The sequence below is a fragment of the Cuculus canorus genome, chromosome Z (assembly GCF_017976375.1).
Source record: "Cuculus canorus isolate bCucCan1 chromosome Z, bCucCan1.pri, whole genome shotgun sequence".
Lineage (NCBI taxonomy): Eukaryota > Metazoa > Chordata > Aves > Cuculiformes > Cuculidae > Cuculus > Cuculus canorus.
In genome coordinates, this window is record NC_071441.1 from 27,505,856 (window position 1) to 27,577,944 (window position 72,089).

Below are 72,089 nucleotides of genomic sequence, written 5' to 3' on the forward strand. Positions count from 1 at the left end.
TCCCACTCTCAGACAGCTTCTTTTTCTGACCAGTCCTGCTCAAGAACATCCCCGTTTCTGAAACTGTAAGTAGCTCTCATCATATACATTTAAGTATTTGTTTGCCAAGTTCAACTCTTGACTCCTTTGTTCTTAATTCCCTAGGATTAGAGTGTGAATTGGGTTCATACGCAAGTGGATGTTTAGTCCAAAGCCTGCGTGAAGCTCATCCCTGTAGCAGAGGCCAATGAGAAGCTGCTGCATTGCTCAGACTTCGCCCAAGTTTTAGTCTGAGCCCATGGAAAGGTCTAGTCATTGTATGCTGAGCACCATTGGCAATTCCTTGTGCTTGTAAACAATGTAAATGTATGGTAGGAAACACCACACTAAATGGAAATTGTTGGCCAAATGAATCTTGTAGACAGGCTCTGTGGTACATAAAGCCAGAAGGATCTTTTCTGTTCCATGTTTTTTCCTTTGGATTCATTACCTCTAGTTCTCTGAAGGCTTGATTTTTTGTAGACCACCAACTGTAAATTGTTTTTCCCAGGGTTTGTCTTACATTACATCTACATTTTTCATTGCCATAGTCTGTGTTCTGTCTAATTCAGACATGGATAAAACTGCCTTGACAGATATTATACTCTCTGTATGACCAGCTTGAAGTTTCAGCTGAGAAGTCATTGTCTAAGAAATCTTTGCTATCTGAGTTTTGGACACATTATGCATAAATACGTAGTATGTTCCCAGTGATAGTCTCTTTTTTTCCCAGTCCTCTCACAAGCTGCATGGAGTTTTGTATAGGTAGGACTTAACTATAAAATGTTGGTGTCAGTCCAACATGTACATCTGGCTTGCTTAGTAAATGTGCTTCTGCTGCAATAAAATACGCAACAGAGGAGGGGGAGGAACCAAAAAGCAAGAGAGAAACAGTAGGTTGGTAGCAAGAGAACTTGAAGGAAAATTAAGGATTCAGTAGGAAAAAACTTTCCTGATCTAGTAGTATCTAGCCTAAGTGTATGAAGAATGGCAAGCTTGGACTGAGAACACTGCCTTGCCTTCAGCATGTTATATACTTTATTAGATAATTTTCCTGTTTTGTTTTCCTTTCATTGTTTGTCTAAAATTAAATCACTGCTTTCGGGGAGACAACAGGGAAGTGATGTTCTGTTTTCTTAAAAGAACTGGTGTGTAGCAAAGGTTATAATTTTTGCATTGTTCATATTTTGTAAATGACGCAGAACAGGGACATGCAATTAATATGAAGGACAGTTCCTTCTTAAAAACTTACTGATCTGATTGTAGTAGCACATGGTACTTTAAAGTTGTCGGGAAATGTTAAGTAAATTTATATACACAGCTATGGTCTCTAAACAGTTACTATTCAGAAATAAGGTCTTGGCATTAAAATTAATACTGTTAAGCAAACATCAGCTTACTATTCAGTGGTGGGGCCAAAAAAGAAAGAAGATTTTACAGATTATTTAGGGAGAGAAAAGAATAAAAAGAAAGCAGATTTTTTTTAATCCAAGGTACCCGTATTTTGGAGCCTACTGCAATTCTTATTCTGTCATCTTCAAAAAAGGTTCAGCAAAATTGGCAAAAGAACAATAAGAATGGCGAGATATGAAGCTGCTTCCATATAAGAAACACGTAAATATATTTTGTTACTATGCTTAGATTGGAAAAGAGATGAGTATGGGAGAATGAGGTGGACTGGCATGGAGAAGGTAAATAAGGAATAACTGTTTCTTTCAGCTTAAGAACTATGGGGTACCATATGAAATAAGTAACTAGAACCTCCAAACCCAACAAAAAGAGGTATTTCTTCTTACAGGAAGCAGTTACGCTGCAGAACTCCTTGTCACAGTTCATCATGGATGCTAGGAACTTATGTGTGTTCAGAAAGCAATGGATTATTTTAACAGAAGATAAAATGAAGTATATCAATGGTGTCACAGAGAGGCAGATCACTGGAAGTTAGAGAAGTACTGGACTAAATTTTTGTGCAAGTTTATTAACTCTTTTAATATACTCTTTTCATCTCTTGTCATCAGCTACTGTTGAAAACAGGCTTCTTTGTGAGATGAACCACTGCTCTGGCATAGGGACTCCTATTTTAATATCACTTTATGGTTTTTTAAAGAAACAGATAGGCAAAGCCAGTAATGGCCATTGTGCTTTCACTTCAAGCTCTTGTTTTAGAAGCTGACTTTGAAAAAGTGATATGATTTTTAGGATTATTGGATATATAAAATTGAATTTCTAATTGTTCAGGGTGATCCATATTCCACGGCACTGCAAATGCACCTCTGAAAATCAAAGGTTTCACTTCTGATGGGCAAATAAATATTTCTTGTTTTTACATTTGGCTGTCATTCATATGAGACACTTCAATTCCTGTTTTTTTTTTCGTAAAAAACAAAAGGTCAGGATGATATCCTATGCAGAGAACACAACAGATAACTTTTTCCTGTAGCAGCGATCAGTCTTTGTAGTTGTTCTTTCCCAAAAGGAAAAAGGTTCAGTCAGCCATTTGGTGACACACTGTTGACAGAAAACTGAAAATTTACTGGAAACAAACCCATTCAGTTTTACGTATGCAATATGGTTGCTTTGGTACAAAACAACGTAAGCAACATAATTGCCTTATTTTACACTATTACTTCAAAGTGTATTAAATGTGTTTTCACTGAATTTTAGAGAGGGTATTATAGAAAAATATAATTTTGAGGACTATGGTCTGAATGCATATCAGAGTTGAGAGCCCAAAGCTTTGTACAAAGATTTGCATTAGCAAATTATCGTGTGGAAGAGTTGTGTCTTGAAGTATTTGATGAAAAGTTCTGTTTCAAACTTTGATTTAATGCCACTGAACTGAATGTTATCTTGGAGTCCTAAGGTTGCAATTTACCCATTACATCTTCAAAGGCATAAGTATTTCTATCTGAATATGTTTCTTCTTGGATGAAGTGAGTTACCAGCAAATACAGGTTTTCAGCACTTTTCACATCTGTTTTTGGCAACACTCTAGAAGCATTATAGCTTTGTTCTTTTTCCAGAGGTATTTGTTACTACTTTTAAATTACATAATATTCTTGAGCGTTTCTACTGAAAATATTCATATTGTCTTCTCAATCAGATATGTAATAATTAACTATAAAAGTGAAGGACTTAAAATGCATTTCTCTACACTGGAAGGCAGATTCTCCATCTTTCTCCAAGATTAAATAAAGTTTGTCATTTATCTGACTTACTTGTATATCTCTCCTAATGTGCATACAGATCAAAAATCTGTGGTTAAGTTCTGCTCTTTTTCTTGTAAATTTCAGTCTTACCCAAAGTCATTCTCTATTAAGATAAAAATAAAGAGTGAAAAATTCAGAACATAGATTTACTGCATATTATGTGCATAATTTTAAAGCAGTTACAGCAAGCACGTGACAAAACACAAATGATCATAGATATTTCAAATAGTCTCACTAAAGTCTGGCAAGAAATTTGTAGGGAATTATGTATTTAGTAATTTTTAGTCTGCCTTATGGATTATTTCATAATCTGTTGTGTATCCGAAATTTCTGGTATGTGTGCAGTGGTCTGTGGCTTTTGACTTAAAAGTAGAGCACTCCAAACTCAATTCTCATGAAACTGATTCTAACAGTTGGCATGATTACATATTGTTTCCATTTCTTGACCAAACTAACAAATAGGACCAATAGTCTTTATGGTTATGTATGGTAACTCATTTAGCAGTCGGTTTCCATCGGTATTTCCCTTAAGTGCAAGCAAATTTACTAATACAGATTGCTTGTAAAATTGTCACATATGTCAACACAATTCATACCAAATTAAAAGTTGATATTACTTGCTTGGAAGGTGGACACCTTTCAAAGGAAGCCTTCCAAAGGAAAAAGTATTCATGTACAGAAAGCATCACAGTCACGGTTTTAATATCATTGAACTAAAATGTAAACACAACGAGAAAATAATATCTGGGTTTTTTTTAATGTGAATGAATGGATTGGTTTGTTAGGGTATTGTGACTTTTATTCAGATGATATTAAAAATAAATGCAATATGAATTTGTTGCATTTTGTCTTTCATCAGACTGCAGCTCAGGAAAAGTATAAAAGACAAAATACAGGTTCCTTGTACTCGTATCTGCATTGTGGATTTTTTTCTTTCTCCTTTTTCCTTTTGTCTCAATTATCTGCTCCCCTTCATATTTTCCATCTGTGAATATCTGGCTCCTCACAGTTACACCATTTGCATTTGCTCTTTACATTTATTTTCAAACATTCTTTTAAAACCCCACTTTGTGAATCCACCTTTCAACCTTCAGTGCAGCCTATACTCCTTTCATCAACAGGAATTTTCAAATTTTTTTGCTTCTTCACTGTCAGTGTCTGATTACAGAGGAGAAAATCTAAAAGACATTAAAAATTAATTAGTTTTTGTTGCTGGGTTTTGTTTCTTGCCTTTACATAACCTCGAATCTTGACATACTAATATATTTCTCCACTGTAAATTTTTTAACAGCCAAAGTGAAGGGGGAGAACAAAAGGTAGAATTTAGGCAGAACTATGTAATGAGTCATTAGAGGATGTTTAGAGAAGGTGGTGAAATTTTTCAAAAACTCAGAGCAGATATTGCAGTCTTGAGATCACACCTCCTGTCAGTACCACTGCTGTGGGGGATACTCATTGTCACTGATTTAAAAGACTTTTTGTGTAAGATAGGTAAAGATTGAACCCAGACTTCCTGAGTGAATGCATTTGTCATACAACACAGGTTTTTTGTTGTATGCTTTTAATTTTATTAATTTCAGTAAATGAATTCCCTAATAACTTTGTCCACACTTTTTCATGGACCTGTAAAAAGCAAATTAATTGTTTGGGTTTGTTTTGACATACCTAAAGAAGAAGGCAGGATCCTTCAAAGAGCAAGGGAAGACCGTACACTAAAATCTATCTACATATTATCTCTACATGCCCTGAGTATACATTTTAAACTCTTGTCTTCCTTAAAGTTGTTATATTTTGTTAACTGCTGTTAACTTTGGCTGAAGGACAATACATTAAAATAGGAATAGGCCTTTACCAAGAGCAAGCCTCCCCTCAGTCTAGGCCACCTTTGTATTGTTTCAAGAATTTGACTTTTTTTGGCATGCAATATGCTAGACTCCCAGAGAGGTAATTGAAAGTCCATGTGTTTAGTGTGATAATTTAAAACACAGCTACTGCATGGAAAAGGTATTACCAGAGAGTACCTGGGACATAGCCAGAATGGTTTAAATAAGGAAAGAAATATGTATGTTTTCTCTCTTATCTCAATACACCAACAGTAAGATTTTCTAAACCACAAGGATCTGGATGGGAATTCAGAGAATTGGATGTAATTTTAACTAGTAACTGGATAAACCTACCACTGTCCCCCCATCTCTGACTACCTGGTTTTGGTCAGAAGGACAAAAGTTGGCTTCCTTCATCATTCATCATTCATCATTCATCATTCATTATTCATTCCTTCATGACTGAAATCATCAGACCATAGTCACTGCATCGATGACCTCTTTCAAGTCTATCACTTGCTATTTTAAATCTTTGGGTTATACAGTTGGACAAGGTTTTGTCTGCTTAAATCCAAAGCAATATGAAGAAAGAAGTCATACCTGATGGAAATGTAATGCTTTAGTGTGCCATTTGGGTTTCAGATACTCATCTTTCACATACTGACAGGGTTTAGAGATTGTTTTATTCAAATATATTAATAAATAAAAAACCCCTGTGGCTCTTGGGTGATAATTCCATTCTATGAAATCTAGTGGTTTTATAGCTGACAGGTATCCGTAATTTGCCTGACTGGCAAGTGTACATTGTGTGTGTTGTCTTAAATATACTCGCATGCACACACATACATATATAATGCAATTAGCTTCAGACTGATTAAAGTATGTAGAAGTGTTTCTACTTTTTGCCCCCATGTTGTAGTACTAGCAAACATCTAGCCAGGTATCAACAAAATGATCTCTTTGCAGACTTAAGGCTGAGACTGTTGATCTTCTTTCGGTATACAAGTGTATGAAAAGTAAATACTTTCTGCTCTTGGACTCTGGTCTTTCAAATCAATAAGCAGCACTTTGTGTTAAATTAAAACAGAAGTGTTCAAGGAGCAACACATTTGAAGAGTTAATTTCTATTATTTAATGAGAATAGAAGACGTATCCATCTGGTAAAATCTTTGCAGATACTATTTGTGGAAGTAATGCATTAAGTGAAAAGAATTTCTGAAAGGAAAGGAAAGGCTTAACCCTAAATAATTTATGGAATACAGGGGTTTCCACAAATTAAACTGCATGAAGACTTTGTTGGCATTCCCGAGGAATAATTGAGCATTATTTTTCAAAAAGGATTATATGTCAAAGCATAATTGAAAGAGTGTTTTGGATTTAAAAAAAACAACTTTCAGGTCAGACACACACTAAAAATCAGAGCTTCCAGTAAAAAATGCACACTTACCACTTATTTGCTACAGTTTCACTGTACATGAACACAATTTGCCCATCCAAATTGGCAACTAAATTAGTAATTGGACACATGACTAATTTGGGCAAACATAATATCAAGTATCAAATGGATGTCCAGTGCCATGTTGTTTAATTGCTTGGTTTTTTTTTAAACTGGACATTTTATTTTCAGCTGAAATGTTTGAATTTCACATTAAACAAAATTTCACATTACCTTCAATTTTATTTCAGCCAAAGTCAAATGTAAATATTCAGTTTACATGTGCATTTTTCACAATGAGACAAAGGTTTACAATCACATTTGTTAGAAGGATTGCGCTCATGGGCTTTTAAAAAAAAACCAAGCTAAAGAAGAAGGAATAGAAACACAGAGACATGATCAAAGCGAAGATGAAACTGCCTTATTTATACACCTGAGGGCTTCCTTCACTGTGCTTTAGTAAGGAGGGCAAGTTAGGAACTGTTCCAATCCATTTTGTGTCTATATAGACAAATCTCTGTGCTGGATGAAGTGTTGCTCTAACTGCCAGTCCTGGAAGCTATAGCCTGAAGCTCAAGCTGTGGAGGCATAGTCACCGCTTGAGTTTCTGCAACTGCTCGTTCCATCACGGTCCCAGACTACGGCAACTGCAACTTCGCTGTGCAGTAGTTTGCAGTTGTACCACACTGAATGCTGCAGTCCAAGCAAAATACTGCAAGCGAGGGACCCTAGTGCAATCTCTTAAGATTACAGACTAATTGAAGTTGATTTGCAGTTTATTACTTAGTCACTAGATGTCTCCATATGCTGTGAGCAAACCCAGGCTACGCTTACTGGTAAACAAAGAAGAAATCGTTAGAACTAAAGTTACGTGGGGCAGCGTTTATAGGAATATAAATGAGTTATCACTTGGTTTCCAGCTGTCTGGAATTTTCCCAAGGAAATAATTATGTTGGAAAATGCTAGCTGTATTTCCGAAACCTCAGAACCTCCTGAATCCCAATCTGAAATGTGATCAGGGAACGGCTGGGGTTTTTTTTGGGTTTTTTTTTTTTTTTTTTTTTTATTTCTACTGAGTTTAGCCCAACCTCGGTGCAATGGGAACGGTGGGAGGTCCCAAACTTAAGAGAAGCCCGTTGTCAGATCTACATCAAAGCTAACAGGCTGGGTGGCTGAGGTGCCCTGGAGCTCTGTGTCCCTGGCAAAGGTAAGTCCTGGAGCTTCACAGTCCCTCTGGAGCTTCTAAACCAGATCGACGTTCTTTGCTGTGGAACAGATGCAGGCACTGGTTCGTTAAAATTCAGAACATTTTGGGGTTTGGTTTGATTTTACTCCAAATAAAATAAATTTCCAGAAAGCAGAATCAGATTTTCCAGCCTGCTCTTTTCCCAGGTCAGACTGCCCAGGCTACGACTCCTGTAAGTAACTTTGTTCTCTATTCCCTTCCATCTCAGTAAGCCCCCACGAAACCATAAACCTCCTCACCGCACCTTTCTGCTCTTCTCTCGTGTTGTGTCCCACCTGGTTCGCGCGACCTTCCCTGCCTTCCTTCGGAGACAGCATGTTTGGTCTCCCTCTCTTATCTCCCTGCTCCTTTACTTGTCCTCCTACAACGAGGACCTTCTCTGGCAGCACCTGAGCACTGACATAGTGCATTTTCTGGTGTTCTTTTTTGTTTGTTTTGCTTTGCTTTTTGGGTTTGGGGTTTTTTTCGGTCGGCCACGGGGCTCTGACGCTGTGCTCGGTATTGTAGCTTTTTTCCACGCGGCGCGGAGGAGAGCCGTGGGTCAGGGCGGGGTGCAAAGTGCCCTGTGACCGCTTTCGTGCCCCGGGTGCTGCAGGGGGCGGCGGCGGGACCCTTCCCATCTCCTGTCGGCCCGGGGACGCGGCCGCTCCCGCGGCAGCGCCGTGCCGTGCCGTGCTGGGCAGCTCGGAGCCGGGCCGGGCCGTTCTGTGCTATGCCGGGCAGCTCGGAGACGAGCCGGGCCGGGCTGTGCCGTGCCGTGCCGGGCTATGCTATGCTGGGCCAAGCTGAGCCAGGCAGCATGCCGGGCTGTGCCGTGCCGAGCCGGGCCGGGCTATCCTGCGCCGTGCCATGCCGAGCCGAGCCGTGCCGGGCTGTGCCGGGCAACTCCGAGCCGGGCGGCTTCGAGCCGCGCCATGCCATGCTATGCCATGCCGTGCCGGGCAGCTCGGGCCCTGCCGAGCTGTGCCGTGCCATGCCATGCTATGCCATGCCGTGTCGTGCCGCGCCGCTCTGAGCCGGGCCCAGCCATGCAGAGCCGCGCTGGGAAGCCCGAGCCGCGCGGCGCCTCTCCCGGCCGTGGGCGGTGCTGTGGGCGGCCGCGCTCCTCCCCGGCGGGGCGGGGGCGACGGGGGGCGGGGCGGGGGCGGCGGGCGCAGCCGCCTCCTTTCGGGGCCGAGGATCCGTCGCCCCGGGGGGAGTCGCGGCCGCTGCCAATTGCGTAAGGGCGGGAGCTGGGGCGGGGAGCGGTGGCGAGGAGCCGGGCGGCCTCCCGCCGTGTCCGGGGCGGGGAGCGCCATGCCGCCGCCCTGAGCAGCCGCCGCGCCGCGCCGGGCCCAGGTAAGCGGGCGGGGGGCGGTGGCTGCTACCGCCGCCGCCGCCACGGCCTCTTTTGTTCGCGGGGCCGTCGGGACGGGGAGAGAATAAGAGGAGGTAGGAGGGGGCGGCGGCGGCCGCAGAGGTGGTGGTGGGGGGGGGGGGGGGCGGCGGGAGAAGGAGGTGGGCGGTGGGTCCGCCTTGAGGCGCCGCCCGCCCCGCGCGCCCCACGCGCCGCGCCGCAGGTGCGAGGCCGGCGCGAAGGGCGCGGGGCCGGCGCAGGTGCCGCGGCGGGGGCTGCCGCGCCTTCGCCCATCGCCCCCCGCGCTGAGGCTGAAAACGCGGCTGCCGCTCCGGAGGAGCTCGGCGTCCCCCCGAGCGCCCGGGTTGCTATGGGTCGGTTTTTCTGTGCGGCTTCCCTGGCCCAGGGGCATGGAAACAACGGAGCCGGAGCTGCGAGTCTTAGCCCTTCTCATGAAAGAGGGGCTGCCGTGGTGGGTGCCCCGGCTTAGACCAGGGCTGTGTGCTGAAGATGCTCAGTCTCGTTTCCGTGTTTGTGTTTTAAAAGTGGATTACTGGTAAAAGAGATTGATTCCATTTATTTATTTATTTATTTTAATTTATTTATTTATTTTCCTGACCAGCTGTAAAAAGGAAGAAGTGCTTGGGTCTTGGTGAGGTCAATGTGATAAGGAAGATAAAGGAAAAGAAACAAAAACAAAACTTCAGATTTTTGGGTGGTACCTAGTCCACTTCTGATGAATCTCACAAAAAGATTTGTAGTGGCTTATCTGCATTACTGATGTGAAATGGCCCACGGGCAGCAGCAGGGAGCAAGGGAGATTCATCTTTGTTCTTGCGGGAGTCTGATTTGTAGCTCATGGAGGTGCTTTGTCTGCGTGGATCCCGCGCACTGCACTGCCTACACAAATGTGACATCTTCCATCACGTCAGGTTTGTTGGGCCTGCTCCTCTTCCTCTCTCCTTATTAATTCAGCATCCACGCAGTGTATGCCAGGGGCTCAAGCTAGGCTATGTATCCAAAAGAATACCAGTTTTATGTAAAGCACAAATAATGCCACAGCTATGAAAGGATTCAGGAAGAAAAAGAAGGAAAGGGGGGTCAGAAGGGAAGACAAGTGAGAGGATGTTGCGAGGTCCTTGCTAAAGTGAGATCACAGACATGGTTTCTCAAGTTTAACATCTGATCTGAACAAGTAGCTGTGGCATCTGGCAAATTGAGATTTGGGTAGTTATTTTTTCAGTGGTGGACTATAGGGTTTTTTAATTACAAACATCAACAATTTAGCCCCACTATATCTTGTGGGAAAAGTAGTGGTGAGAATTGACTGGAAGCTTTGAACCTGTTCGTCAGACTTGTTGCTAATTGGTGGAAACACTAAGCAGTAGAAAGTGGTGACTTGTGTGTGGAAAAAATGTTTTCCGCAGGCCCAATAAAATCCACTAAAGGTTTCCCAGACAGAACTGGTCGCGTGAGTGGGAGAGTTACGATTTGTTGGCAGAGTTCACATTTTTTCCAAGCTGACAAACCAGGCAATGAGGCAGGGGGACAAAAGGGTTGTTTTTCCTCTAATGCGTGAATATAAAAATAAGTACAGCACAAGGAAATCTACCAGTCCTAGAAGCGTGAAGAAGAGAATGTGTGACTTCCTCAGTTATTTCACTGCTTGATTTTTTAAAAATTATTATTTTTTTAAATCTGAGTTGCTACCTATTTGAATAACTTGTACTTGACAGGAGGTTAGTAGAGTTTATTTCCATGAATAATGATAGGGTGCAATGGGACAGGTGCTTTTCAGTCTGATTTAAGTTCTTGAAAACAACATTCTTATCATCAAAGTTGTGAATATATGCCTGCATACCTTGGGACCATCTGGTCAAGAAATGTTCTTTAATTATACGTGACTTAGTAATTTCCTTCTAATACTAAGCCCAGTCATTAACTTCCTCTATCATGTGTCCAGCACGTTGCAGAAAAATCTTTAATAAGCAGTTTTAGCATACCATTTTTGTGCATTTTGCAGTAAGTCAGTTCGGCATCTAGATGTGGAAGTCTTGTTTCCTGAAAATGAGCAGTGTTCTACAGGTCATTCATTATTTTTCCTCCACATGAGGAAAGAAAGATGGGTACTAGAAATGTCAAGGATGTTATTCAGTGACTCAGTTATGTTTATCTTGCCTGTTGAGTATGAGATAGCCTCTGCTTCTTTACCCTGGGAAAGCACCGATCACCCTATATGCGGGGATCAGAGCTCCACCTCCTCTTTGTTCTGCCTTTCACAGAAGCTGGGAGGAGAGCTGGGTAGGAGAAGCAGCCTCCTGTTCTCGGGTGTTTGCTGGGGGCTGATGCTGCAGCCTCCACAGCTGTAGAGGTACAGCCCTGGTACCCCTGCCCCACAGCTAAAGGAGTGCCTCAGCTGACAGGCCACATGATCCATATCTGCAAGGCAGCTTGTCCCACACTGCTTGCAGTGACTTCATTCTTCAACTTCTGTGTGCTTGCACCAATGAATTAAAAATTGCTGTCAGAAATCAGTGGGAAAATTATCACCTAGCAAAGCTCAGTTTCTGTATATTGAAAAGTTATATGATAGGAGCCTAGTCTGAAGTATATCGGTAAGGTTCATCCTTTGCATTAGTAAGACGGTTCTGTAAAATCATCTGAGGTGTACATCAGAGCTTGATTAAAATCTGTATTGCACGTTAACAGTTTCTTGTTTGGAATTGAATCATGATTAGACTTGGGCCATTCTCAGCTTATTTTTACTGAATGAGATTTAATGGAAATGTTTTTGGCAATAGAAACGGGAATGAATTGTTTGGAGATGTGGGTGTAGAAATCTGTAAAAATATTTTCTTGGAATAGTGATACTGAGAAAGGAAAACTATGTTTGAAGAAAGAAATAAGGGAGAAAAGTGACATGTTTGCCAATATGAAAAGGAAAGACATTAAAGAATGCATGCTTTAGAATTTGTAACTGATTTTATTCCTTTGTTGTGAAGAATGTTAACATGAGGGAATGTACTAGTAGCTTTTCTGTCTTTTTGGCACATGGGATTAAGAAGGGAAAAAAACCCAACCGAGAGTAGTGCCATTATGCAAAATGACTAGCTATACCTGGCAGGATATTACAAGACGTGGCTGTTGAGTGCAGAGTTCTTGACATTTCCTAGAAAGGAATTTACCACAGTAATCCAAAATATGAATGCATCTACCAGCTCAGCAGAATGCATGTTTAACAGTGGATTAGAAGGCTTTGTTTTGCTTTTTGAATACTTTATTCTGCTTTGAGATAGTCCAAAATAGACTCTTTTTGATTTTTATAAAAGGAAAATGAGGGAAAATGTTGTTTCTTCTCTAAAATTATACAAGAGTTTTGGGCTGTGTAAGTTGAATCACTGTGACACTAGTCAGCAGGCTCTTGACTTGATATTTCTGTGACTCCTGGATACCTTAGAGCCATAGAGCATGGTGGCATTCCCTGGTGTATGAACTCTTTTCATAGGACTGTTACTTTTAAGGCTTTGTATTCTCATGGACTTGGTGTCTGTGTGCCTTGCCCTTCTGCTGGAGTCTACCATTCCTACAGCAAAATGAAAACTATTTCTTTGTTTCAGCTACTGTATGTCAGTCTGGAATATTAGTTTAAACCATCAGGAAAAGGTGTATTTTGTGCTGATAGTATCAAAGGACAGTTGCGGTGGCTGAGCTGAGAGGATTTGGCCCTCACAGGAGGAGGTGATTTTGGAAGAGTGAGGGCAGAAGACAGCAGTAGAAGACTGGACACATCATATCAGACAAAGTGCCCATCCAGACAATTACCCGATGTCTGATAGCGATGACTAATAGATGTCTGGTAAAGATACTGCATATCTAATACTACTGCTTCCAGACTCCAACAGTTTATAGTCCAAGGACTTTCTAAACTTGAGGCAGTATTATTTATGCAACAATCCTTGACTGACTTCTCTTCTGGGATCTTGTTGCTTTTTGCACGTACATAAATTCTTGAAGTCTGTAACATCCAGCACTGACTCATGTTCAGATACTCACCCCACTCCCCACCCCAGAAGAGACATGAAGAGTTGTTTGCATTCTGAGCGCTACTTCTGACTGTATGGACCTATGTCATATATCCTCTTTCCTAGTCATCCTTCACCACAATGAGAAATCCTCTGAGAGTTCAAACAGCGAAGAGGTGCTGATCTCACAGCAGTTTGCTCAATGAATGTGATTTGGAGCTCTTAGCTTAATTATCTTTTATTGCAAACTCACTTAACTTGGCTCATGCAAGTGCAAGACAACCCTAGAAGAAAGTGCATGTGCAGCTACAGCAGTTAAGCTTCTCAAGCTGCATTATTTCCTTTGTGCCCAATGCACAATTAAAAACTGCAGAGACAATTCTTCATGTAAGCAGAAAAGGGGTAGCATATCTTTTATTGAAATGGGAGTTGGACTGAAAAAAAATTACAAGAACTTGAGAGCTTTACCAGAGAAGAAAACAAGAAGAAGAAATACATATACTGATATGGAAGAGAGCATGTTATGCTACTGGTTCATGTTTTAAATAGAATTCAAGCGTGACAATCCATTGATAATTCAGTGAGTCTATCAATGCACTCAGGAGTTTCTTGGGGCATTCGTGTTTCTGTCTAGTGATCAAAGCTATATGTGGAATCTGACTCTTTTCACCACGGCCTGTTACATTCTATACTGTCATATGTGCTTATAATCTATTTATGAAAGTTTTTCTAACTTAATAAGAAGAAGATAGATACCTCCGTCCTCTTGAATAGCTTGCAGGCCAGAACTCTGTTTCATCAGTGACTTGAAGTAGTGCCAGAACTGGACTTCACTGGTCTAACATGTATTACCGTTGTACAAAAAAAATTTCTTCAGTGAAGTTCTAAGTTGTAGCTGAGTTGGGATTTGTGTTCTTGTAGAGACTGTAGATGTCTGTGGATACCACTTATTGGCAACGTGAGAAATAGGTTAAAAAAGTGGGTTTTTCTCCTGTTTTTATTTTTTTTCCCCTACCATCGTCTTCAGGTTCTCTAAGGTAAATGCTGCAAGTCCTTTACATTCACCTGGAAGTCGTTGATCTAAACAGAGCTATTTATTTTCTTAAAAGTAGGCTTGTTCTTAGATGCGCCACTGAGCTGAGGGAGACCAAACTGTTCTGTAAACTGATGCTCACAATGTCCCTGTGAGGCTGGTGGCTGCTTTTTTTCTCATGTTACAGGCATAAGGTCCAAATAGACTGTGACTCATGTGGCAAGCAAATGGCAGATACATGATTAAAATGCAAGTTTCCACTCATGATCTTTTATGCACATTATTTAATCTTTCATTTCTGAAAATGGGAGAAACTAAAAATTATTCCATTCTTGTTGCCAGTTTCAACACATGTGCTAGACTTCTTAGTGTACTCTCTTGGATCCTCTGTATTTAAGGCATTGGTCAATTAACTTGTACACAAAGAAAAATATGGTTTCTGAACAATTTCTTTCACCAGAACCTGCTATTGTTTTAACAGTGAATGAAAGCCAGAATAGAGCTCCACAATTTGCAAGAGATTTATAGGGACTAGCTGTGTCAAGAAGAAACAAAGGGGAAACTAAAATAGAGTAACTGAAAGTGTCAGGCCTGGTTTTAGATGCACAAAGTAGAGTTCCATGCTGTGGCTGCTGGTTTATGTTTCTTTATTTCAAGATCTGAAGATGTTACAAATGTATCAGAGCAGACTGAAAACTGCAGTGTCTTGAGGTCAGTTAGGAACAGTTGAATTCTTGCAGGATAAAGTTTTTGGTGTCTGGAAATTGGAAAAGACCAACACGTATTTGCAGCTTCTGTGGTAAGACACATGTCTGCGGAAGAGCTTTGAAAATCCCTGAATTCTGTACATGACCTCTGTGAAAACTTGGATATTTCATCTGCTGCAGCAAATACTTTCCTGACAATTATGTAAGTGAAACCAAGTGACTGCTGCAGAGCTCATTCACATGAACTGTTGGTGAAAAACAAAAGCCCAGTTGTTATTGGAGAGGGAAACAATTTTTCTTGTCTTTGCGTCTGACCTTTCAGCCTCATCCTTAATGGACATCTACCAGCCGCCTTTAGAAGAGGCTGAGAACCAAAACACGTCTCGTGTATGCTGTAAGCCATGAACTCAGGAGTGGCTTTGCTTGATATGCTGCAGTTTCGTACTTGTTCCCACAGACAAACACATATTCCACAGGCTAAAAATTACCTGTCTCTTTCCCTTGGGAAGCAATCTTGACACCATCCTCTCCCCCCACCCCTGCATCCTTTCTTATCTATAGATAATAAGTAAGTCATTTTGCATATCACCTAAACATATATGTAAGTAAGGAAAGTTTAGTTACGTAGGTTTCAAATTTGCTTCTGACCTGGAGACTTGTGCACTCAAAAGATTTCATAGAATCGTAGAATGGTTTGGATTGGATGGAACCATGAAGGTCATCTAGTCCAACCCTCCTGCAGGGACATCTTCAGCTGAGTCAGGTTGCTCAGAGCCCCATCCAACCTGACTGTGAGTTTTTCCAGGGATGGGGCATCTACCACCTCTCTGGACAACCTATTGCAGTGTTTCACTACCCACAGCATAAAAAAATGTCTTTCAAATATCCCATCTAAGCTTCTCCCCTTCTAGTTTAAAAACATCACCCCTTGTCCTACTGTTACAAGCCCTGCTAATAAGTTTTTACCTATCTTTCTTATAAGCCCGCAATAAGGTCTTCTAAGAGTCTTCTCCAACCTGAACAACACCAACTCTCTCAGGCTGTCTTCAAAGGGGATGCGTTCCAGACCTTTGATCAACTTTATGGCCCTCTTCTGGACCCGCTCCACCAGTTTCATGTCCTTCCTGTGCTGAGGGCTCCATAGTCACGGTATTCCAGGTGGTATGATCTCACCAGAGCAAAGTAGAGGGGCAGAATCACCTCCATCAACCCACTGGCCACACTTCTTTTGCTGCAGCCTAGGATACAATTGGCCTTCTGGGTTTCAAAGAGTACATTGCCAACTCATGTTCAGCTTCTAATCCAGCAGGACCCTAAGGCCTTTCTCAGGGCTGCTCTCAATCTCTTCATCCCCCAGTCTGTATTGATACTGAGGGTTCCCCTGACCCAGGTGCAGGACCTTGCACTTGGCCTTGTTGAACTACATGAGATTTTCACAAGCCCACTTCTCCAGGTTGTCAGGGTACCTCTGGATGGCATCCCATGCCTCAGAGGTGTCAGCCTCACCACTCGTCTTGGTGTCATCTGCAAACTTGCTGAGGGTGCACTCAATCCCGTCATCTATGTCATTGATGAAGATATTAAACAACACTGGTTCTAGTGTCCCCTGAGGGACACTGCTCATCATTTCATTAGACCAGCTAATGAAGATTAAGACAAGGTGTGTAGATAGAAGTGTACTGTAAGTATCTTGCCTGCTTGCATTTCTGTCTCTTGTTTCTGTGGTATTTTGGAAAGACTTGTCTCAAGAGGTGTGGTCCTCTGCTCAAGTAGTATCCAGTGGCTGCATATCATACAATTTTGTGTGCTTTATGTATGCCAAAAAAATCAGAAAAATCAGTAATTGCTACACTGGAAATTTTGAAAATGTGGTTCAATATAACTTATGTTGGACAAAGTTTTGTAATTCTTACCATGTTTGTATCTCTGTTTCTTGCTGACTGCTGCTGTTTGTCCTCTGATTTTCTTCTTAAACTGCTGAACAAGTGAGAAGACTCACTGGTAACATGCAGCAAACAGGGTATGTGATAGAAGATGTCTAGAGTTTTTACAGCTTTTTAAGCCAGCTGTTTTTTTCTTTTCAGGCTATCATAAACATTGTTGTGATTTCTGAGTTACTTAACTGTGTTAATATATTTTAGTGTGCACATATTCCTTCCAGCTTTTGCACACAAGGGTGGAAAAGTAGGTTTCTACAAATGTGCTGTCTGTTGTCCTAGCGAATAGGTGTAATTTCAAAATGAGGCACCAGAGGAAGTGCAGCACGATAGGAAAGCCTGTGGACACCCAGTGTATCTACTGAGAACCAATAATTTTCTTAATGGTGAGGTTAGGATTTGTAGAACCAGGGAGTTCTAAGGTCCTTGAAACATTGTCCTGAAATTAGGGTCTTGATTGTAGTTGATCTGTTTGGAGGCTTCTGAAGTTGTACATGTCATACATTAGGAGTTTGCTTTATACCACTTTCTCTTCAGTAGTTGTAGCTGCTTAAAACTTTTACAACTGACTTCTTGTCCCTTTTCCTACTTGTGGATTTCTTACCACCCTTTGATCTTATACCAGACAACTGCCTGTGCTAGGAAAGCAGCAGCAACCAATGTGGCACTGTATTGCACAGGGAAATGTTTTTTTTTTTGATGTGTATGGTTTTCCCCTACCCTTTCTTGGTCTTTTCCTTAATGGTGATGATACACTCTGAGATTAAACAGTATGGTAATAGGTCAGTGCTAAGCTGGTGATGTTTGATAGCCCAAAGCAGCAGAACTGGGGGTTCTTCTAGCTTCTCTTTTGTTTTGTTCTTAAGACCTCTGAACTGTGCATCCTTGAAGTGTGCTTTAAGGGAAGCATTAATTTATTTGTACTGCATGGAAGTAAGCATATTTCATTCACAGAGTTTTGAAAAGGTGCAACATTGTGGGAGCTTTCTAGTGCATTTGACACGTTTTGTTACTCTAAGCATTTGATAGCAGAAAAGTGTGAAATATGCCGTGTATTTATCATGTTTTGGCTGGTGTCAGCTGATGTTTTGAATACCTTTTGAAATTATCCAATTCTTTTCCAGGAAACCAGCCCCAAGCCAAATAAAAAATAAGCATGATGCTTGCTTCTGAGTGCTCACTCACATCTCTGGAAGTTCAGATGTTATCCCTTGGTTATATTGTGCATATGTTCCTAGTTTCTGCCAGTGTGGAAAAATGTGGCCTTGTATAAGTGTTAACTTCTGAAGGCAGAAGTTAAAAGTGGTGAAGTAGTATGTGAGGAGACTGGAGGTATTGCGGCCTGTTCAGTGCCTTATTACTGTCTGTCTGCTGGGGTTTGTGGTCCATGCAGCTCAGGTGGAGACTTGCAAGTAATCACTGTTTTTTCTCAAAAGCTGTTCAAAATAAACTTTTTGTTTCCCCCAAAGTGGTTTAAACTGAGTCGGCTAATGTGATGAGTATGAGAAGTATTTGCTTGCTTGCTTACACTGTGGAAACAATTGCATACCTGTGTCCCTGACAGAAAGCTGTGGTGAGTAGTGTGTTTGAAAATGTTGTGTGATACCCTATTGAAGGCTGGAGGGAGAGAGGTTTGGAAATGCTGAGGTAACAGCCTGCCTGAATTACATGGGAAGTAGCAGATTTGTACAGACTGAATTCTGTATAACTCTGTTAGGTAAGGTTGTTGGTTGTACCTTGTGCAAGAACTTGACTTTTACTGGAATCACTCTGAAGCAAGCTGCTAAGTAAAATGCTGTGTCACTTTGTATACTACAGTACAGTTGTAAAAGTGGTGGTCTTGTCTTGTACTGCATCATCAGGAGGAGATGCTCAGATTGTGAGGTCCTTTAGAAGACCTCCTACTGCTGTGGGTTATGAGATCCTGGTGACAGGAGTGAATCCTCTCTGGTGTTTTTAATTTCAGATGGTCTCCTGGGGCATTGATCTCAACATTTTTTGTGTGGTCCCCCCCGCCGCCCGCCTTTCTTTTTTGAAGGAATACAGCACAGGCACAAGTAAAAGGGAAATGACAGACCTTGGGTGGAGAAAGAAAAAATGTTACATGGAAAAATTCAAGTGCATGGGAACTTGAAAGGAATGATGGTATTTAAGTAGCTCAAACAGATGGTGTCCCCCCCATTTTACTCAATCTGTATTTGTGCAGCCAAATAACAGCGTTCTCTAGGGCATAACTGGCCATATAGCTAACTGTTGCACTTGCATTTGTGTGGTACTATCTGAAGACTTCCACAGAATAGAAGTAAAAAGTCAATTATTTGAAACAGGTAATTAGTGTGTCTTAATTTTAAAGAAAAGCCAGTAGCCACTCTACAGTTTAGAAAAGATCCTTCTTGCAGCTAGAGAATTTCAAGTAACACAGGAAGAGGGAAGGAAGTGTTGAAATGGTTACTCCTGTTGTAATGGAAAATTATATATTAAATATTTTTGTTGTGCTAAGTATCTGCTCATAGCTTTGTTTCATTGTTTTTATTTTTTGATGTGTCTTTTTGTCCCTGTCCCTGGCAGGGGGGTTAGAATTGGATGATTTTTAAGACCCCTTCCAATCCAAACCATTCTATAATTCTGTTATTCTATGATTCTTTAATGCAGTCTCTTTTCCACTTCTACTTGGGGTGACCTGTGTTTGCACTTGAGTGGGATAGTGGGAAGACTTTTACAGTTTGCAAAATGAGGCTGACAAACCTCATTGTTGTAATGAATGATTTTTTTTTTTTTTTTTTGTTAAAGAACTAGCAGTACTTTAAGAGAACTTAGTAGGCAAAATTGTGGTAAAATTATTTTGTAAAAGTAAGTTAAGTTTTGCATAACTATTCTGGGTTTAGTTGATATAGCTGAGCATTTAACAAACTTGTTCAATCTTTGTATCATGTTATAATAAACACTCTGGAGTAATTTTGTCTGTGTGATAGGTAAAAGCCATATCTGAAGACTTTTTAACCAAATGTAAGGAGTTAGGGGTCAAAACTTTAAAAAAATCTCAATTTCTCCAAATATTTAATTAGAAAGAAACTTCAGTATTTGTTTCAGCTAGACATAAGTACTGTATTTGAATTAGTTGAAAAGCTCTTTCTCTACTCAGCTTTAACACCACTTGTCAAACATAGAAATGGTTGAGTTTTCACTGCTGAAAGATAATTAGTTGAATGTAAAAGCACATGTGGGGAGAGCAAGCTGTTCCACAGAGCTCGTAAAACATTGGCCAGTTAAGTTCGAGCAGAGAAGATCAGGTTTGGGAAGTAGTTTCTCGAAGTATAGAAAGGAGAATGCTGAAAATCAATTTGCTACAATGAGCAGGTGCAACAAACACTGCTGGAGGACTATGCATAGTTTTTGCACTCTGAGATGGCTACTCCAGTTAATATTTCAGTGCCTTTATTGTCATTGTGTGTACATCTGGAGATGCATTGTCTCCAATGAAAGGGCGTTTATAACAACTCTTGCCTTGAAACAGTGAAGTATCAGATTTTGCAGCGTGAGAGACAAAAGGCTCCTTAGCTGCTTCCCAGAGTAAGGTTACAGTTGTCACATTACTCCTTACTCAGCGTGCCTGGCACTTGAGACTATAGCTCAGACTTCCCTTTGTTAATAGAAGAGAAGGAGCATCTTTATGCTTCCATTTTATTTTATTTTATTTTATTTTATTTTATTTTATTTTATTTTATTTTATTTTATTTTATTTTATTTTATTTTATTTTATTTTATTTTATTTTGCTTTGTTAATTTTTAAAAAAAATATTATTATGTTAATTTTTTTGAAAAATAATCATGCCAGCTTTGTGTGTGCTCCGTACGGTACAGCATAGTTGACCAGAAAGCATAAGGGAACACTGAAGTTTTGTATCTCTTAAATCAAACAGAACAGCATGGTAGGTTAGAACTGCTAGTGAGGGTGGGCTGGACCGTGATGTTTTTGGTAGGCTTTCCTCACTGGTTGTTTTGGAAAAAGATGGAACCAGTGCTAGTAACTGAAAAAAAGTAGCACTCACTTCTGATGATAGGTGTAGACATCTGAAGCAGTGCTGTTGCTGCCAGGCTTTGCCACCACACACAGGCATCTCGGCAACGAGAATAACCACAAGGTTGGCTGAACAAAACGCAAATGACTTTTTACAGGACTATTCCTAATGTACCTTTCCTAGCAACCAAATTTGTGGGCTCTATATGCCTCAGCTAATTAGAAGTGTTGTCTAAGTTGCATTGGCGTGAATGTAAATAAAATCATGTTTAGTATTTTGTGAAATAAATTTATATGATTTTTACTGCTTCTAGTGTTGAAGGAGGGCTTGCCTCAGCTTCTCTTCCATGAAAGATTAAAAATAAAGAGTTTGTTCAGCTTCTGCATGCAGAAGAAATACATTTAGGCATTATTTGTGTAACTGTGGAAGAAGGGGTTGCTAGCTTTCTCATTGTTCAGTTTGTTTCTTAATTGCATAATACAAGTTAACTGTGAAAACATCTGAAAAATACCTAGTGGAACTATGAAGAAATGGGCTGGGTTGTAATGAGTTTCCATACCAGATACTTTTGCGTTCAATTTTGTTTTCAATCTGCTATACCAGGGCAAATGACCAGTAGGAACTGAGTTACTTTGTAAGCAGCCATAGTTTCAGTCGCTGTTCTTCTAGAGAAAGCATGTGGCTTAAAATTGCTTTTTGTTTGGGTTTTTTTTTTGTGTTTTTATTTCCTTTATGTATTCTAAGAGCCTGTCTCTTATTCTTTCCCTCTGTGTGTGTATGTGCGTGTTCCAGTGACTCTATAACATGCAAGACACTGATGCCAGGGGGCACTCCCCTGAGTTCCTCCGGCCACAGAACGGGAGCAGTCACAGGTCTTCGGGGTACGTCCCAGGGAGAATTGCCCCTCTCCGTCCCCCGCCACCATCACAGAGCCATGCTGCTGCTGAATTTACCTCTGCAAGACAAGAAGCCCGGACAAGACTCCCATCCTTACCAGTGGATCAGCACCGCCATCAGGCAGAAGCCAACAGGCATAAAAATACTCTCATTTGCTTTGCCATTTCTAGCCTTTCACTTTTCGTTGCACTGGGGATTTTTTGGGGAATAGCTTCAAAATATGCTCCAGATGGTAAGTTCATTTGCAAACAAAAGCATCCTAGATGTTGCGATTACCATGAAGACGATTCAGTAATTCAGCATCAGGATTAGCATCAAAAGTTACATGCAAAAATAGGATGTGTACTTCAGTTTTAGTATTGAGGGAATTGATGTATGGGGGCTAAGATCAGCTGCTTTTTGTGTTATCAGTGTCATTTTTACATGTTTTTTTCTGTGTATGATTTGATTTACTTACATGAAGCAAAAAGACATAGCAGTAAATAGACTGTTGGTGAGGGGGGAAGCAGTATGAGTATTGTGTAGGTGTAATTTTTTTTATCTACAGAAGAATCTATCTTATATATTCACAAATTGCTGGCAAAATGAAATTCAGTCTTTAAGCAGTAAGTAAGAAAGGTAGTAAAAGAAAGTTCAAGTGAAAATACTTAAAAATCTAGCAGAATTTATACCAACAGTCTCTATTTGCTTTGTTTACTCACAAATTGTGTAGGGACCTTTTTGATCTATTAGCCCTGATTTTTTTTCAGCTCATCTTAGAAAACTGGGCAACTTTCATGGAATTTGGAAGACCTTCCATTGTGTCAGTGGTTATAAAGCATGAACAGGTGATGTGATTAAGTGCTGATCACTAAGTATACATCCACCTCACCAAATAGTGCTAGGAGTTGCTATGAAGTGCAGTTGCTAAAAGTTGATAGTATATATTGGGGCAGGAGTTGTTGGTGTTTGGTTTGGGATTTTTGTTTAAGGCAGAATTCAGATTTCTAAAGGCTAAACAGGGGTTTAAACTGAAACTCTTAGCTGTTGTAATGCAACAGACTTAGACTCCTCAGTGGCATTTGGCATAGTAACTCAAAAGATTCAGTTTCCAAAGTCAGTGCAACACAAGCTGAACAAGTTAGATAATCAGTTGAGAATTTCAATATTCGGTATAAAATGGATGTGCAAGTACTCTTGGTGGTAGCTTGTGGAGATGTCTTCTTGCCTGAATTTACTTAGTGATATTCCATAATAATTATGGAGGTAAAAAAGCCTGAGGTAAATGGAAAGTTACTGCTATGTTGTGTTCCAGATCAGTGGTATCAGGAGTACTTATCTGCAGGAAGTTCTTCAGTTATAGCCAAGTCCAAGAGAAGGCTGAAGGCTGACTTAGCCAGTTAACTCTGAGAAATACTTTGTGGGGGAGGAAAAAAAATTCTGCTTTGATACCAAGTCTTTAAATTCTTATTTAGTAAAAGTTACAGATTTTGATGATGGCTTCAGTAGAAATGGGGTGTTACTATGTGCAATGGGATATGTAAAATAATACTCCCTTTATGCTTTAAAAGGTGATAATATGAAGGAGATGGCCTTTTTTAAAATTTTAAGTGGCTTTGGAATGGTTTTGCTTCATGCACATTAGCTCATTCCAGAGACATTGAGTTGTGTGGATTTTTTTACACTAAATGCGTGGCCAGCATATGATTGATGAATAGCGGGGGATACTGAGGATATTGCAGGAAGAATTGCTCTGCTTTAATAGGCAGGCTTTTCTTGTATCTGCAGTAATGACTTATGTAAGGACTAAGGAGTAACCCAAGGACCTGACTGCTTTCTTTTTAAGTCCGACTGCTGCTCAGTGGAAGTCAGGCCAGTTTTCAGCATTAATTGTTGCATTGTGTCTGTCTGAAGTTTCCCTGAACTATGCTTTAAAGAAAACTGTCATGCACCCATAGAATCCTTTTGAAACCTTGGCACAAGAGAAACTGCTAGAGACACCAAGGAGAATCTGGATGAGTCTACAACTCCCCAGAAGTTTCCGAACAGGTTTAAATGTCAATATGCTCTTCTCCAACCTAGCATATATGATGCTGCAGCCAACGATACAGGTTCCAGCTAGGTGTGGTGTTCCTAGGGGCTAATTGGAAATCCATATTGTCAGTAGTTTTAATGGCTTTTTAAAGGGTAGTGGAGGGAATGTGAAACTTAGCAGTAATTGTGTGTAAATCCTAAACCTCCGGCATGCCTTCCCCAAAGGAAAAATGATACTCAACTGCATTTCTGTTCCTGCCTGTCAGCTGCTTTCTTTTTTCCTCCTTGCTGCTTTTATCTTCCTGTCATCATCTTTTTTTTCTAGAGAGTTTTGAACACTAGAGAGATCAGGGAGAGTGCTGGAAATGCAATTTCCTTCCTCATTTCCAGGGGTTTGTGCTGTGGGGTCAGGATGATAAGCTGGGGAGGTTTTCAGGGAAAAGATCTGCATGGCCTTTGCGGCTCTCAGCTGGAGCTTGCCCAGGGTAAACAGGATCCTCAGAAAATTTAGCTGCCAGACTGTGATAAACTTTTGCTGTGCATAGTGTAACACTGATAACTTTTTCCCAGGGGCTTTAAAACTCCAGACTTGGTGGCTAAGCAGGTAGAAAGAACTATTTAACTAAATCTAGAGAACTGTTTCCTGCCTTTTCTCCTGCCAAATTTCATATCCTTTCTCCAGTGTGCGGAAGGTTCTAGAATTTTTTTTTACAGGGTTTTGTTTTTTCTGTTTGTCTCTTTGGTTTTTTCCTCCACCATTTGTAAAAATATCACTTCCTTCCCTCCTTCCCCCTTTAGAAGCAACTAAACTTTAAAGAGAGCTGGCTCATTTTTACAAAAATGCTCTGAAGCAGAGGCTTGGCTGGAATAAATTTCAACACGACTGGTTAAATTTGGAGGCCATAGCTTCCAAATGTTTTCTGTTCTATGCTTCTGTTTTCATTTAACCTTAACTGTAGAGGCAATGACCGTGGTCTGTAAAATCTAATCAGTAATTTTGGAGGTAACATATGGTGAGTTACTAACTATTAGATATTTCCCCACACCCCACTGCAATTGCTAAGGAAGAATTTCAAAATGCTTTTGCTGAGCACATCTGATCTGCTTGCCAAAAAGTTGATCCACCATGCTTCAGAAGCATGCTTGTGTTACAGAAGTGCCTGTTTCCAATGCTGATAGCTTCCTTGCCGAACTGTAATGTACAACAGATTTAAATATTTCATTGCATTATTGTGCTGTACCTCTACTTTCTGAGTCAACAGAAAAATTTACTGGATCTTCTGTGAATCATGCTAAGCAGAAGTCATCAGGTTGCTGACTCATGGTTTCCTCACATTGCCTTTTGCTGCTAGCCAGGAAATACTTATTTGTTCACAGCACTTGTGTGTGTGGTGTCTAGGGGGAAGGGGTTTAGTGATTCTGCATGAGTCAGGCAATAGATTTGTGTTTATCCAATGAGTGCTCAGCAGTCTTACTGATCACAGTGGTTCTTGATTTTTGGCTTTCCCTCATGTTGAATTTCATTTTCTAGATGCTATCTCCTTAGGATCCCCCAGGAGATTTTGTTTGTTTGTTTGTTTTTATTTTTATGTTATTACTTGGGTGCCTTTTGCCCTTCTGCAGTTTTGCTTTTTTTCCTCACTGGTAGTCTTGGTTTACATGGATTTTTTGAGTTGAAAAGGAAATGTGGAGACTAACTCCAAACGGAAAACATTTATATTGGCAGAACTAAGGCTGGCTTGTGTTAAACTTGTGGATAGGTTTCACTTTCTTTAGATTTTGCAAAATGGGCTATTGCTAATAGCTTTTTGCCCCCAAAGTTGCATTGCAGATATGTGAGTGCTTTTTTTCCCAGAATGTAAAGGGGCTTTTTTGACTGTTGCTCTCAGCTGTTGCTCTAACCTGTTTATTTTGGCATCTTTTTGGTTGCCTTTTGCTTAAGAAATATACTTTCAGTCTGACTTTTCTTTTGGTAAGAAAATCCAAGGAGTACACTTCCCATATATTTTGTTGTATGTCTATGCTGCTGCATTTCTCAGCTGTTTAATATGCTAAAGATATGCCTATTGTAAATACTACACTTCTGTACCTTCATCTGAAATCACATGACCCTGTCACTTCTTGCTGCTGCTTCTCCTTTTCTGGCCTTGTAGTATGGTGTTAGTGCTTCTGTAGTGGCAGACCTTCAGCAGAGTTCAGCAAGGATTGCATGTGTCACTGCTTTTGTGTAGTCTGTAGCCTGATATTTAAGCTGCCTTCCTAAGGAGTACAAACTGTGAGTTTAAACCCAAGTGTCATGTCTCCCAGGAAATTGCTCTAACCAGTACGATATTATACTAAATATACTAAGGATGTCTTGTCCCTTTTTATCTCTTACCTGCTTACCTACACTTAAAGAAGTGATTTGGATGCTTAAAAGCAAGAAGGGATCAGCCTTTCTCGCACAGGGAGAGCCCTTGAGGGAGGTGAGATATTTAGATGCTTTACAACCATGTTAGTTAGCCTTTGTAGCTGGCCTAGGGCATCCAGTGCTCATTGTTGTGACTGCTGTGGATCTGAGTGCTTCCCACTTGTCTCTCCTCATCTGCTGCAGGTGATATAGAAAAATCTCAAAAAGTCAAATGAGGTTCAAAAGTATGTGTTGTTGATAGTATATGTTGACAATTCAGTGTGTGGCCATCAGGAGTTTAATTCAGTATAAGAATGGCTTCCCAGCTTTGAGAATTTAGCCACTGTTCAGGTTTGTTTTTGGTGGCTTGAATACAAACAGCATCAGTGGCTGCAGTATTGTAACCACAGAAGGAGGTGGGAATCCTTTGAGGGTGACTGACTCTGCCTTCCTTGTGTTCATCCTGATATTGCCTTGATTGATGTGATGATACTTAATTTTTAAAAGCTGAATTTCACATTGTATTGCAGAGAATTGTCCTGATCAGAATCCTCGTCTTAAAAATTGGAGCCCTGGAAAAGATCCTGAAAAGAGAGTTTTTATCAAAAAAGGGGATTTGTTTCGTCTGAACTCAGACGCTACAGTACACTCCATAGTTATACAGGATGGAGGTATGAAACAGCAAAATGCAAATCATGCTTCGGTTTACTGCTTACTTTTTGCTTCTGTGATTATGCGAAGAATATATTGGAATTTTATGTTGCAGCTTATTGACCGGTTCCTATGCTTTTACTTTTCGTCCTGCTACCAGGCCAGGAATAAAATTAGAAAGATGTATGAACACTGTAGTGTCTTTTCAGGGGAACATTGACATGGTTTTCTATAGGATGTAGTAAAATAAGACTTGTGTAGTAGCCTTCCTTGTACAAATCTGATTGTCTTTTGATGGTGACTATGATATGTTAGTAATTCTACCAAAATAACAGAAAAAATTAGGAATAAGCTGACCAAATTCTTAGAAAGATTAATCATAATTGGTAGGAGTTACTTTCCCAAGTATTCTTAAACATGTATATGAGCGTAACAGCTTAATTCATGGATGTGGAAAATAAATCTGGGTTTTTTTCTGTTATTCTTACTGCACTTTGATGGTTCATTGAGTTTATCTGAATTTTGCTTTGACCTACAGAAATATTTTTTTCCTTTTAGGTTTACTTGTTTTTGGTGATGATAAAGAAGGTTCTAAAAATATTACCTTGAGGACTCGATTTATCCTGATAAAGGATGGTGGAATGCTTCATGTTGGAGCAGAGAAATGCCGCTATAAATCCAAAGCAACTATTATTTTGTATGGAAAGTCAAACAAAGGTGCTGATGTGCCAGAATTTGGCAAAAAATTTATTGGCGTGAGCCCTGGAGGAACACTGGAGTTGCACGGGCGCCAGAAGTTATCATGGACTCTTCTGTCAAAGACTATTTATTTCTCAGGGCTGGCCTATGGTCATTATACATTTAAAAAGAATTTTTCCCGAGGACTAAATGTGAGAGTGATCGATCAGGACACAGCAGAGATTTTAGAAGTGCTGAAGTTTGATACTCATGAATTTTCAGAACACAGCTTGAAGCTCCAGAACTTACTGAAAAGTGGAAGTCCTGGTCGCATTGTTGCTATTGCTGTAGGAGATTCAGCTGCTAAAAATCTGCTGGAGGAAACCAGAGTGACTATTCAAAATCTTTTGGGAAGTAAGTTTGTCAGAGGATTGAGTTACAGGTAAATAATTTATTCTCCGTTTTGTGCTGAGTACAGAGTAGATAGAGATACTAGCACCTTTGGGGGATTCACTAGACTTTGAGGGTGTGTGTTCTTAAAGTCTTTCAGTGTTGAATGTAATACTGCAGTAGTATTTGTTATGCAGTATTTTGATAGTGCAGGGACTGCTATTCACAGGTATCTGTATAATAGCCTTATTACTTGCTCCTAATTGCTCTTTATAACTGTTCTTTACAGAAATAAATGAAAACTTGAGTGCAGCAAGGCATCTCATTCAGACACACAGACAGAAGACAGTAGATAGGTGACACTTTTAATGCGTATGACTGTGTTTGGATGAGCAGGGAATGCCAAGCTAGAAACTAAATACAGGAAAGAGATGCTAATCCTGTATATCAACCAGCATGTTATTCATACCTGTGCACTGTTGAAATGAAAATACATTACCCTCCCTCTGATTCTACAAGGAAACTGATCTGTAAAATGGTTTGTTATTGAAGTATACTTTTAAGGTTTTTCTGTATATTTTGACCATTATTTTCAGTTGGTTAGAGTTTGGATGGGACAGAAGAGGATGCATAAGAATTATTAAAGCAGGAAGCTTAAGCAGCTGTGCCATTTGTTCATTTGTTGCAAATGACTTTTTGCAGTGCGTGTTCTGAATGTGGCTTTGTTACGCCGGGTTGGCAATACAAGTGAAAGGGACCCTGAGTCTTCCAGCTGCCAGTCTGTTCTTCACTTTCCACTGAGATGGTGTTGCATAACCTGTATCTGTTTTCCAGGAAATCAGTCATTTAGTTTTTCCATTCTATTCTTACCCCTCACTATCCTGCAACATGTTTTCCAGTAAGTTTCCTCCCTCTGCTTTGGCAGAGGAAGGCTGGGCCATCAGTCAGGATGGCATGTTCTGACCTTGGTTCCTGTCTCCCGTCAGGAGCACATTTGTGTCAATAGCTATGTAAGCGTGTGGTCATTGGATGCAAAGTGCTTGTGGTGCTGCCTCTGAAGCAGTTTTGCCAGAGGTGCTGGAGCCTATAATAAGTACCTCCTCCTGAAAGCAGTGAAGCCCCTGTAGTGGTTGTGCAGGTAGCTGTGCGGCCAGCCTCAGCCACAACCTGACCTGAAGGTGTGTGTTTCTGGTGCTCATCTCTGCCCATGACCTCCACACTGGTTTGTCTGAAATGAGGAACTTCTTCAGCCTGCAGCTGGGAAGAAGGAGCCTTTCTTCATTCTCTGCTGAACTGGTTCTTGTCTACGCTCATTAATCAGTAGAGGCACTGTAAGCACATAAAATTGTCTTGTTCTGCTGTGGAAGACAGGCAAAAAGCTTTCCATGAGTGCTTACTGAGGTAAAAAAGGGTCATTTTGTTAAACCTGTAAAGCTAGTGGAGGAGGTTTCAACATGGACATGACTACTCAATTACATCCCTCTTTCTCCTCTTCTTCTTCCTGCAACATATCATGCATTAAAATATCGATATTTATTTTGAGTGTTGGCATGTGAAATATTCAGCTTGTTTGCTGCTGCTTCTGAGAAGCTGGCCCAGTATGTGCTATTGCTATGAACAGGTTAATACTGAACAGTTTCATTTGGCCTTTTAATCCCAATCAATAGGAATATCGTGAGAGAACTGAAAAATGACAACTGGATTGAAGGTGGTTTTACTATTGAACTTTGATTCCATCATTAGCAACAGCCTATAGTCCTGCTAGCTGATGCTGTTTTCACTTGGGGTGAATGATTCAACTTTAATGATGAAAAATTGTTCATTTTTTTAATAGATGATCTCAACTACTTCCTGTACACACATAATTATGGCATTACAGAGCAGTGAAGGAGAGCAAAATAGTCTTGTTTTTTGAAGTTGGTAGCAGCTTTCTGTGGCATGCAGTTAGTTTTTAATTTCCAAAGCCTTTGATACATTGAACAGAGCTGTAGGAACAGGAAATACATCCAGGACAGTTCCTTGCTCCATGTAGATTAGATGCTCAACCAAGTAGGCATCCAGCTGAGTGAAGGGCAACAGATGGGGAAAAAAGCAAAAATCGTGGTCTCAGCCTTCAGAAATATTGATGATCCCTCATGGAATGGTTGTATAACAGAATACGGGTTGTTTTCTGGGTCTGAGTATCATGAAAGACCCAGAAGGTGTTGGCCATCCAGCACACTGATCACCAGCAGCTGCTGCTGGCTGTGTCCATCCCTTACAGCCTGATGAAAGTGCAGTCACCTGGGCCTCCTGGCCACAGCTCCAGGCTACCATTTGCTGCGGAGCTGTGACAGTAGCAGGCTGCAGCAGATACATCCGCACTGGCTTCTAGTCTTCCAATGCCCTGGTAAAGCTGTTTGGGAGCAGATCCTTTATCACTTCTGTTGCTCATCTCTTGCGATTTGCTTTTGGAAAAAACTGTCTTCTTGATTCTTGTACTAAAAATGTATCTGAAAGTCTTCTCCTTTAAGAGCTCTTTTATTTGTCAGTTTTTATGTAGGATGTGTAATAATTTTAAATTGTTTCTTTTTAATGAGGTTTACCCATTTTTATTTTGCATTTTGAATTTGCATTTTAAAATTGATTTCAAAGAACAAGCAGCAAAAGGATTATTTATGACTTCTGTGTTCCTTGTTTTATCCTTTACCTGTTTGTGAAGAATGTGCTAAGTACCATTCCATTTAAACTTTTACTTCCACTTCTTACAGGCAAGCCTGGGCTTTTGTTGGTGTCATAGGTGGTGGAAATTCTTCCTGTAATGAATCAGTGAGAAACTATGAAAATCACAGCACTGGTGGTAAAGCTCTTGCTCAGAAAGAATTTTTTACAGTGGATGGTCAGAAGTTTGTTGTGAGAGCTTACAGTGAATGGAATGATGGTAAGAAAGCATTTTGTGAAATCCTACAATGAGGGAAGGAGTAAAGAATTTTGTCTGTGTTTTTTTCATTAGAATTGTTGGTTGTAATTTAAATTTCTGAGTGCTGCTTTAATTTTTTTCTTGCTATGGATGAGGTACGAGGACACAGTTCTTCAGTACAACCTATTTGCTTAATCTATATATGCTATGTGAACAGCATAACATTAGGAGCCTTCATTTTTAATGGATTTGGATAGAGATAAGGAGCTTTATAAAAGACTGAAACAGGCTTTTTGTTGTTTTTCTTTTAGTAATTTGCAATTCATGTATATTTTTAATCTAAGCTTCTCACATGGTTATTATGTTCCTGAAAAGAAAATTTGGTAGAAGCCAATAGAAATGTTTTATTTTTGTTACAACCTTGTTTTGCTGTTTGATGCCTAACTTTAGGCAGCTTTTTTTATACCAACTAGAATTTGTGGTATGAAGAGCCAGGAGGGCCCACCACTGCTTTTATCCTTTATTAATACTTGCATTTAAGATATCTTTGATCTGAGTTTTGCTTTTCATGGACAGCCATCTTTTTTTGTTTGTAGAATTATTAAACAGTGTTGGTTTTGCCTCAGCAGAATAGTTTTTTTAAGTTAATGTGATATTTACTTGTTAAATAATTGAGATATTTGATACTATTTCTTTAGTGTTCACTGCAGCCCTGTGGAAATATATGTTAAAAAAATCTAACTAAATACATCTTTTACTTGCTGGTACTGTAGAGTTAGGGTCAAGAGTAAGTAAGAGTTGCTGAACTTACAATGCAGTGAAATAGCATGTGTGTATAATTTAGCCTGCCAAATTGTTTTATTTGTTGTGAACAAAAAGGAAAGTCCCCCTACTTTGTTTTGACATGTCCTTGATTACATGTGTAGAGTTTTAAATGGCAGAAAAATGTCATTTGAAATGAGCGAAGATAGCTGGACCTACAAATTGTTGCCACGTGATATTCAAGTTTTTATAAAAATAAAATCATAGATTTTTTTCCTGTCACTGTTAGTTCCATCTTTTCCATTTGTTTCATTAGAGAAATAAGCAGGCTGTTGTAGTATCTCACACTGGCACATTTCAGAGCAGAATTGTACTTGAGGGCTTTGAAGCTTATGCAATGTCATATGATTCTTATTAGTATCTTCTTGGAGGTGGTTTCATACAAAGGTGAATATAACCTTATGTTGTGTTTACTTTTTCTTTTTTATTAGGTGTCCCAGTTTCAGGCTTCCAGGTAGAAGCTGTAGGTGGAGTGATACTGAATCTTCTAGATGATGTTAGTAGTTGGGAGCCTGGAGACCGGATTGTGGTTGCAAGCACAGACTATTCAATGTATCAAACGGAGGAATTCACCCTCCTTCCCTGCCCAGAGTGTACTAAGCATCAGGTCAAAGTCAAAGGTATGAGAGCAGTAACCATTTAGATATTTGTGAGAAATACATATTCACAGTAGTACACCCCAGACAGTCCCTTTCAGGTGGGAGCAATAAAGAACACCTATCTCTCTGTTTCTCCTTGCTGTAAAATTGCAATGTGTAGTATCAGGTCTGCTTCACAGCTAGTTTTTATTTCTCCTTTCTTCCCAGGCTCATTGAGTGCTTCAGTTTTCTTCCAAGAGGATTATGCTTGTTTTCCTTTCTTGGCTCCTTTCTGTTTTTTCGCTGTTCTCTTCATAAATCCTTGAATGGCTGTTGTGGTTCTTTGCCTTTCATGCCCTTCCCATCTTTTGAAGTATTATGATTATAATTTTTTCTGAGAAAGTGGAAAGAAAGGGGAGAAAGAAGAAAATTGCAGTCTTTGAACCTGTCTCTTTTTTTCTCCCTCAGTTCCTCCTCCATCCAGCAAAATGGTTATAAAATAAGTGGCACTTCCAAACCTCTGCTCACACAGGATATCCCTGAGTATTTGCAGTTTGTTTTTCCATTGGGTGTGATGTGCGTAAAATGGTCATGCATGTTGTTGACCGTTTCCTTTTTTATTATCTGAGTCATTCTGCTTGACTTCACAAGAACCTCCCATGAGACTGGCTCCCCGGCTCTGCAAGCGTTTGTGTTTTCCTTCTACCACTCTGTGCCAGCACTCTCCTCCCCGGTTGTCCACAGGTCATTAGCAGCCCCTCTCACTTTCTTTTGGGGCTGCAATGCCAGCTTGCAGCACGAACTAACTACTTCTGTTTTGTAATATTAGTTTGCAGCAGGTGATCGGTGCTCTTCAAGATCTGATTTTGTCCCATTTGCCTCTGTATGATGTGACTTCCTCTTCTTCAAACCACTGTTCTCTTTCCCTATTCTCGGAAGATTTCTTTGAATGCCCTCAAACTTTCCTGTTCCACCATGTCTTAAGGGACTGCCAGTTTGTATGTCCACTATGTAGTGCAGTTTGCATCCCACAGCATTTGTTAGTATGGGTCAGGTATGTTTTACTACATTGGTTATGGAAAAACGGTTTTAAGTTCACCTTATTATGTGTCAGAGAATACTGGAGTGTGTGAAACTGCAGAGCTGACTTAGCGTCATCAGGCGTGACATTTCTTGGTCTTTGTTCTTAAGTATCTCACGTTGTGTGTGTTACTGAGCACAGTATTTTAAAGAGCAAGCTAAATTTGAAGGTTGCAGTATGAAGTTTATTTTTGCAAGTTTTACAATGTGGCATAAAATACAAAATCTTTTTTTTTTTTGTAAATAAATAGTATCTGAACAATATGTAAATCTTTAAAAGATGTTAAAGGAGATTAACTGACCCATATTAATTTTATTTCATTCCCAGTATCAAATTTACTTTTTCATAGTAACAGACACTTCTCAAAAATCCCCAAATCACCATACATATTCGTTCCTTTAAGAACGTATTTTCTGTGGAATGACCAACTCGACATGCTGAAGAACTCACCATCTTTTGAAATTTTCTGTGTTTTTTGCTAAATTTTTAGCTATTTAGGCCCCTTTGTAGTATGAAAACTAAAAAGTATTTTTTTTTTACAAGGCCTAGTTGCTCTTTCTTTATGCATGCTAGTCAAATAGATGGAGAAACAATAGGTAAGCCTTCAAGGAGAGGAGTGGAGTACCATTTACAGATGACTACTGTCTTTTAAAATCCTCAGCAGCAGAATTAATACTACTGTATTCATATTCATATTCTGCTTCATATTGTGGTAATGAAAATTTAGGTTTGTATTCTTTCTAAGCTTTGAATAGTTTGTATTCAGAGAATGAATAAACTGAAGGAAAAACCCAAGAGGAAAAAAACATTTAAAAAAATAAACACATAAATGCTTTTTAAGGTTTACAGGACCAGGTAATTTTCTCAGTTTAAATGAGCAAATAAAAAATTGATTGTTTCTTTGGAAGAACAGTGTAAAAACAGAGTATCTTGTTCTCCTTAATTTTAGTTTATGCATTGTCAGAATAGCTACGTAGGAAAAAGCGGATTTAGTTAGGAAGGCAAATCATTTTTTCTTTCAGAGGGAGACATACAGTATTTTTTGAAGATGTTTTGGCCTCATTTTCAGTTCTTCACTTCAGAAGAGGCTCAACAGACATGGTCTTTTTTCTTTCAAAGCAAATCTGCATCTATGTTTCATTAAAAGTTTTCTAGATATATTGTATTCTTTTAAACTTTTCCTTGTTTCTTATACATTTTGTTCAGAAACTATTGGACTGAAATTAAGATGCACTTGCAAATAAGGTGTTGAGATTTGTTTAGGATTAGTTTGCCTTACTAAAATGATAGATACATGATCAGCACTTTGTTTTGGAAGGAAACGCAGAGTAGCATACTGGATTCATTGTCCTGCAAGATGCTTAACTATCATTAAGTCAGCTGCAGTCTGGAAAGGGGGCATTTGCTTGGTATTAGCTAATTTAATGTTCATAACCTAATGATTACATGCTTTTCGGGTGCCTTGGTATAAGAAAAACCGAAGAAAAATAGCATGCTAAGGTATCAGAATGCTTGGGTTTTGTGGCTACAATTAGCTTGTTTATATAAAATAAATTGGTTTTGTTTTTAATCAATGGCAACTCTTTTTTTCTTTTTTCCTCCCCCTTCAAAACTATTTTTGGACAGAAAATCCTCAGTTTCCTCATGTAGGAGAAGTTATTGATGGAGTGGACATGAGGGCAGAAGTCGGAGTTCTTACAAGGAACATCTTAATCAAGGGGGAGATAGAAAATACCTGCTATCATGAAAAGGACTGTCAGTTCTTCAATTACGATACATTTGGTGGACATATCAAGGTCTGAAAAATATTTTAAAGTAGATTTCTGTCATGTAAAGGCATGTTGAGGACGAAAAGACTAATGCTAAACTTGGAGAGGTGTGGAAAATTAAAGCATCAGTTTGTACTGTGCTTTGCATAGCAATGACTTCATTCTTAGGTTTCCCAAAATTAGATATAACTCATCAAGACTAAGTCTGCAGAATTAGAGGAAGGGATATCAGTGCATGAAATGTAAAGTATCCAGCACATGTTACAACATTGTATGGCAGGGATTGAACCTTACAGGTGACATTCATGTAGGTACATACTGTGATATTCTAGAATAAAGTCTCTTTTCTCTGTCTTCCCTGCTTTCACTTCCGTTCTTCTTTCCCGAGTCATAAGCATTGAGTCCTAGAGATCTTTTTTATCTGAAATTGACATTACAGGGTCATGGAGAGGAAAGAAAATGAATCGGACCATGGCAGTTTATTTATTTTATTTTGTTTGACAGTACTAAAATTATGTAAAGGAAACTGCTTTTAGTGTCTTGTATTGCCGTAAACATAAAGAAATCTGAGGGAAAGTAATATTCTTGAAACTAATATTTAAACTCTTATTCACTTACGTTTTAAATGAAAGCAGTCTATCAGCCCTCCACTGATGCTGGAGAAGTTCGAGACCTTGTATTTCAAATGCAAATGTAATTGTACTCATTATGTGCTCATCACAGTTTAAATTTCTCTTTCTCATATATTTGGATGCAGATTTTAATTTTATAGTGGTGGACATAATTGGGAAAGAAAATACGCCTTTTCCCTATTGTGTGGCAGCTTTGGTTCTGTGGAAGAGAAGTAGGTGGGCTCAAGGCACTCTTTTGTGTTTAAGATAATGTAATGAAAAAAGTTAATGACAAGCTGTGAATCTTGCAAAGCGTGACCTTGATTGCCACAATAGCACAAATACAGCACACCCCTCAGATGTCTGGAAGGTAGAGCAGAAAACAAACATTTTGAGTCATCAAAGTCATTATACTGTTCCCAGGAGACTGTTCAGAGTAGCTGAGTGTCTGCTGCCAAACCTAGACTTCAGCATTAAAAGTATTTTTGTCTTAAGTTAGTCTTGCATACTCTAGCAGAGGAAGCCTAGGCACTAGCAAATGTTAATAGCCTTAGGGGTTTTGTTCATCCTGGATTTTCTGCTGGTCACTGGGACTGCAGCATAAAATGAAGCTTGGTGGCAGTAAAGAGAGGCATTAGTTTGTAGTCTTAGGCCTGCATTAGTGCTTATAAATGTAAAGAGTCAGAGATCTCGAGGATGCCTGACCATCACTATATTTTAGGCATACAAACCTTAGGAGTGCAATTCAGGAAGTGGAGGGGGAAAGCCCATGTTACTAATTTCCCTAAAACACAAAGAACATAAAGTGGTTATTGTTTATAATATGCAATACAGGTAAGTTAATGAAATAACAAAAGTTTTTTTCTCAGTTCCTTGTTGTTTAGCTGTAGCACTTGGTTTCTGTTTTCATAGCGGGTTAGGTGGAAGAGAATACTTCTGCTTTCCGTAACACTACAGTGCCATTATGGTTTTACTTTGTATTATGTAGTTTTACTGTGAAGTTGTATGATTCTGAAGGCAATTTCATATCTTCCTTAATAGAGAAGTTCTTCTAGAGTGCTGTATCTAGTTTGGGATTTCCATTGCAAAGATGATGTAGATGCATGAGGGTATGTCCAGTAAAGGTGGTGATGAGTGAGGAGGGGCTGAGAAAACAAAGTGTTGGGTGTGGGAAGGCAGAGAGGAGGGATCTTATTGCTGTGTTCAGGGAGCGGAGAGGCCAGAGCAGTTCTTGGAGGTGCCTGGTGATGGGACAAAAGCAGTGGGACCAAGCTTCCGCAAGAGAAGTTCTGCTTGGGTAACAGGAAAATGAAAGGGAAGAACCAATTGACATCACACTAGCATCTCTGTGGCTGCAGGTATTTCTTGGGCAGTGTGCTGAGCAGCTGTCTTTTAAGCTGGCCTTGTGCTGAGCTGGCAGTTGGACCAAGTATCTCAACAGGTTCCTTTGAATCTTTATTAGTTTCTGATTTCATTCAACTAAGCTTATCCCAGGTGGACTATGCTGGTACAGCTTCACTATTGGCAGACGCTAATGCAGGTGTCTTCTGTTTATTTGAACAGTACATATTTATACGTAAAGAATGTTTGATATGCTAGCTGGTAAAGGCCAAATGGTAAAGAGTGGCAACGTGTTTGGTGAAAAGTGCTCTGGTTTAGCGATGTGGAGATTTAACTTTTATGTTTATTTATGAAGCCTACTATTTTGTAAGGCAGGGTATAGAGCAAGACAGTAATGTTTGTTCTAACTTGTATTATGTTGGGCTGTGGTAACTGTGTACGTAAGTTTCCATTTGTTAAAAAGCACATGGTTGGTTATTCATTCTGTTTTTCTCATTATATTTTTAGATTTTGAAGAATTTTACATCTGTTCATCTCTCATATTTGGAATTGAAGCAAATGGGCCAGCAGCAGATTGGAAGTTACCCTGTTCACTTTCACCTTTGTGGGGATGTGGATGAAAAAGGAGGTTATAGTTTTAAGACTTACCTTGAAGGTCTTTCGATTCATCACTGTTTTTCCAGATGTGTGACTGTTCATGGAACTAATGGCTTGCTGGTAGGTGCAAGGAGAGTAAAACATACTATGTTGAAATAAATGTTATAAAGAACATTTAGAGTAAAAATAGTCCCCTCCATTCTTGAGTTTGATGCACAGCATTTTTTTTATTACAATGAATAAATGAACAAGTGCAAACAGTAACTTATTTTAAACAGATCTCACCAGTCAGCTAAGCTCTCAAGACATAGTAGTGTGTTTGTAAGGGATAAATAAAACTATGCTTGAATCATCTGAACTGCTGATACTGAAGCTTCACTCTGCAGCTGTGCCAAGATAGTAAAACTAAATGGTACTTGTCAAGTAAAATTGAGTAAATGCTATTGCTGCTGACATAATGAACTTGTATTTCTGCAGATAAAGGACACCATTGGCTATGACACACTAGGTCACTGTTTCTTCACAGAAGATGGTATTGAGCAGAGGAATACTTTCTTCCACAACCTTGGGCTACTCACAAAACCAGGCACTCTTCTTCCTACAGATAGAAACAGCAGCATGTGTATTAGTATTAGGGGTAAAGTGTATGGAAATTATGTCCCAGTGCCAGCCACAGACTGCATGTGAGTATTTCATGGTGAAAAAGTAAAACCAAACCAACTGCAGCAGTTAAAATCCTGCTGATCTTTTCACAATACTCTGACAATAATTTGACAATTTTGACATTGTTTTATGTAATTTAATGAATGCAGACACCTTATATGTAGTTCACATAGTAGTGGTATTAAAAAAAAAAAGTCTTTTATTAAAGAGAAAAAAATAAGAGTAGATTTTGTAGGAAGATTATTGATTTCTGCAATACTTTTTCAATAGACTTCTAAGTCTGCATCTTTACTTCCATATAAAGACATGCACATTCTCAATTTGTCACTGCTAGTTTTTATGCATACTGCTGATCTCTTGTAGAGGCTTATTAAAACAGTTTTTCACTGCACAGAGTATTGAACAATATTTAAATATTGCACATTGGACTTAAGAAAAAAGCATTTGTTTTAGTTTGAAAAGGAGGGTGGTTGGTTTTTTTTTTCATATGTGAAGTAGTGATTTCAGACATCAGTTTAGCTTTTTCTTGTGTGCTCGTTATGAAGGGGAGATACTTATGTAGGAGCTAGAGCTTTTCCATGATAATTCCTTTCTGAATAATATTTCAGGGCAGTTTCAACATTCTGGATTTCTCATCCTAACAATCATCTTATAAATAATGCAGCAGGAGGTTCACAGGTGAGGCGTTTTTATGTATTTCAACACAAACTACCCATGCCTCTGGTATTTCATATTAAGGCGTCTATATTTTCTGCAGTTTGTCATGATTTTACTGTGTGATTGCTCTGCAAAATGCATCTTCATAGTTGTAGTCATTGGAATGAAAAATTACTAAAAAAAAAGTTCAGTGTGTGAAAAACAGCTAAAACACTTCTATTGTTATTTTTTAGTCATTTGTTTCCCATCAGTAATTGCTGACATGCTTTTGCTTGTTGTGAACTTTATATTAGTGCAGATCTCTTGTTGCAGCTCCTTGTGAGGTAAAGCTGACCTAATCAGTACATGTTGTAGAGGAGAAGGCTGGAGCCAGCCTTACATCAGATGAGAGACTGAGCTGTGCATGGTTTTGAGTGGATTTTTCTGAAGAGATCAATGGGAATGGAAGGCAGAGAATATTATTGTTGTTGTAGAGGGTCCACTGCTGGAAGTAAAATATGCATGTCAGTGTACATAATAAACTTATTAATAGAATAGGATTAAAAATATTTAAGTTAAAGGAAACAGCTTACTTGATGTGGTCGTTAAAACCTGCAAGGTCTTTTTCTGCTTCTGCAATATCCCAGTAAATACTTCTTTTGTTACCAGAACGTGCATGGTCAGAGCAAGCATTTGTGGATTTTAAGAAGTTTTGCAATTCCAATACACTTCAATTGGACTACAGTTTAGTACATAACTTTCAGAAACGGAACACTTCAACTGTATTGATACAAACTCTCCTCTGTAGAGCTTTTGCTGGTATAAACTGTAACAATTGACAAGTAAAAAACATAATTGCATTGCCTCTCACAACTCCTTAATTAAACAATGAAGCCTATTGTAAGGGTGTATCAGCAATAGATGCTTCTTTTGTTTGAGCTGTATAAGAGGGGGGAAAAGCCTTTTCCATTTTTCTTAATGCTTGGGAGTGCTTAAGGAGCTTTTAAGTTCATTAAACTTTTTTTCCAAACATTAGAACATGTTTTGGATAAAAGTTACTTGAGTCTGCCAAGCACAGAGCTGTATTTAATTACATGTGAAGTAAGATTTTCATATTTTTATTGATGGAACATCTACATTTGCTTTGGAGTTGTTAATCACCAAGAAGTCAAAGTGTGTCATCATTACAGATGAGAATATGTTACTGAGAAGCAGAATTTCCTGGACTGTTTGGAAAATGAGTATGTTCTCAGAATGAAATCTTTTAAGCCAGAGTGAATTGGCTTTATCCACATTTCTTGAACAGGAAGATGATGACTTTTTCATGAGATGGAGTGCTGAGTGCACAGCTACTGTTTAACTCTTTACTGTTGCCTGTGCAAAGATTATTTTATTTTGTAAGGGCACAGAGCATGTGGTCAGGCAAAATTTTCCATATTTGTAGGTGTCTTCCATGCATATGCTGTCACAATGCTACCTCTTGTGAACCCAGATGTGATTGAAAGGGGAATTTCTATGGGTCTCATTTAGCTGACAGCTTCTTTAGGAGCAGAGATGTTGAAGAAGTGGAGAAAATGAACAGATGCTGAAATTATTACTACATGTTACTGGCACAGTGCCCTGAACTGGCCAGACTTCTTGATGTGCTTGTTTTTGCCTTCTGAAAGCGCTTGTGGGGTTTTTGGCTGTGTCATTAAATTCCAATGTAAGCAGAGATGAACAAACCTTAGTCAGACTGTAACAGTAAGGAGGAGAGGAGGTGGGTTTGCGAATTTTATTGTAAATGGTATAAACAAAGGAAAATCAAGTGTGGGTGATGAAATATAACTGAAATGCAAAAAGTTAATGTTAACTTTGACACTTTTCTGGCTTGAAATGTTAGAGGATATTAAATGTGTGATGTTGCATGGCTTCATTGAGGCTCAATACTTTTTAGCACCTATTATTCACTAGAATATAGCTTTATTTCTGAACTACTTTCTCACTGAGCAGTTGTTTGTAGGCTTTATTTTGGAAAAGTATATTCCATGGTGCACAGTTAGTTTGGGATACATTCTTATTCACTTTCTTACTTAAAATATCGAAGTTCAACTTACCATAAACTTATTTTCTGATTAGGTACATCAGCACTGATGGTAGTATCAGACTCATTTATAAGCAATGTCATTCTCTCCTTACTTGCAGGATGCTGGAATATGGTATCTGTTCCACCGGGTTGCGACAGGAGATTCTCATAGTTTTGCCATTGAAACCAAGTCAGAGCTTACACCCCTAGGAATCTTCTATAACAACAGGGTTCATTCTAATTTTAAGGTAATGTATTATCTCATTAAAAATTTTTTGAAGTTCTTTGTAACTATTCTATGTGACAGCTTGTCTGTTTACATTTTAAACCAATTAAGTGATGGATTCATGCTGTGTTTGAACTGCAGGATTCTGTCTAGGTATTGTAGAGTGTGTTTTATCAGCGTGTGTATGGTTTCTTGCCCCATTTTGAGTGTCCACGGTGTTTAATACACTCATAAGGTGCAAAGAATTAAAATCAATTAATACTTCTAATGAAATACATTTTCTCAGTAGCATTTCAGATGCTTCTCTTTTACCGATGGGATCATTTTCTACTCTGAAGAAAGCTGACCCTTGAAGTCTATTACAGTTGTGATTCATCTAATACCTTCCTGCAATAGCTGTGACTTATTTCCCTGAGTCTCTAAAATACAGTAACCCAGGTGTTTCCATATTGCAATATTCCATATTTCCATATTTCCATGTATTCCATACTGGTATTTTATCAAAAGACTCAGCCTAGATACAAGCATTCAGTGTTGTTTTATTAGTGTGACATTATTATCTTTTGCACATTCAGCTAAGTGAAGTTGAAGTCCTTAAATTAATTCTCTCATTTGTAATCTAGCTGCTCTGTGTGTATGTGTGTGTGTGTATATATATATATATATATATAAAAATATGTGTAATGACATTTACAAAGCCATCTAACTTATTATTAAATCTAATAAAGTTCAGAATCACCATTGAATTATTTTACCAAGTGAAACTGATTTTGCCTTACTGTTGAGTGTCTGGGATACCAAGAAACGATGCACTCTTTTGTAGAAGCTGTGTTAACAGTATGTTTGGGACTGTGGAGCATTTCTTCAGGTTGGAATTAAAACATGTTGAATACAAAAGTGAAACTGAAAGATCTAAAGCATTTCTAATACATGTATTGAATGCAATGTAAAGTTTAAATTTTAGAAATTTAATGTTTACTCTGTCATTACTTTTGGATTGCATAAGTTTTCTTTCCTTGCTTGTTTCAGGCTGGTTTGTTCATTGATAAGGGCGTTAAGACAACTAATGCTAGCGTTGATGATCCCAGAGAATATCTTTGTTTGGACAACAATGCAAGGTAAAGGATTTCAAGTGGCTGAAAAATGGCAATTTCCTGAGAATCTCTTTAGAATCATATGAAGAAAACCATTTTTAAACTAATATGATTATTTATAAATAATAACTTAAACCTAAGTTCGTATATATTCTTTTTCCTCATTTGTTCATCAGTTTGGGAAGCCTTAAAGGAGTTGGCTGAGCCCTCACTCAGGGTAGTTTTCAGCCTCCTAGAAGACATAATTTTAAACATGCTCTACCGCATGCCCAAAGTATTTTCTGAAATTGCTGCTAAAAGTGAAGTCTTAATTTAAAATCTACTCTTCTGATTTGTGACTGATTTTTGAATAGTTGTTAAAAAAAGGCTTAATAGAGTCAAGTAATACACCCACTTGCCTTTCCTGCTGCTGAATGCTTCTTGCTGTACCTTCTGGACTTGGAGATCATAGTTCAGTGATACAGTTTTACTGAAGGCTGTTTGCAGAGACAGTACGATCAACCACATTTCCTTTAGTTTACAAAGTGAGAAAAAATAATGGGGAGTCTACGAAAATACTGTCCCTGGTTAATCTTCTCCTGAATTTCAAGTAAAATAGCCTGGAATAGTGGTCAAAAGACACTATCAGAGAACTGTGTCTGTCAACATTTTTATTTTGACATCTAAGCTTTGGGACTGAAAATATAGTTCACAAGATTATCTTTGTTTCTGATGGACCTGTCTTTATGATGTATGTAGTTAAGTCATAGTTGCAGATGTGGAGAGGAAGGTTCCCAGTTTTGGTAGTAAAATTTGTGATTTGGAATTTAACTTTATAGTTAAGAGTTTTGGCAGAAAACCCGTTTAACCCTTGTAGATTACTTCAGTCATAGCAGGCAGTCAAGAGGACCATACAAGGGGCAGAATACCCTGTGAGAACCACTAGTATGTTGACAGGGCATCAATGGAGTAAGCAAAAAACTTGTGCATGAGGTGAAATTCATGTTGCATAGCAGCCACACAGGCACTCTGTTTCTACATAAGGCCACTAGTCATTGTGCATGAAACCAAACTGGAGGGATTTAAAGAATTGAGGATACTGGGACTGTCAAAAAGAAACATTCATCCAGTCTTCCCTTCTTCTCTTGGCGATGAGCAGGGCAGATCCAATTTAGAGTACAGGTGATCAGGATAAGAGGCGTATGTATCTTTACCTGCTCAAAATGCATTTTTGTATTTTTTTTTAATGTATTGCTTTTTCTCTGGAATCTTGAGGATAATTGAGTGAAAGCTACCACCAGTCATTAATCGGGTTGTTTCTTCCTGTTGTCTAAAACAGACTTCAACTATAACTTACCATACGAGACCATCTTGGTGGCCATGCAGTGTCTGGGTTGGGATAGAAAACTACCACAGGTGTGCTTGAAGAAGGAGCACTCCCCAACATCAGAAGACTTTGAAAGATTTGAAGGAGCAGTTAAGCAAGCGTTCAGCCTTTTTTTCCTATAGTGCATAGTAGCCCTGTGTATCTTTCCAAGGAGCTTTTAATACCCTCCATCAAACTTTCACATTAATGCTGAAGCACAAGTTGGGGCAGAGTACTTTGAGGAGGGCAAAAAGGAAGGGGATAAAAGGAGGTGAGATACAACCAAAGAAACTCAGAGAGATTGAGCAAAAGCCTGTGAGAGTTACTGGAAAAGAGAAGTTTTGTGTTCCTGCTTTATTATGCCCTGAAGACTTGAGAGAAATAGAGAACTAGAGATGCACCTGGTTTGGGGCTCTGTCATTACAAAAATGAAGCAGAGTGGATTTTGCCCATCAGATGAGCATGAATGTTCCAGACTTTCTCAGGACAATATATATGATACGTGTAAAACAAACAGTGATCTTGTATTGAGCGTTTGGGTTTTCATCTGTCACAGGTTTCGACCTCATCAAGATGCAGACCCTGAAAAGCCCAGAGTTGCTGCCCTGATTGACAGATTAATCTCTTTCAAAAATAATGACCATGGAGCATGGGTCAGAGGAGGGGATATCCTCGTTCAAAACTCTGGGTAGGTGTCGAGAAGTATATAGCTGCATGTTAAGAAATTTACCCTGCAGCTTTGTGAAAGTGCATTACAGCAGGGTTGTAAGAGAAGATTCATACTTCACTCAAGGTACTTCTCAGTGTCTTGAACTGCTTTCACACTATCCCACTACTTTTAAATGAAACAAGTTTATTCGTGATTTAGATGAGAACCTGCTCTAAATGACAGAAAGAAACTATACACTAAAAAGTCTAAAAGTTGGTAGAGACAGTAAATTTATACTGAGGTATCTATGGTTTCCCCTGAAGCCCTTATGGTTGTACTTAAAATATATAGAAAATTATTTGATTTTTTTTTTGTTTGACAGCAACATTTTTATAACAGTTATTAAGCGTGTGGTGGTTCCGTTAATAGAAAAATTCAGGCTTTCTTCTGTGCTTTTACATTAGCTTGTTGTCAGATAATGCAGAAAAAGTGACTGATGCATTGAACTTTCTTTCAGGTTTGCAGACAATGGAATAGGTTTGACATTTGCTAGGTGAGTACTTTGTTATTCACTTCTGGTTTTTCTTGCCTAGAAAATATACATCTATCTATTAAAACTAATAGTTACACTTTAATAAGGCTATAGTTTAATTTTTAGGCCCAATTCTATTTCCAGTGGTGTAGGTGAGGCTGTAAGGGCTACAGACTGACACAGTTGCCAAAATTTGCACATTAATTCAACCTGTGCTTGAATTGTAGTTTTACACTACAATTCGCTACCTCTTCACTAGAATGGTTATGTTTATCCAGGTATTTTTGGTATTTTGTGATTCCTTGGGCAGTTTTGGTTTTCCTCCTGAACAATTGAAACTGAGTAATGGAAAAGAAAGAGGATGAGCATTTAGAGGGAATAGTCTCTTACCTGATTCCTTTTTATTAGGAACTTGGCTAGTAAAACAAAATTGCTGCGACTTAGCCTATGACAACTGGTTATAGGATTATAAAAGTGGACTTTCAAAGAAAGAGTGCTGCACTACAAAGGGACATAGAAAATCTAATGCTTAGCTCTCTTAGTGTGTGGTGCTGTTAATGATTAAATTTATTGTTCTATGTGTTGTGAAAGAAGTCTAGAATACTCTGCTTTAGGAGGACTGTTAACAGAAGTAAAGTAGAACTGTGCCTTGGTATGTTCATCTGCTGGGGAGTCTTTGCTAAAAGCTTGTCTCTGACTTTGCTTTGATAGTGATGGGAGCTTCCCAAATGATGAAGGTGCCAGCCAGGAAGTATCTGAGTCACTGTTTATAGGTGAAAGCAAGAATTACGGGTTTCCAGGTGGCCAAAATAAGTATGCGGGAACTGGAGGAATAGACAACAAGGCACGCACTCTGCCTAGAAATCGGTGAGTGTGCTATGAGTGAAGGAAATTATACAAGAAATGTTCTCTGTATTAGGTGTAAACACCTTTCTTGCTTGAGCTGTGAGAGGCTAGGACTGTTGAAGTTGACACTTTTGTTTTATCACATTGTGTGCTGCTGTATCACTCTTGCCTGTTTACTGAGTCAGCTTTCATCTGATGCTACCACAGGTTGGTTTTCTGTAGCAACCTCTCTGGGCACCCTGTATCAGTGCTTAATCACCACCACAGTAAATAAGTTTCTCCTTACATTTAGGAGGAACCTCCAGGTTTTCAACTTGTGCCCATTGCCTCTGGTCCTTTGTTGGGCATCACTGGAAAGAGCATGGCTCTGTCTTCTTTGCTTCAGAGATTTTTATATGCTGATGAGATTCCTACCCGAGCCTTCTCTGCTCCAGGCTGAACAGTCTGACATCTCCCAGTGTTTTAGCCTATGGGAGATACTCTAGTCTCCTAATCATCTCTGTGGGCCTTTCTTGGACTCTCTCCAGTAGCTCCATGTCTGTCTGTACTGGCGACAAGCACTCTTGGTGTGGCTTCACAAGTGCTGAATAGATGGGAAGGATCGCCCCCCTCAATCAAAGAAGCAGGCAACACTTCTCCCAGTGCAGTGCTAGATACCATTTGCCTTTTTGCGGCAAGGACACTTTAATGACTTATGATCAACTTGGACTTCATCAGTGTGGAACTTGATGAGGTTTCCATCTACCCACTTCTCTAGTCTGCCTGTCAAGGTCTGTCTGGATGACAGCACAACCCTCTGGTGTATCAGTTGCTCATTGGAGTTTTATTCGTTCTGCAAATTTGCTGAGACTATACTCAGCCTCGTCATCAAGATCACTAATAAAGTCATGAAATAAAATTGGATCTAGTATTGACGTATGGGATGCACCAGTAATTACTGGCCTCCTAACAGACTTCATGCCATCACTCTCTGGACCCACCCATTCAGCTAGTTTTCAATCCACCTCACTACCCTCTCATCCAGCCAGTACTTCATGAGGATCTTATGGTTTGCAGTGTCAATAGACTTAGTGAAGTTTAGGTAGATCATGCTTGTTACTCTCCCCTCAGCTACTAGCCCAGATATTTCATCACAGTTTAAGAAGTTGATCAAGTGTGACTACTCCTTGGTGAACCCATGTTGATTACTCCTGATGACTTTCTTGTCCTTCATGTGCCTTGAAATGGTTCCCAAGGTTACCTGCTCTGTCACCTTCCCAGGGATCAAGCTGAGGCTTACCAGACTGCAGTTCATTGAGAGTTCCTTTTTGAATTTAAAGTGACATTTGCTTTCCTCTGGTCTATCAGCACTTCTCCCAGTTGCCATGACCAGTGGAAGAGCAGATTTTATTATTATTCTCCTGCTGTATTTCCCGTGTTGGGAAAGGGGCACATTTGCAAGTGGACAGTGATAGCTCTTCCCACAGGAAATTCAAAACGGTAGGGGATATTTTGCATCATTGGATAAGTGCAGAAACAAGCTTTCCTTTACTATTTAGCCTGCCAGTCATTCTCTTAATGTTGCTTTATTGATTTCTCCAAGAGGAAGAAATGTATTTGATGCAAATTCAGGCTTATCATGGGTTTTGTTAGAGAATGCTATAAATATTTGCTTGCATTAACAGGACATTTCCAATCAGAGGCTTTCAAATTTATGATGGACCTATTCACCTTACCAAGTGCACGTTCAAAAACTTTGTGCCAACACCAGACAGATTTACCAGTGCAGTTGGATTCTTGATGAAAAATCCGTGGCAGATGACACCAAAAAACAACATTTCTCTTGTGAAGTTTGGTCCAAATGTAAGTTTAGTATGAGTTTTCTGTTGTTATTGCTTATGGCTTTCTTTTCTTACTGTATTTAAAATCCAAGGGTCCTATGTCATCTTTTCCATACATCTCTACTCCAGAGTTTCTCTCTTAGTTAGAAGTCACTCAGGGTGTATCCTTTGTCTCCTGAGCGGAAAATAACACCAGAGGAGATGTAGGATATGTTGGAATAGTGATCTCTTTTATGCCTAATGGTAAAGCTGAAAGGAGGTTCTGTGAAGTTCAGTGTATCTTTAGTTATGAATTTTCAGTTGCAAATTCTGATACTATTGAGAAGCAAGGACTGGCCTGATCCTATTAATTAAAATTGAAATGTTGATTTTGCAAGATTCCACTCTCCTTGCTATAACTTTTAAAATCATCTTTGTCAAATTTCTGTGTTCCTGCGGGTATGCAAGTGTTTGTCTGTGCTTTGCATGGGGAGAAACATAATATATATTGTAATTGTTTTTGCCAGGTTTCTTTGAAAGTCTTCTTTGGAAAACCTGGGCCCTGGTTTGAAGAAGGAGATCTGGATGGTGACAAAAACTCAATATTCCATGATCTAGATGGTTCAGTGACTGACTACAAAGATACCTATGTGGGCAGAATGGATAACTACTTGATTCAACATCCCAAATGCATTAATGTTTCAGAATGGAGTGGAGTGGTTTGCAGTGGGACCTATGCACAGGCTAGTACTCTTGTAGCTTTCTATTTGGGGCCAATCAGCAACATGAAGAACTTGTGGGGGCAGGAGGAGTGCAAGAACTGCAAAATTACCTATTTTTTTATTTAAAAATTCCTTGATATTTTAAAAGTACTGTTGTGCATATTACACTTCTCAGCCAGTTGGGTATATCATGTTCCCTTCAGCATGCAGACTGTGAGTACAGTATTAGATGCTGAAAGGTAAAACCAAATGTGTATGTGTGCCTAGAGTTCTGTATTGCAGCCCTGTCCACTAAAGTAGTTTTGTATTGGGCGTGTTTTCTTCTGCCGGAGTTCTGTGTGTCATTTTTTTAGAGTTGATTTTAAGGGGGACACACTCTCTCTCTCTCTTTCTCTCTCTCTCTCTCTCTCACACACACACACACACTCTCTCTCTCTCTTTTTTAATGCAAATGTTAAATACGCCTGTTTGAATACTAATCTCAGATAGTTTTGATCTCCATTCTCATTCCTCCTCTACGTTAGAATTTGGCCAAGTACCATAGTTAATTCTATTTTTTTTTCCCCTTCCTCCCATTTTTTGTCTTTAAAACAGGCAAAATCTAAAACAGTTTTTCAAATAGGGCTCTTCTTCAGGAGATATTTGTGTATTGCATAACTCAAAACATCAAATTGCAATGTTTTGGCTAATAGCATACTGATTATTCTTCACTATTTCATTGCCTTTTGCACAGTATCCAATTTTTCATCCTTGTTAATATCATATAGGTATATGTTCAAACCTGGAATGGGCAGAATCTTTCCATGACTATCGTACGAGATGAGTACCCAGCCAATCCCATGGTTCTTCGAGGTATTAATCAGAGAGCTGTCTTTCAACAATACCAGCCAGTAGTGATGCTCCAGAAGAGCTACACAATACATTGGAATGGGAAAGCTCCAAATGTCACCTATCTTTATCTAATTAACTTCAACAAGTAAGTTTCATTTCTTTCCTGTCATTGATCCATATGGCAATACAGAATTAACGTTCTGCAGAATTAGCCTATGTGGGAGTTTTCAACCATTAGTAAGACTGGATCTTGGGTTGTTTTTTTTTTTTATAATTAGAAACACTAGAGTATGAAAAGCAAGAAATTAAGCAATAGACCTGCACCTAAAGTTAGACTTTTGTCCAGCACAATGTCTTTAAGGAAAACTCTTTGGAGAAGAAAATGTGCAAATAGTGAAGTTGAACAGAATCAGGGTTGAATAGTTGAATACATGATTTTGTTGTCAGAAAAACCTATTAAATATCTGAAGTACAAAACCAGATCTATCCTGATAGTATCAAAGTTACTATAATGTTTAATGAAACACTTTCTGTGGGCAGGGAAAGAAAGATCTGGTTGAGGATATGGGAGCTTTTTGTGTTCCGTATCCGTTTGCTGCATATTGTTTTCTAAGCTGTTTCTGCGGTGAATCATACATTTTATTTTGTCTTCAGGAACGACTGGATTCGTGTTGGTCTTTGTTATCAGCCAAATGCAGATTTTGTTATAGTATTGGAGACCTTTCAAAGGCGGTCATCTGCTCTATCAAGCAAGGTAGAACGCTACATGCCTGTATCTTCAATGATGGAGCTTGAAAATAATCGATCAGAGAAGAAGTTTTACTTTGACAACAGTACCGGGTAAGTCCTTGTAACTTCACCCTGTTGGAAGATGTTCTTTAACCTTAAAATATCAAGTCTGATGGAGTTAAAAGCAACTGATTGAGACACATGGCTAAGGGTAAAGCTGTTGCAAAGGAGCCCAAAGCCAATTTGAGAGAATGCTTTATGTGACTTTGTATCTCCAAAATACAGTGGTTATCAGTGGAAAAGTAAAATACTTTTCCAAGAGCACCATAGTTAACACAAATATTTCCTACCCCTTCCCTGTGAAAAATGTGGTATCTGGCATGCTGCAGAGCAGTGTCTCTCAGGAAGTAACTCCTAAGTCTTAAAAGAAAATTTGTGCCTTCTTGTTAAACAGCAAATTCTAGACATTTCCAAGGAGTTTTCTGCTCCAAGAACATTTTAAGGATGTTCTGAAAATGCTTTTTCAGCCTTCTCAAAAATACTTAGAAGTCCTAGTCTCTCTTTCAAAAGTATTTCTGACAGAGGCCATTGAGATCCTTTTGAGAAATTTGAAATATGGTCAACTTCAAGTAAGTTAAGTCCCACCTACATCACTTATGTGTTTTGTAAATGTTGATCTTTAATTTATAATTTGTTCTTTGATTTATTTTATTCCCTTATCTGCTAATTTGTCTGTCTGTATTAAATATGCAGATGAATGTAGCTTTTGAAAAGACATTTACATTTCAAATGTAAACATTCAAATATATAGTAGAGAATTTACCTGTGTCTCTCTCTTCGTACTATGAACATAATTGCTACTATCACCTGACTTGGATTTCCAGGCATGTGCAGCAGTACAATTACATTATTCAGTGCTAGTGGTTGAAGCTGAATACCTCGTTACTGCTGGGTATCTGCAAAGATATCAAAGCAAAATCTGTGCAGGCAGTTTGGTTTTTTTTCCCTGCATGCCACTTACTTGAGGAATGGTTGTTCTTTTCAAAGCACATAATTCATTTAATTATTCAGAATTTCAGATATGTCAGTAGAGACTTCCTAACTCTAGTAAACCCTAAATATTTTTTAAAGTTTAAACAGTTGTGTGGAAGTGAATAGTATAGTTTCTCTACTTATGAAAATCATGAAATACAGCTGTTAAAATTAAACATAAATACCTATTTTTCCAGCAACTGATCTACATTCTTTTTCTCCCCTTTGTTTAGATTACTGTTTCTATTCCTTCAAGCCAAATATGATAGGGATGGTCACAGTTATTGCTCTTCTCAGGGATGTGAAAGGATCAAGATAGTGACCAAAGATACGGCAAAAGGGATCAGTAACTGTATGGCAAAAGCTTACCCAAAGTACTACCGAGGGCCAACTGTCATCAAGCAGATGCCAGTAAAAACTATTGTACCATGTACAAATTGTGGCACAACTCAGGTAAGGTAAAATAAGCAAAAACTTTCATGAACTGCATAGTTGATGCTGCTGTCTACTTGTTTTAAGGCAAAATTTCAGTCTTTCAGCTCAGAACGCTGTACCTACTGGTTTGTAGTGATCACAATATTAACCTCTGTATGCCAGAAGGTGAGGAGTCCCTTGTATCACAAAGGTTTCGGGTTTTGCTGCGGAGAAGGAACATAAGCAGATCTGATGTCTTGTACTACAGTATTGTCTGTATTCCATGTAGGATAGCTTTGCAGCAGAGATCTGTATGCTGTTGGTTGACCTTCTGTTTTCTTTTTTGGATTGTTGCTTATTGGCATGAACTTGAAATTGCGTTAATTTTTTTAGCTATACAAGCTGAGAAAAATACTGAAAGTAAGGAATAAAAACAGTTACACTATTTTTTGTGCCATAAGTATTACTATTGACAACTGGATGCATTTGCTTTGGAGTGTGGGTGGTCTGTTGTAAAGTATTTTGCATGCTAAACTGCTGAAGACACATGGATATGTGTACTTAAAGTGTTCCATTTGATATCCAGATGGTATTCACCAGTGATCCTCACAAAAACTACCTCCTTGTGCAGATTAATTCATCTGGTAAAAAAGAGTTAAGCAGAGGTCAGCAAGCATTTATTTCTGTAAGTATTCCTTATGGTTTTCTTCTGCCTTTCTTTTCAGCAGTTTATATTACAACAGTTTTACAGCTCTACGTAATGCTGACCTCACTTTTCTTCACTTGAATGACAAGTGTTGTTTTGTAGTTTAAAAAAAAAAGTAAAAAATCTGATGTTTTAACCTCAGAAAATGAGTTTCCGAGGCTCCCATGTGTATTCAAATCCTTTCTTGTTGGAGAGAAAATTGTACCAGTAAGGGAGCGTTTAAAATCTTGAGATTCACGGTGGAAATCTAGATGGGTATACATTTATTGAGGGGTGCTTTTGGGGGAAAAAAAAAAAAAAAAAGACAAAACTAAAATGCAAAATAAAAACACAAAACCAAAAACCTCAAACAACCTGTTAGTTAAATCCGTGTTGTTGAAACTGGTTTTGTGCTAACAGGTTAGTGATTTAATGGGATTTAAGCTTTGCTGAACTCATTCAAAAAGGCAATTACTAATGAATAATACTGTATAAAAAGTAGCTTACTTCAGCTTCTCTGTTTGGACATAGAAGGAGATGTGCGCATGATACTGAAATTGTATTTGCAGATGTCTTCACACCACAGAGCTTAAAGTCTGTAGGTGGCTTGCATTCTCAATGTCAATGCATTAGCTTGGTTGAAATAGTAAAACTCTAATTTAGACAGACAAATGGCACATAAGCAATATAAACGTAGCAGTTGCAGACTTCTGCAGGAGTGTGTCTGCTGTATCCAAAGTAGTAGGAGCACCCTGTAGGAAAAAACTGGGCTGGAACTGGGCTGCTGCATAGGCAGATTAGCTGTTCTGTTGCCAAAAAATCCAGGTAATTCACTGTCTGAATTTTAGCTTCCTGAAGGAAGAGGAATGACTGAAGCAGGTAGTAAATGACCTGAAATGTGTGGTCTCTCTATAGAAGCCAGGGACTGAAGACTTCCACACAGTTTCAGAAGTCCCACTGGAAGCTTCCTTTCAAGGGGAAAAATTAAGAGATGCTAGGAAGAAGCAAGTATTTGTAAGGAAATTAGAGCACCAGTGTGTCTAGACTAGGTGATTCTACAGTGCAGTAGAATCATTGTTGAATTTGTATTAATTTTAAGAAAGAAAGAAAAAGTTCTTTTCTCTTTCCTCACGTCCAGGTCAATGACACTAAATTTTCATTCAAGGATGATGGCATACTTATTGTGGCAGTTGATGCCTGCATTGGCACAGTGTCAGGAAACAAATTATTTTCTGGGCTAGACATTAAGAATGTAGATGGATATTTAAAGTCTGGAATTCCACAAAGGTATGTGTAATGACCTTTTATTTTCAGTATGTCCTGTAAGTTGTAGCTCTGCTCTCTTATGAATATTTATGTAGTGATGTCTACACAGAAGCACTGAAAGTGAGCAAAGCGTTTATCTAATTTGAGGGGAAAGGAGAGACACAGAAGCGTTTTAACTGACTATTTAGACGTATATGAGGAAACAAAATAGCTCATATTTTGAACAGTGTTGCCTGTCTTTCACCTCAAAAAGAAATTTTTTTTTTAACCAAGCAATATGATAATACATTTTTGTTTAAAACAAGAGTAACTTTTTGTTTAATAAGGTCACTTAAGGACACTGGCGTGAAGTAGGTGACAAGGTGTCATGCTCCGTATCTAAGGAGAAAATTGCTTATCAATAAAGAAAAGTAAAAAGTCAGTGTCAGAAAAGTAAGCATCCTAATACTTATTTTTGGATTAATATTTAAACTTGATTTTTTGATACAGAATATTAAACTGTATTTAAATAACGCTTTCCAATGATTTGGAAGTTAAATTTAAAAGTCACCTGAAAAAAATCTAGGTGGGTGGTTTTCTAGGTACTGCTTTCAGAGAGGGTTGACTATTTCCACGTCATGAAATGACATGGCATGAATACTTCAGGCAAGTGGACTGTGAGGCTAGCAGCATGTAGCAGAATATTAAAGAAAGGTTGTGTTTATAACAGCTGCCATCTCTGTACTGTTTCTGCTGCAGGTCTATTGTTCTACTAAGCACAAGAGGTGTTGTAGCAATTCCTAATAATTTATCAGAAGCCTTAATGTCCCTGGGGACAGCCAAACCGCCTTATCTTCAGAGCAATGGTTGGTGGAAATGTATGCCTTTCTTTGGCACTGCCTTGGTCTGTGTGTTTACGTTGGCATGATGGGTTTCTCATGGGGTATGTGAAAAAGGGTGCAGCTGGCAGAGGATGATTGCCAGTTTGCACTGGTGTGTGCTGCTGCATTTCAGCCCTTGTTGAGAAGGGTGGCTGGGCAGCCCTTCAGCAGACAGGGCAGAAAACTGTTCCTGTTGCCCTGAAGGGCGTGTGTAAAGCTTGTTGCAGGCAAAGAAGTGACTCGCAGTTCTTTGTGCCTGTGGATTACTGGAAGAGACACTGGCTTTTTTCCCCGAAACCTGTATTTTGTGACTCACCCAGCAAAAACTGCTGCTAAACATTCTCCTATACCAGGCTGCTATTTCCTGTTCTGACAAAATTTGAAGGTAGACGTGAGGTGCTGTTAGTATTTTGAAGGATGATCACTCTGTAGGCCCCATGAGGTAGCTCTCATCTGTTCAGGGCCCTGGCACAAGTCTTGTCTGAGAAAGAATCTTGTCTTGTCTTGATAGTTGTGTTTTCACATTAAAATTTCAGACTATTTAATGCTGAATTTTGAAAAAGGAAATTGCAAGGCAATATTTCCTTTCAAGGTGCACATGAAGCTGAGACTGGATTAATGACCTGAATAATCTGAGGGAAGAATTTCAGAAAAGGGTTCCATTACCTTCCAAACCGTTCCTGCGTTGTGCTTGCATGGACTTTGCTAGAGTTCACTAACACTGACCTGTTTTTGTCACAGGAAGCTTGGCCTTTCTGGGCTTCAGAGGAGACTTTAAACCATCCTGGATTAAGCTGTTTACTGGTCCTGCTGGGCATGGGCTTGTTCAGATAGAAAAGTATATCCCTTTGCAACTAGAAGAGTATGGCTGTGCCAGAGCAATCAAAAGTCGACGGAAAGACCTTGAGCTTCTGAAGAAGGCTACACGATCTCATTAAGACTAAGATGTACATAAAAGCTGGGGGGAAAAATGTGAACTAACTTATTTTTTAATTTATGGCATTTTAAACTATATTGTTATCCAAGTATATCATGTTATTGTCAGACAGATGTTTGCCAGCATTGACCACTTGAATGCCAATCTGTGCACCTTCTAGTTGTACAAAATATTAAAGAATTTATTAGTATTTGTATAAACAGGTTTCAGAGATTTTTCAGATTTTTGTATTTACTGTAAACAAGTTTCTTCTGTTTAATACTTCTTTTGTATGTAAGAGGGTGTTTGTAAAAGCCTTAAATTTTTGATAACAGGTGTTGGGGTGCATCTTGGATATACTTGAAACATTTATATTAAAGTCTCCATAAACAGCTTGAATTGGCCATTATAACTTACGCATTTTCCCTCGGCTGTTTGAATGAGGGTTTATTTAGCAGTCAGCTCAGACACATTCTCAGTCTGCTTTCCAAGGCGTTAAAAGCCGATTTCCCTTAAGCATGCAGTTAACTCAAGGTAAAATTCTTGGTTTGCTGTATGAAAGATGGACGGGGGGGGATTCAATGATCCAGCATGGGGCTGGATGAGGATTGTGTACTGTGTGACTAAGTTTAACAAGGCTATGTATACCGGCATGGCATACAGAGCAGAAAATTACTACCATTCTTTGCAGTCGCTGTTTACTATTCAACACCTAAATATACAGGTGTCTGTAAAAGTTACTCCAGTAAACAGTCTTTTTTTAGGGCTGCAGTCTTGAATACAGTTTGACTTCAGCTTTTTCTTTCAAAGCTTTTAGCCAAAAGGGCAAAGTTGATATATTGTTATTCACATTTTGTTATAAAATGAAGCCTATACTTCTGCAGAGATTTTTATAATCTTTTTTTAAGTGAATGGAAAGTGCTCTCAGTTCTTTCAGGCATGTTATATCTTTGGCCTTAACTTAAATTCTTTTCATATACTCATGTTGCTAATTCCTATTGATTTTATTTTAGATTAATTTGATTTCTTTTGGTTTTGTTGCAATTATTTGACCCTTTCTGCAGATAGCATGAAGATCATTTAGAAGAACTGAGGCACAGATGCCCTTTTTCTGGATTCTAGTCTTTGAAATTGAATTTCAGAGACTGTAAAGATACATTTCATAATAGATGCCATAGAGACAAAATGTAACCATAGTTCTAATAAAACTGACATAGTTGCTTCTCTTGTATATGTTCTCCTTCATTCTAGTTGATATATATCTTATCTATGATTCAGAGATGCTTTGTGCTTCGAATTCAAAATGGTGTGGCTGTTGGAAATGAACTATATGCCTGCCTTCTCCAAAGAAATTGAAAAACTGTGGGGATTTTTTTTGTGCTTTAAAGGAGAGGAGGCATTGTAGCAAGACCTATTATTCTGTTCAATTATAACATGCTACCTCAGTGCTACAATTAAACTGCCTGATATAATGTAGTTTCCTAAGTGGCAGGGGAAGGGAAAGGAGCAAAACACAAGAGATGAAGTTAACAAATAGATGACTGATGTTATTTTTATTGTAAAACCAAGCCAAATGGATGATTGTGTATTTTGCAGTTGTTTGATGCACAGTTCTCTTATAATGTTAAAAAAAAAAAAAAAGGTGTTTTGTTAGGGAGAGATGTGGTATGTCTTTAAGATTAGCTGTATTGTTTGGTGTTACTAATGCAGGGCAATATGGTTTAAATGCTGAGTGCAGTAGTGATAGTCTTTGGGGATTAAAATGGTTTTAAGACTTCTGCTGTTCTGTGGGTCATGCTGAGCAGAAAAATACCAGTGAGGTAGTAACCTTCAGAATTGGGAAGCTGGCCATTATTTATGAGATTCTACTGTTCTAAGCCATCTTGTGAAAATTGTACTTGGAAGTGTCAAGAGTGATGTGATATAGGGCTTACTGATGGATAATTGGACCTGAAGTTGAAGTGTTGTCTTTTGTGTGAATTTCAACACTTGATAAAGAGCATAAATAAATTTCTACATCTGTCAAGGCAATAAAATCTCGAGTCTCTTCTGTTCTTGCATCAAGTAATTTTTTAATGTGTTGTGTGATACTGTAAACTATTCTATTTCAAATGCCAATAGACCTGTGAGGGCTATGAATCGTATTCTACTCCTCATTGAGGAACAAATTTGGAATACTGGGAATGGAAACAGTAACGGTGACTGAAGTTGTGGGCCTGCCCCTGAAGTCTGTCATCTTAAAGTCTATCTGAGCTGCTGAGTGTAGCATTTGAGCTTGATGAGGGCCAGTGCAGTATTGCTATATACTTGGGGACATCTTATCCATGTCTGTAACTACCTTGTGAGGAGGTAAAGAGGATGGAGCCAGACTATTTTTGGCCAGCAGGTCCAGGGAGGTTATTCTGCCCGTTTACTTGGCACTGGTGAGGCTACACCTCGAATACTGTGTTCAGTTCTGGGCCCCTCACCACAAGAAGGATGTTGAGGCTCTGGAGTGTGTCCAGAAAAGAGCAATGAAGCTGGTGAGGGGCTGGAGAACAAGTCTTATGAGGAGCGGCTGAGAGAGCTGGGGTTGTTTAACCTGGAGAAGAGGAGGCTGAGGGAAGAACTCATTGCTCTCTACAACTACCTGAAAAGTAGGGAGGAGGGTGCTGGCCTCTTCTGCCAAATGACAGGGGACAGGACAAGAGGGAATGGCCTCAAGCTGCGCCAAGGGAGGTTCAGAGTGGATATCAGGAAAAACTTTGTCATAGAAAGGTTCACTGGGCACTGGCAGAGGCTGCCCAGGGAGGTGATGGAGTAAGCATCCCAAAAGATGTGTAGATGAGGTGCTCAGGGACATGGTTTAGTGGCAGATAAGAATGGTTGGAATCAGTGATCCAAGAGGTCCTTTCTAACCTGGTAATTCTATGATTCCAAGATTCTGTGATTCTGTGCAGTGACAGCTGAGGTCGCGGATAACTTCTGACCCAGGATATGAAAATAAGTTTTCCTGCTCAGACTGAGTCCTGTGATTTTCTGCTGCTCCCCCTCAACTCCTTTTCACATTATGTGAGAAGGATATGCACCTGAGGACAGTCACTCAGCTCTGTCTGAAAAGCACAGTCCATCAGGTCCGATGACTGCTGTATGATGTGGTGCAGTGGTCAGTGAAGGTCAAAAGGGTATGTCATGGCTCTGCTTGTTTAAGGTGATCCTGGTGTCCAGACATATATGAAGTATAAAGAGAAGCAGTAAATTCTGAACTTTGAAAGGCATATATGTGAGCTTTTCACAGTAATTACTTTTCCATCTCTCCTGGAACTCACAAGCATATTTTTCTTTTGTAATGCCTTCTTTTTTCCCTATGTCATGTACTAGTTAAAATTCTAAAATAATACTCGGTATTTAAGTATATAAGGCCACCTTTGGCTTGAGAGAATTTTTTTATTTAAAAATTAATTAAAAATTAATTTGATTAAAATAAATTTAAATAATTAATATTAATAATTATTAATAAAAATTAAATTTAATAATAAAAATTAATTTAATTAAAAAGTAATGTATTTTAATTGTATGGCTTTGGACTCCTGCAATTTTGCATATTAAATTGTATTAACAATTGTAACTCGCTAAAAAAAGTCTCTGGCTATTGACTTGCATGCCATGGAATGATAGGTCTGGCAAGTCGTAGAAGCCCACTTCTCCCTTTTTATGTGATAAAACTCTGAAAAATAAATAGGTTTTGGATACAAGTATTTTGAAAGAGCAGTCTGGGCCTCTCATCATCCTAGCTATTTCTGATACAAACTTGTGCCTGCTCCTGTGTCCTTCCCTTAAGCCATACTGGGAAAAAAAAATCAGGCACTTGTGCTTTTATTAAAAGGGTTTGTGCTTATTGTGTTTGGTGTAATACTGGGAAATTTCAAAGTAATCAGTCTGTATAAGCTTTACCCTTAAGGGCCAAGTTTTTCACTTTTCTGATTTGCATTGTATTTAAAAGTACAAAGCAGACAAATTTGCCATGCATGGGAGACAAATTCTTGTTTAATCTTTGTCCTGGCTGAATGGGGTGACAGCTGAGTATCCTGATTTGTAATTTTTTTTCTGTGGAAATATTCTTAAAATTTGCAATGACCTGTATTTATGTATATTTTTTTTCTAAACAGAACATGAAGTGATATTTTGGGATTATTTTTGTGTGTATGCAAGTTCATAAGCAATAATGCTGTGTTAGAATTGCTATAAGCAGTTAGAAATGCAGCTGCATCTTTCCTGTGCAGCATTTCATGAGACATTTTCAACACATACACTTGGATGAGTTCAGGGTGTGTTTTATGTGGTTTTTAGGGATGATGACGTGTCATCTTTTTAATATCTGTGAGGTTCTTCAGCAGAAGATGGTTTACTCCATTTGCAGGGTGTGAACTATGATCTAATAGTTTTCTTCCGTCTCTGTTGAAAATGATTGGTTCGTGTTCTCAGTAACAGCAGACAACACCACAGTTATCTATGTTCTCATTTCTGGTTTTGAGAAATGATTCTATGATAAGCATCACTCAGTAGTATATATTGCACATTTCTGCTTTTTACTTGAACAGGCAGCATATTCCAGGTTAAATTTTTCATTTTAATATTCCTACATTAACCTGAGTTTTTTGTGTCCGTTACAACCATGAAATGTAAAGTATTAGAAGATATGAGTATGTACGGTCACATGAATCACAGCAGCATGCACAATTGCCATTCTGTTCCTTCTGCTAGGTAGCAGGCAAACATAGAATAAAAGCCAAGGTAAGTTTCTAGTAGTTGGAAGAAAATGAAGGTTCAAGAAAAATTTGTTTGCCACCACTTTTTCTTACAAGCCATACACGCTTTTCTCCTTTAGCTTTATAAGGACAGGGTTCTGCTCACAGCTTCCCTTTCAGTCAATAAGGGCTGGAATGCTGCTCTGGTTAAGTATTTTGTTCCCACAGAATTTTCCTTTTCTGATGCGCACAATATCTTGCTGCCTGGGGAGTTTCCTGAGTAACTGTCCATCCTTCCCCTCTGTTAGCTCTTTCCAAAATGTGTTGGGGAGTGGGTTGAACCTCTTCATTTTTCCTACCTTTTTAGTCTACGCAACCTGACGAGTTTCAAAATGTAATTTCCCTCTTTTTAACAGAGCCATTATGCAAAATATACTCCCTCAGGTAAATTATCTTGTCCCTGTGACTCACAGTGTAGCTGCATGTTCAAGATCATATAGGTGCAAGGAAATATTTTTTCCAAATAAGCATCAGGTGTGGGGGCGCTGCCTGTGCTGAACTGGAGGAATTACTGGCACAGGACTTGTGTAAAACTGTTCATCTCCACCACCTGTTTTTGTGTGCAGTGTTGTTTGCTGGGCGTTGAACAGGCCCTGTGTAAGAAGAAACCCGCCTGGGAGTCAGGGTGGGTTTGAATTCTTCCGTAGTTTATCATGTTGAACCAGATTAAATGCTTCACATTCCAGATTATGGAATTAGAGTAAGTACCAATATGAAGCTCGGGAATGTTGATACCTACTCCTTATAGGAATGATTGGCTGGGTTTTTTTCTTATAATGCTTCAGTCTCATTACTCTCACACTGAAGTCATTGTGCTCTTGTCCTACCCCTGCCCTGGGCAGTGCCACACAAACGCCATGACATCATTGTTAATAGCAATATACATGCCACTGTCTACAATGAGGGTAATAAATTGAGTTCACACTAATAAGCATATGCCCAGCAGTTACTGATTGTACAAGTGGTAAGCCAGGGACTTCAGTGAACTGCAGTTTCTAGGTTTATACACATTTAACATGTAAGTTAAAGTTAACATGTAGATAACTGTATTAATATATTTCCCAAAGTAGATTCTAAAATTACAGAAGTATTTTTGTGTGCAAAGAGTTCCCCTCTTTGCCTGTAAAAGCCTGGTGTTCAGGATCTATGAGTGGGTAAATGACATTGCAAATTGCCAGGAATCTATATTGAAGTCATTAAGAAAGGTTATTGCTGAAAGGACAAAGTGTCCACATAATGCTTAATAGCGAAGCAAATGCTGTTAGGAGCACAGTGTGGTGTAAATTTGAGTCAAAATCATGTTTTGCATCTCACAGGTGGATATGCATACACTAAAATCAATACATGAACCCACAGCTGTAGTTAACCAAATTCTGATCAAGCACTTCAGGGATTCAAACACTCTGTGTTTTGATTGTAAACATTAAGGCTTCTCTGAAGCATTACACAGAAGTAATAAAGTTGAACAGAGACATGGCATTTGCTAGAATATATTTGTAATGTGAAAATACAGAGATTTCTTTTCCCATTAGGGAGAGAAACGACAACATAGGTGCAGGCAAATCCTTGATCTCTAAAGACAGTCATTACCCTTGACATCATTAATTTTTTGAAGCTGTCATCCTATAAATGCTTAACCCATGAATAATTAGCTACATAAGCTTAAGGTCACGGGAACAAGTGTTTAAATATAAGTGTAGGGTATTGTTCATGAGAATTGTTGCAGAAGTAATTTGGTAATATGCATCTGAAGAGAGTGTTTAATTCTGCTTTTCGTTTTTTAGTCTATTAACTCTTGCCTTAACTTCTACTCCTTGCAAATCAAGTTCTTATACTGGATCTGTGAAGCTCCTTCTTATACAATTACTGAACCGAACTACATGCAGAGGAACCATCAGTGAGATTTTTTGAGACAAAAAAGCCAATAAAACTCCTTCTCAATCTAACAGTGGGGAGAGAGGAACATGGGTTTTGTGTGTGTTCACTGACTCCTGCAGATTTGTCTGCATCTTCCCTAGCGTTGATACATAAGCTTATTTTTCATGTAAAACACATAAGTTGCATGGATTATGTACAATTGTACATAATTTTTTGGAAGATAGAAAGCCAGTTATACTGGTACCAAAATCCACATGTACACGCATAAAGCATTAGAAATGGGGTACCCAGATCTTCAGGACTGGTTTTCCGATCCAAGGCAGTAATTATATATATATAAAGTGTCTAATTTCCAGCCAAGGAGCCAAACCTCATTGGGTATGGAGAGACTGCCCCAGAGAAACTGTGAAGGGATCACAGAATACCCAGAAAGAGAGATGATTCATCATTGAAGAGGATGAGTTTAGGAAAGAAATGTCTGTAAATGCTGGTATGATTTTTCTGTTCAGATGAAGTATGTCACAAACAGGAATGGGTCCCTGTGCAGGAAACAGCTCTTCCGTAAAAGAGGCCAGGGAACAGAGTGCATTAGGCCAAGGCAGAGCAAACAAAACAGGTAGTGTGGCTACTGATTTCCTTCCTCTGTCATGCCACAGCATAATTTATTGCAGAGCTACAAAGAAGCGATTACTTCAGCTTTCAACACAGATGTCACCTCTGATTCAGATAGAGAGGAATTCATGTTCTCATCCTAATAGATACTTAGATCAAAAGGTACCAACTATAGAAAAACAAATGCTAGCATCTCAATATATTTTCTATCAAATAAGTTTTCCTGAGATACTAGCAGAAAAAGGGAAGTTCTCTTATGAAGGAAATTGTTCAAGATGCGGTCAGCATGAGGCTACAGAGTACTTTGGCTGAAGGAAGTTACGTTTTTGTAGCTCCAGGAGCAAGAAGCTCTTTGAAATGCAAACTCAGAACCTATCCCTAATGATTTTGCAAGCACTGCCAACAGGTGCAGAAAAAGGCTGTTCACACATATTGTGGTCTCGTACTTGAAGGAAACATAGAGAAACTCCTACAAGAGAAACAAAGGTGTCACACCTGCCTGGCCAGAGCCAGCAGTCAGTGAAAGAAAGGAAGTTGTTGAGCAGCCCAGAAATAAAAGGGAATCTGTAGCCAAATATTTCTGAAGGGAAATATTTTGGAGGAAGACTTCCTGAAATACAACTATTCTTGAGCCTTTTAAGAGCATTAACTATATGTCAAACCCTGGGAGGCTTGCACTTACTTGCAAAAGGTATGTTTGGTGTGTCTCAGCTGCTGGCTGAAACTGTGAGCTGATAGGAGCCAGTGTGGGAGGAGATATTAATTGCCAGGGTGTTTGCCTCTCCAGCGTGCTTGGACCCAGAAGAGGCAGTGCCAAATGGCAGGGATCTCGTATTGCTTTACTACTTGGCACCTGTCCAATGGATATTTCATCCTCTCAACAAGATTTCCCTGCCAGGCAAAAGCAACAAAGAAAGGATTGCCATCACATTAACTGATTAAGGTGAATCTCCTATAATAAAAAGGGGGGCACTTTAATTAATGGGTTAATGTGAGCTTCTAAATTGAAAACTCTGTGGAGGGAATTAGAATAACCTCTGCGTGAACTTAGTTGGAGCTATCTGGCGAGCTTCCCATTAAGAAATGTAAAGCGTGGGTTGTTGTGAGCAGAGATGAAAGAGTATCTTGGGTGGAAGCACTGGGGAAATGATGGAAGGATTGAAAGAGACAAAACAAATTACTGAAGAAGAGATTTTTCTTTCCTCTTAGCTTGCACTGGATCTTGGACATTAAGTTCCAGATGTTCCCCAGCAAAAATTTCCAACAAATGTTCATCTTCAAAATAAACCCTGTCAGTAGGCTGTTGAATAAAATTTGAGGCCGTTTCTCAGTATGACTGAGGATCATGATCTAATCAACCAGCAAAATTGTTCTTGATAGTTCTACCTTAGCTGTCTTGCCATTTTACATTGTAATTAAAAACACAACAATAGAAGCTCAGAATTTGTTGCCTCTTGAATAAAATACAGCAACAATGAATTGGAGGCATCCCTTTCCATTAAAGTAATGGCTATTAGTCTATGGACTGTAACAGCAGACCTGCATAGCAGTGAAGATAGCTTCACACTTTCAGCACCAGATTGAAAAGTACAGATGAGACAGAGGATAGTAAACGTATTAGGATATTTGGTACCAGCTGGTACCAGGTTGGATGGGGCCTTGGACAGCCTGGTCTAGAGGGAGGTGTCCCTGCCCACGGCAGGTGGGCTGGAACTAGATGATTTTTAAGGTGCCTTCCAACCCAAACTATTCTATGATTCTACGATAATTGTTAATAGCAGCCCGTTCAAAAATGCCATAGCAGACCCTGTGGAGTTGTTTATCCCTAACCCACTGCCTTTGTGTCATCACTAAACACTGTGCAGGAGCTCACGTCCCATGCGTTTCATGGCATGGCATATCAGAAGGGGCCATTTCCCCCTCTGTTTGAGTCCTTTCTTCCTTTCCTATTCCAAAGTTCTTCCTCCCAAATGAGTTTTTTTCCAGACATTAAACGTCTAAAGCTCATTAGTTAACATTAGTTTAGCCTTAAACAGCCATTAGATGTTCTTCTCTCTCCTGTTCTTAGTCATTGTGGTTTCCCACACCCATTAAGAAAAAAGGCAGTGAAATTACACTTATTATTAACCCTTCCTCTTCCAATGGAAGGGTGAAATTAAACACTTAGTACAGATATAATCTAGAGAACATTGATAAAAATCAAGGGATTGGACTTTCTACCACCCATCTTGAAAAACTGTCATTGGTTTACTGTTTCTTTATCTGTGTATGAAAAAAGTATTTCCACTAGCATTTATGTCTGCATCAGTAATGTCAGCAATGCTATCTGACGTTTTTGTCATGAGACATGCCACACAGTTTAAATAGCAGAGCAACAAAGCTGGAATCAAAATAATTCCCAACTACGTTACTGTGAAAGGAAAGTCTAACATCCCAAATAACATTTCAAAACTATTTTTATCATTTATATGTTGAATAGGAATTATGTCATTCTTACACTTTTTATTTTTAATGTCTATTTTTTCATGTAGGGCTTTATGTTTCAGCAGAGGGCACTGTGACCTTACTTAGAACTCAATCTGTTAACTGAGTGATTTGAGCACAGGAAAAAAAATCATCATTTTTCTTCAGCGTCAGTACTTAAATCACAGGGTTATATACACTGGATATAGTTATTCTCCATTTTAATCTCATCATCATGGCTAAAAGACTGGAAGCAAGTGAGAAAAAATACTTTATGTAATTAATGTATTTAAAAAACAAAAAAACTCCTTAATTTCTTGTAGAGGAGAATGAGCTAAATAAAAGCTTGGACTTTTTTCCCTCAAGGGCAACTTGTTTTCCCACTGTACAGCTTCTGGTTTAGACATTTTAACAAAGATGTTATAGCAGCTGCTATAGCAAAGGATGACAACCCCCGCCCTTCAAAACTCCTAGATCTCACTGATTCATATAAGTCACTGAAGCACAACCTGCTGTTCTGTGCTTTACCACCTACACAGGGCAAAAAAACCTAACACACCTCCACTGCGATTAAACCTGGGGAACAGACCATCGTATTGGCACACTGCTTTCCTCTACGAGACAAGTTCATTCTGTGAGCTTCAGCCAACCTTGGCTTGCTTTTGGGCTCAGATCTTGTATTTTGGCACATTGGCATCCAAGGCTTCTTTTCAGTCTCAACCACTGAACAAGTAGGTAAGCACTGGAATTAGCTGAAATGAGGAAGAAGTGAGGAAAAAAGAAGGAGAGAGACAGTCTCTGCCACCTGTCTCCCCACCGGGCTGGGACATCCAGTATTATACCAGCTTGCTCTGCTGTGGAGCATTTCATGACAAGCATCACACAGCTGCAACAGGAGATGCAGCTATGAGCACCACAGGTAGTGTGAGATGGTGCGAGTAGCAGCAACACCCATTGCAAGCCAGCAGGGTGCCCTTGCTTTAAATAAAGGTACAGCAAGCTTGCTCTAAACAAAGGCATACCAATTGCTGTGTCTCTAGCATTGTGGAGCTGGCTGCGAGGCTGTCCGTGCTTTGTCAAATGGTGTGAGCTGAATAACTCCTATCTGAATAGGAAGCAAAGTTTTTTCTGCGATTTGCACTTCTCCTAATTAAATTTATTCAGCAGCTACAAAGAAAATGTCAGTAAAAGGGAAGTAATAGAACGAGATCTTTCATGTGAAGGAGTTTAGATAGCTGATAATATTCTCTGAAAAATAAATCAGTTATTCTTTCAGATGTGTATGTTTATGTTCATAGCGATTAACAATGGAAAGATGGGATCAGGATAAAGAAAGGAGACTAATTTAGGCTGGTATACCTATCCTTTAAATTTCTTTCATTGGGTCAATTATATACAAAACTTTTTATCCAAACACAGTATCGAATTCTTCACAGATCATACATAAATTGGCAGGAGGTACAAGGCTGAGGGGAGACCCTATCATTGTCTACAACTACCTGTAAGGAGTTGTAGAGAGGTGAGTGTTGGTCTCTTTGCCCAACAGACAGATGATAGGATGAGAGGGAGTGGCCTGAAGCTGTGACAGGAGAGGTTAAGACTGGGCATTAGGGAAAATCTTCTTCACAGAAAGGGTTATCAAGCACTGGAACAGACTGTCCAGGGAAGTTTTTGAGTCACTGTTCCTGGAGGTGTTTAAAAGACGGGTATGAAATGCTTAGGGATATGATTTAGTAGTGGACAGGTATGGCTGGACTTGATGATCTCAAAGGTCTTTTCCAACCTAGGGTTCTATGATTCTATGATTCTTTGAGTTCCTCAGATAGGTAAACTTGTTTAAGGTGTCTCCATTTGGTATTGGTAGTGGCATATGTCTGAGGAAAACCAGTTTGTTTCCAAAGAACAACCCTCTTTTTTCCCTCCCTCCCCGGGGTAAAATATGAGCACTAGTCACTTGTGCTTTAGACTGTAGAATTATAATCCTGAGTGCTAAGGGATGCTGTGATGGTAGACACCTATTATTTTCTGTGACCTGTGACCCACTCTGTATAGTTGACCAGCTGGTATTTGTTGTAGCCCATTTATATGCCATTTGTACCAAAAGACCTCCGAGAACATTAGGCTGTGGTTTATAGGCATCTAATGCCAATGCTGGAAACAGGTAATACAAAAGCAGGACTTTCCTGTGGGCAGCATGGTGTAGTCCTGCCATGCCAGAACCAACGTCCAGAGAGTTATTTCTAGCCCCATGGTCATGCAACATACCTGACAAGCACAATACCCATGCAATTTTTGTGGCCTAAAGTTTGTGGCAAAATTGTCTGCCAGCTTGTTGACAGGCTGTCCCTCTAGAAGCTGTCAGCAAGATCTTTCTAATGAGACAACTATTTCTTCACAACATATTAAATGTCAGACCTACCTGTGTGTAAAAGATATATGCCATACAAAAGTGACCTCTAGATACTTATTCTTCCTATTCCACCCACTGCACCCACAGGAAGAGCTGCAGCAGTTCAACTTCTCTCTCTGATTTTGGGGTAAACATGAGATCTGAAGCTCTATGACAATGTGACAACAATGTCTTGGTTTTCACTTCTGTTTTCATTTGATATGTTACCACCTTTTCTGCTTTTAGAAGATTGATGAGTTTGACTGTGTGACTCTGTTTGCCTAATATAGTACCTCCAGTGCCACACAGTGATAAAATCCATGGCCACTCTGTCCAGAATGACAAAATTAAACACCTTCCAAACCATTCTGTCCCCAGCATTGTTTTATTATTCTGAATGATGCAATTCCAACCATATTCAAAAGTCTCTTTGCTGTGTCTTATTGTGAGTCTATAGGTAGTGCTGACTCCTAAGAAAGCAGTCCGGCTTCTGTACACTTAACACTTACAACAGAGTTGCCACTTACTCTTTTAATAGTTTTTTGTTGTGTGAAATATACAAAGAAATCCTGCCTACTACATTGTCTTTTAGTTGCCACCCGCAGGCCTGTGTAAAATATGAGGCATGGAAAATCAGGTTAGATGTTCAACTTTTTAAGAAAGTTTTAAATTATTTAACATTATGGTAAGGAGAGGGAAGAAAAGAGATACTTTGTGCATCTGTATTGCCTTGAAAAGGAACATGTAATGACCACAGTGATGAGAACAAACCACGGCATTGACTGACATAAGCCCTTCCCTTCATGTGAAGATGGAATTTATGTAGCCAAGTTGTCCTTTATATCTCTGGATTTCTCAAAAAAAAATATTTTTCAGTTGAGTTCTTGTCATTTGTAGCAAATATATTACAACAGAAACTAGCTAGAATTCCAGTTTGCCACTGTAAATAGTGTTTTGGTCATGTAAGCTTGCTTTCCCAGGGCCATAGCAGGCTGTTCAGGTGCCCTCAGAGCAGGAGCACTCTGTATCCCAGCAGATACTCCCCTCAGCCACACATTTGTGGCACACTTTTGCCATGGCCATTGGCAGGTGACAGAGAGGTAATCTTCCACAAGGCAGAAGAGAGGTTGAGGAGACTATGGTGGGGATATCATTGAAGAGAAAGATGATCTGGTGCATCATCTATTCCTCAACAGGTCCTTTCCTCTGCCCCCTCTACATTTCCTTACATAATCCTCCTGCAGAGGCAGCGTCTCTCCCAGTCTCTGTATCAGTTACATTAATTATGCTGATGGCTCTGAATATGCTAATTCATTCAAACCATCAAACCTGTTTGACTCTTTCCTTGCAAATTATATAAATGGCTCCTTCAGGGCTTAATGTTCTCCCCTTGACAAATGTTGCAGACTCTGAGATCATGGCTAGGTCTTGATTTAAAAGTGGGACAAGAGTGTTATTAAATTGTGATTATTTGTTTTGTAATCACTTTTGCCTAATCTCAATCTGATAGCTGTGAAAGTGATTCCCCCCCCCATATTTAACACTAGCTGTAGTTTCTCATTATAATTTGTGAACAAATACAGATGTTCTTGCTGATTTGTTTCTGACCTTTCCCTTCTTCTTTTCCTAATCTTTAATACAGTTCTACAGGGGTTTTTGTTAGCCCACACAGCAATGCTTTTCATAACAGACTTTTGTAATATCTGCTGCTGTGTACACACTCTGTATCTAGGTATTAGAAACTTTCTGGATGACAATATATACATTTCGTGGTGTAATATAAAAGGAGCTAGCCGAAAATTGCATACCTGTTTTCTGAGAGCTGAGATGCTAGCAAATGTTGTGAATTAATGTGACTTAGTTCTCCAAGCAGAGGTTTGCTTCTCTTAATCTGTGTCACAAAGGCAGTCAAGGCTTTATGAAAATTTGCTGAGTATGGACACTGGTTAGAGTGAAGAATCTTCTCTGTGCTGAGGCCTGGAAACTTTAACCTGAAGAGTGGTGTGATGAGAAAAATCTTGAGTCAGCCCAACAGCAGCTGCTTACAAAAGTACGTCCTTCAAACCCACTAGTTTACAATCTAAGCATGTGTTTAACCCAGCAGGCAGCAATGTATTATAAATGGTCTCAAATACAGTTTAGAGCCAAGAGAAGCAGACTGTGTTTACCTCAAAAACTAGCTTGGTTACCCTGTAATACTGATGGCATGAAGATATGCAGGCACATTCACGTAGAATCATAGAATATCTCAAGTTGGAAGAGACCCATAAGAATCATCAAGTCCAACTCCCTGCTTCTCATAGGACTACCTAAAACTAAACAAAGTCACTAAAAGCATTGTTCAGACAGACACTCCTTGAGCTCTGACAGGTTTGGGGCCATGAACGCTTCCCTGAGGAGCCTGTTCCAGTGACCTTGTTGAGTACTATCAGGATCTGAAGAAGTGAAGGGATTTTGAAAAAGCCTTTCCACAGGAAAGGCATCTCTTTTGGTGTGTGCTGCTTTGTAACAATTCTATTTCTCAATTATGCATCCTTGTTTTGTAATTGTTGGTTTTATATTGCAGCAAGAGTTTTGATGGTTGCTTTTACTGTGAGAGAACTGTTAGACAGGTAGTTATTACAATACAAATATTTTTAAACATTATTTTCCACAGGCAGGAGGTACTGTTCAGATACTGATATACTGTCCACAAGACAGAGTAAAAGATGGATGCAAATACATGGATCTTTAAAGATACATACACCTGCAGGATCCTGCTGATTACTTTGGCTCTCAGTGCTCACTACAGCTGCTCTTTCAGGCCCTTATTTGCTCAAGCTGAAGTTTCATTAAATTCATTAAATTATCTCCCTTACATGGGAGATAATTACATGAAAGTTTTTGTATCCAAATTCTGACTTAATTCCCTTGTTCATGCAGAAAGCTTTGCTCTGTTTAGCTTGATCCTCACTTATCACATCTCATATTGATGAGGAAACCTCCTCTCCTGGAAGTGAATTTTCCTGTCAGATAGTTCTGCATCAAGTAAATAAATTTGAATGGAGATTTGGGGGAACTATTTTTTCAAACAAGATTTATTTTTCATCAAATAGCCTAAAGCTATTCAAGCTATGCATATAACTATTCAACTTCCTGTGTTTACGTTGGAATTCACAAGTAATTCAGTTTTTCTTATCATGATCTAGTTCTGGTTTGATTCTTGCCTCTGCAGCAATTATCTTTTATTTTTATTTTTCTTCCTTTCTCTATGTTTCAAAAAAGTGACCTAGACACAAAACAGACTTGTATGGAAGAGTGTGTTCTACCCCTAAAAGCTGATCTACAGACAAAGGTCTTTGATTGCAGATTGTGCAACTATTAGCAGGAGATAAGTATTGCAAAGGAGTGGTATTAGTAGGGCATGTGCTAGTATTATGTTAATCAGTTAATCTAAATGTAGAAGTGATGGAAGCCTCTGCTTTGATATTTGAATGATAGATGATATTTGAACAGTGGAGACGATAGAATTCTCATTTCTGGGAGAAGTAAGGAGGGGAGTCAGCAGAATGGCCACCTTGGACTTCTGGATGGCAGACTTGGGACTGTCCAGAAGCCGGTTGATAAAGTTCCGTAGGAGACAATCCTTAAGATCAAAGGAGCCCAAGAGGGCTGGATGCTCTTTAAGAAGGTAATGATGGTGACACAAGAGCAAGCCATCCCTGAGTGCCAGAAAATGAGCCTGAGGGAAGAAAACCAGCTTGGCTGAGGAGAGAGAGATCTGGGTGGATATCAGAAAAAAAGAGGAAAGTATATGAGCTATGGAAGAAGGGGCAGGCATCTCGGGAGGACTACAGGGATGACATGAGATAGCGTAGAGAGACAATCAGAAGGGCTAAAGCCCAACCAGAACTTAGATTGGCTAATTCTGTGAAAGATAATTAAAAAAATCTTTCAATTAATATATCAAAAACAAAAGGAGGACCAAGGAGAATCTCCATCCTTTACTGGACGCGGGTGGCACGTTAGTGCGAAAGAATGAGGGTAAGTCTGAGGTACTTAATGCCTTTTTTGCCTCATACTTTAATAATAAGGTCAGATGTTCCCTGGGTAGCCAGCCTCATAAACCAGAAGACAGAGAGGGAGAGCAGAAAAAAGCTCCCACGATCCAGGAGGAAACCCTTCAGGACCTTCTCGGCCAATTAGACATTCACAAGTCTATGAGGCCAGATAGGATCCATCCAAGGATATTAAGGGAGCTGGCAGAAGTGCTTGCCAAACCTCTATCCATCATCTACCAGGACTCCTGACTGACTGGGGAGGTTCCACTTGACTGGAGGTTGGCAAATGTCAGGCTCATTTACAAGAAAGTTTGGAGGGAGGATTCGGGAAACAACAGGACTGTCAGTCCTAACTCAGTGCCGAGGAAGGTCATAGAGCCGATCATATTGAGTGCTATCACACAGCACGCAAAGGACAGCCAGATGCCCAGGCCCAGTCAACACAGGTTTGTGAAAGGCAGGTCTTTCCAAACTAACCCGATCGCTTTCTATGACAAGGTGACCTGCTTAATGGGTGAGGGAAAGGCCATGTCTGTAGTGTACTTGGACTTCAGTAAAGCCTTTGACACCATTTCTCACACTATTCTGCTTGAGGAACTGGCTTCCACTGGCCTGGACAGGCGCACCCTCTGCTGGGTAAAAAACTGGCCGGATGGCCGGGCCTAAAGAGTGGTGGTAAATGGAGTTAAATTCAGTTGGAGGCTGGTCAGGAGTGATGTTCCCTAGGGCTCAGTGCTGGGTCCAGAATGTTCACTATCTTTATCAATGACCTGGATGAAGGGATTGAATGTACCCTTAGTAAGTTTGCAGATGACTCCAATCCGGGAGAAAGCGTCGATCTGCTGGGGGATAGGGAGTCTCTACAAAGGGATCTGAACAGGATGGATCAGTGGCCTGAGATCAACAAGATGAGCTTCAAAAATGCCAAGTGCCAGGTCCTGCACTTGGGACACAACAACCCTGTGCAGAGCTACAGGCCTGGAGAAGAGTGGCTGGAAAGCTGCCTAGAGGAGAAGGACATGGAGGTGTTGGTTGACAGACAAATTAACATGAGCCAGCAGTGTGCCCAGGTGGGCAAGAATGCCAATAACACCTTGACTTGTATCAGA

The 72,089-nt window shown here is 39.3% G+C and overlaps 1 protein-coding gene across 5 annotated transcripts; it reads left to right on the plus strand.

Moving 5' to 3' along the window:
• Window positions 1–7,554: 7,554 nt before the first annotated feature.
• Window positions 7,555–56,852, plus strand: CEMIP2 (cell migration inducing hyaluronidase 2). 5 transcript variants are annotated; one of them, XM_054054203.1, is made up of 24 exons: window positions 7,555–7,692; window positions 21,578–21,914; window positions 26,615–26,755; window positions 27,294–27,855; window positions 30,554–30,723; window positions 31,956–32,144; window positions 34,810–34,979; window positions 37,412–37,621; window positions 37,979–38,184; window positions 38,773–38,842; window positions 40,985–41,113; window positions 42,121–42,209; window positions 44,087–44,218; window positions 44,697–44,732; window positions 45,423–45,578; window positions 47,222–47,399; window positions 47,884–48,099; window positions 48,846–49,054; window positions 49,564–49,749; window positions 50,904–51,123; window positions 51,671–51,769; window positions 52,908–53,056; window positions 53,774–53,880; window positions 54,637–56,852. In XM_054054203.1, exons 2-24 carry the CDS (start codon window positions 21,590–21,592, stop codon window positions 54,831–54,833), a joined length of 4,146 nt encoding a protein of 1,381 aa, XP_053910178.1. In that variant the 5' UTR covers window positions 7,555–7,692; window positions 21,578–21,589; the 3' UTR covers window positions 54,834–56,852. The 5 variants fall into 5 exon arrangements, with proteins under 5 accessions (XP_053910178.1, XP_053910179.1, XP_053910177.1 ...); XM_054054202.1 differs by lacking the exon at window positions 7,555–7,692 and adding an exon at window positions 8,909–9,069; XM_054054205.1 differs by lacking the exon at window positions 7,555–7,692 and adding an exon at window positions 22,432–22,509 and having other exon boundaries at window positions 21,879–21,914; window positions 54,637–56,850.
• The last annotated feature ends 15,237 nt before the right edge of the window (window positions 56,853–72,089 follow it).

Coding starts and splice junctions, on each gene's coding strand:
- CEMIP2 (XM_054054203.1), top strand. CDS start 21,590: ATGCAAGACACTGATGCCAGGGGGCACTCCCCTGAGTTCCTCCGGCCA. Junction 32,145..34,809: donor GCATCAGGTCAAAGTCAAAG/GTATGAGAGCAG, acceptor ATTTTTGGACAG/AAAATCCTCAGTTTCCTCAT. Junction 38,185..38,772: donor GTGCCAGCCACAGACTGCAT/GTGAGTATTTCA, acceptor ATAATATTTCAG/GGCAGTTTCAACATTCTGGA.